We start from the raw sequence: 72,089 nt of genomic DNA on the forward strand, positions 1-72,089 counted from the left end.
AAATTATCAAAGTGCTCATTGATGTAAACATGGAGGCAGCCATTAAATTTTAAAAAGGATTTAATAAGTTGTATTCTTAGGTTGTATTAAATAATTGCCTATGTCTTCTATAAAGGAAAAAAAACTTTTAAAGATTACATATTTCAGGTCATTTAAGACAAAATCTATTTAATAGGTATTATGGAATAGCATAAATATTAGGTCAGCTTTCTGAAAAGTGTTTTCATAATTATACCACCCTGCTTGTGTTGGCTTTTGTATCAAGAAAATTTTCAATATTTTTAAATCATTATGTGACTTATTTTTATCTATTAAAGATTCTATCAAGTGGGATTACTGCTTAATTACAAGAAATTATGGGGAAAGGAATAATTACTATATGTGATTAAAGCATATTTCAATTCAATGTTAGCATTTGTTAACCAACAATAATTGATGGAAAGATATTGAACAACTAATTTACCACAAATCCCAAATGATTTTGGAGTGATTGGGGAATAACAATGAGTACAAGCCTCATGCCAAGGAATATTCTGCTTGGTCAATTTAAAGAAAATATTCATTTAAAAAACTATATGCATCAGTCTTCCTCACTGTGTTGCCTTCCAAAGATGATAAGATTAAAATTTTCCTGTGGCTAGGGCTTATGAAAGTTATAGTCCAGCACTTCTGGTTGGCACTACTTTAGAAATTTCTGTTTTCAAAGTAAGTGAAAGGTATTTTTCAGATAAATAGAACTAAACACACTTAATGGTATGACACAGGCCATGTGGAAAAAAGCTGTAAAGACTGTCTGTAGTAGAAACATTGATGATTATATCACTCGTCCAAAGGTAAAAATAGCCAAATATAGTTCCATAGTTAGCATAGAAAATGTTAAATCTATGCTATATTCATTTTTTAAATTATTGACCACCAGAGAAACAAGTCAAGGGCTTTTGCATTTTCAATGCAATTGGTAATGATAATGATAAATCAAACAATGTTACAATTAACTAATCATGCAGTATTTTGTTAAGCAAAGGTTGGCAAACAATAAAAGGAAATCTAGCTTTCTGGTCTACTTTCCTCAAAAGTTACATAGTAAGCATATTGCAAATTTTGGATATTCATTATTTTTCTTTCAGATATACTAATATAAATCTTGGTCAGCAGATCAGATGAGTGAAGGAAGAATGCTTAAAGGAAATATTGTTTGTCATTGACTTGTCTTAAAATGTACCGAGGAACTGTTTCTTGCTTCTTCTGTTGAAGATATTATTCCATGAAAAGTGGAACACAAACTCAGGGAAGTGCACGCTAGCAACTCACAACCAGCTTCTCTTGGGGGATGGAGGCACAAAGCCAGCCAGACAGGGCTTGGAGCAGTTGAATGTCCCTGACTACAGCTGCACTTTCACCTTTCCCAGGGCAGCCCCTGCAGCAGAATGCAGTGCAGGGCACCAGCATGCCCCACTGCCACAGAATCGGCCCGCCGGAGCAGCCCTGACAGGCCCTCATTCTGGAGCCTCCCGCTGCTGAAAACCTGTGGTGGCGGCATAGCAGGGCTTGTGAAAAGCAGGGCGGGTGGCAGTGGCTGCTCCCGGTGCCAACTAAGGGCAAGCAGGGCAAGGCCGTTCCTGCTCGAAAGTCAGGGTTCGGCGGCCGGTGAGCTGCTTGTGCGGGGCTCTCCCAGGGCTGGCAGGCCAAATAGGGACCGGCCTCTCCCACTCTGCACTAGAGCAGCACTTGTGGAGGTGGCCCTGCGGCCCACCTTTCTCTTGTAGAAAGCAAGCTGAAACCAAGAGAGGGAGATTGCCAGGAACGCGAATAGGCGCATGCTGAGAAACGCCGATCTCGCATTGCTGCAATCTCCCTTGCTTGGTTTCAGCTTGCCTTACTGCAAGAGAAAGTAAGCTGAAACTGAGTGAGGGAGATTGCAGCAGCGCGAGATTGGCCAATTCACGTTCCTGGCAATCTCCCTCGCTCCATTTCAGCTTGCTTTCTCTTGCAGCAAGGCAAGCTGAAACCGAGCGAGGGAGATTGCAGCAGCGTGAGATCAGCCAATTCATGTTCCTGGCAATCTCCCTCGCTCCGTTTCAGCTTGCTTTCTCTTGCAGCAAGGCAAGCTGAAACCAAGTGAGGGAGATTGCAGCAGTGCAAGATAGGCATTTCTCAGCATGTGCCAATTTGCGTTCTTGGCAATCTCCCTTGCTCGGTTTCAGCTTGCTTTCTCTTGCAGCAAGGAAAGCTGAAACTGAGCAAGGGAGATTGCAGCAGTGCGAAATCAGCGTTTGTCAGCACGCACCGATTCGTGCTCCTGGCAATCTCCCTCGCTTTCCACTTGCGGAGGTCGGGGCTGGCCATACGGATCAGCTGGCAATCCCATATGGCCAGCCCCGACCTCTGCCAATGGGCTCCAGTCAGCGGAGGTCAGGGCCAGCTGTACGTAGTTGCCAACAGTGGGGGGGAGGGAGTTGGGCACGTTTTTCCCTCCACACCCATGTTCTGATGGCTTCACCTGCCCTGGCGTGCATCAGGAAAACAAACATGGGCCTCGATTCCCACCTGCTGCCACAGGATGAATCCTCAGGGAGGGCGCGTGCCATCTGGCCACTTTGCTTCCCATCAGGAAGAGGAGAGGGGGAAATCTCTCAAGCCCCAGGAGGGAGGCAATGTGAGGGCCGTGAGGGGTATCGTAAGCTTGCAGGGGGGGGGAGGAAAAGAAGATGGACACGAGTGGATGCAAATACCTACCTGCCAAGGGAGTGGATGGCTCTGTCCCCTTCAGGCTCATGCTTGCTTCTGGGGGAAGGACAACATGGTTGCTACACAATGAGTCCCAAGGGAGGGCGGGGCTTCACTCTGCACCTGCGCTCTTTGCGCAGCCTGGTAGGTTCCTGCAGCAGCATGTTTTCCAGCAGCAAGTAAGCTGGGAAGGAGCAGGGGGGAGGCGGGGGGAGGAAGGTGACGCCACATACCACCATCCAGGTGCTCGCGTACACCAGTGGTATGCATGCCACCAGTTGAAAAGCCCTGATATAATCAACATTTGGGTACTTTTGGCAACCAGAATGTGTTTATAACTGTTGCGGTATCCTGGGATTGCAAGGTCCTGGGATCATGTTATCTCTACCTTCCTGCATCTAAAAAAGGTCGTGAAATTGGGCACAACTCCCTTAACTACCACATCACATTTCCCCCACTAGGGAAAGTGTATGGGTATGATGGATGTAATGAACAGGAATTGTTCTATTCAGTGCTTTTTTTGTAAAAGAAAAAGGTGCCGGAACTCACACATGTCATACAAACTGCCTTGCCTATCCTACAAGGTTCCATCCAAAAAAGGTGCCAGAACTCCGTTCTGAGCGTTCTATGAGAAAAAAAGCCCTGGTTCTATTACAATGCAGGTATAAAGTTAACCCTCCTCCTTCCCTCTCACAAGAAAGCAGCTGGAAAACTAAGAGAACATAGAGGTGGGTGAGATGAAGGAGAGAAGAAAAGCAAAGTTAGAGTGAAAAGAAAGGAATGGAAGACATGAGGGGTCTTGAAAGATAAACAACACCTTGATAACCTTGAACAAACTAAATCGCTCTGTAATTAAGAATGTAGTACTTTTATTAGTACCACTTTAAAGAAAAAGACCTGATCCCCAATATTATATGTTAATATTGTGAAATAAAGTTTCTTTGAGTTAATGATAGACATAATTTTTTAAATTCTTTATAGAAATATATCTAGTACTTTTTCTTCCTCCTTTATTCCCACAACAAGAACACTGAAGTGAATAGGGCTGAGAGAGAGTGACTGGCCTAAAGTCATCCTAGAACTAGCCTAGTTCTAGACCCAAGCCTACAACTCAGAGTTTAGTTCTTGACCCAAGCCTACAACTCACAGTCTAGTTTTAAACCCAGGCCTACAACTCAGTCTCCGAGAATTGGCTCTCCCGATGTGATATGATATAGTTCCTTCTGGCAAATCTGATATGATGCTACCTGGAAGAGAAGAGATAAGATCAATTTTTTTTATATAAAAAGGCTAAATTTTGAGGTGGTTGAACTACAATGATTTATCTCCAAAATAAATATGGAACTCCTATTCAAATAAATTCTGGTTTTGCCACAATGAGCCATTTTGTTAGGAAATGGCCAGTCTTTTTACAAATGAATTCTCCTGGTGATGCAGTCAGTCCAAAGTACAGAAAATACAAAAAGTTGTTTACCTCTTTTGGTATTCCCTCTCTCTGACACCTAGAGAGGTAGGGATGTAAGAGGCAAAAAGCACAAAGACTTGTGTAAAGAGATGGGCATAGTGGGTCAAAAGAAGTGGATGGGAACTAGAAGAGAGACTTGCAAATGTAGAGATGTAGCAAGAAGGACAAATAAAAGAATAACCTGCCCTCCAAAAATGTACAAACCAAACTGATCTAGCATTGACTTTCTGGGTTAAAGTATAATATCAGAAAACATTTCTCTGCAGCTGGATGTTGGAAGTAGCTACAATTAAATCAAATTCCTTTCTACCTTCTCAGCTTTCCTGAGAAAGTTCAGTCAGCCATGTCTGAGCCTAATATGTAGGCTGCCATTAACTTCCTGTGCAACTGAATGGATCATCATTTCATGGCTCATTAGGCTAATAATTTCATTGTGCTTTGCTGTTCCTGTGTGCAGTGTTGTTCCCTTTCCACTCAGTTATTTAAACCTTCCCTTTGTGGCACAACTTAACTAGTTAAAAAGAAGTCCTGCTATCAGATGGCTGATGAATGATAACCCCTTTTCTTCAGCTGACACAATTCTGTAAACCTCTAGACACTTCTCAGGGAAGGCAAAACACATTGTGACATAAGCAATAAACATGTTGAGTAAATTACATATAGTACTTTATACTCTGCATTTATTATTCAACTATTAGACTTCTTTACCTAGTGGGAAAATATAACATATATGAAAGCAACATATGCTACTCAGTTTTAATTAAAGGTTGCAACAGATTATGCTACTCAGTTTTAATTAAAGTTTGCAGATGGACTAGTCTGGAATTCTGCCACATTGATTGATTGATTGATTGATTGATTGATTGATTGATTGAAGTCTGAGTAATATCCTACCTTTCCTCTAGAAGTTCAAGACAGTATTGCCTAACCCTAACAATCCTATGGGGCAAGTAGAACTGCATGGTTCAATGGCATCTTGTGATCATTATGGCAGAAGGTAGACTTGTACTGGTGCCTTATCCTAGTCTAACACCTAGTCTGTACCACCCTAGGCAATCAAATTGCTTCTGCAGATGTGAAGGCTTGCTTAAGAGGCACCATTGAAGCCCCGGAGTAACTCTGTCCATTAAAAAGCCATATTTTTCAGCAGTGCATCAGAATTTGAGAAGTAATAATATAAACAGCAATAATCATAATAATATATATTATCACATCATTCAAGCATGCAAATACGTAGCTACAATCTTCAAAAGAAAATTGATGTATAAGAAAATATTTTTTCTTCTTCAAAGATGTGAAAAATCAATTCCAAGGTATTATTTAAAATAATCTGAAATTTTGGAATTAGGATAGAAGAAAACTGAAGTTTGGATTGGCTAAATTGGGGATTTTGTAATCTAAATCTAATGATAAATCTTGTAATATCTTTATAAAAATAGTTGCCCTTATGAATAATGTGGATGATATCAAAGAAGCCAGAATGTAACTCTTAATGCTATGTTCTACCAAGTTCTATCCTGAAATCGCACAGTAACTTATCTGAAGGAACTATGCAATTTCCAAAGGATGTAAGACTGGATCTAAATGGTCATATGCCAAGTGCCATGACAAAATATCCTCTCCCTACTTTCCCCGCTACACATACCAGGCCATTTAGGCCATCCCATTGTCTTTAAGCATCAAAAGCATCACAACTATTAGGTTTCAAGAATTCTGTACTCGGACTTTATGCCACCAGATTTCCAGTAACCTGACAGACAACACTGAGTGGAATCTCATTGGCAATCTCTGAAATACTACTATTTTAGCTACCATGGATGTTGAAGCAATTTACATCAGCATCTCCCAGAACTTTAAGCCATCAGGAACACCAACAATGATGTAAACACAACAGCAGGTTCTGTGAGTTTGTTGTCAACTACATTTCCTTTGGAAATAACAAATCGACTACTGACACATTCATAGCTGCACAATATGCCAGTGTCTTGTAAAGCAGCGCAGCGATGCTGAGATAGCCTTGTAGAAAGTATGAGGCAACTGTTAGGCAAGCATGAACTTGCAAACAGGAAGACAGGAGAAAGAAATCAAGAATGCCCCATCTTGACTTCTTTGGTAGAAGAGAGAGAGAAGGATAAATAAGATCAGACCTTCAAGATTCTGTCATACCTTATATGAATAAAATAGCGTTTTAATATTCCCTTTGTATCTGTTTCCTGACCTAGTCTATTTCAAAGGGTTGATACATTTTCAAGGCTGGTCTGGAAAAATGCTTTCTCAACACTTATCCCTAAAGCTCCTCCTTTACTTGAGATTTATTTGAGGATATTTTCATCAAATGGAAGCATGGAAATGAATTATTCTTCAGATTTCATCAAGAGCTCAACCACTTCCCCCATAAAATTTGTTGAAAAAGTATTTGTTGAAAAAGTGTTGAAAAAATATTTCCTAAAAAAAATATTATAAGTTGTAAACAATAGTGCAGGATGGAAAGGAAAGAAACTAAGGTCAAGAGAGCGAACTATTTAGAAAATCAGTATGGTTTTGCAGATTCATACAATGAGAAAAACTAAGAAATGCTTACACTTTCTTTAAGAGGCTATATTGAATATATTCTCATTAAAAGCAATACAGGAAAGATGAAAACAATTAATTAACAAATGAATTTCCAGGAAGAGAAACATGGAAGAATATGATTTATGGGGATTTATGGTATGGTTTCATGCTATTCTGAAGTGGGAAATTTCAGAAAACTAGTTTTGGCCAGTGTTTCTCAACTTTGGTAATTTTAAGATGTAGAGTCTGTAACTTCCAGAATTTCCCAACCAGCATGATAAATGGGCAATTCTGGAACTGAAGTCCACACATCTTAAAGTTACCAAAGTTGAAAAACATGGGTATAAGCTGCAAAATAAAAAGTTAAATAAATGAATTTAACTTAATTGTAAAATGTACAACAAATATTTTCAACAGTTTTGCTTCCTAAATTTTTTTTGGTGGTTATGATAGACCCCTTCAAACTGAACACAAATATAATTTCAGAATGATTGTACTACATAAAATTCTTAAGAAATATGAAGAAATAAGAGCCATGGTGGCACAGTGGTTAGAATGCAGCATTGCAGGCTAATTCTGCGAACTGCCAGTGGTTCGGCAGTTCGATTCTCACCGACTTCCATCCTTCTGAGGTCGGTAAAATGAGGACCCAGATTGTTGGCAGCAATATGCTGACTCTATAAACCACTTAGGGCCGTAAAGCACTGTGAAGCGGTATATAGGTAAGTGTCATTGCAAAATGCTATTGTTATAAAGTTAACTTTTAATAACTATAATGTATTTAATTGCATAATGTTTCCAACATGCTGCATGAGTTCAACAGGACTAAAAGTGTTTTGCTGCTGATTTTCATCTCTACTGATTGTCTGATGCATTTCACTGCAATGTCCAACAATAGTCAGCCTGCACTGATGGATTTCAGTTGCCCTGATATCATTTTTTTCTATTGTGGCAATATCCTGGTGAAACTTTTACCATGTTTGTCACTGGCTGCACCTAGATTTTCAAGAAAGAAGATCAAGTCTGAATGCAGAAAATAAATCTTCAGTGTCAGGTTGCACTTCATGGTCCTGTATGCTATAAGAATTTTGTCAACCAGCTGAATGTAGTTTGGTGCTCTGTAGTTGCTAAGAAAATTGTCAACGAGATCGTTGAATACTTTCCAGATGATTTTCTCTGGCCCAGTAGCAGATCTTCAAATCATTTGTCATATCTGATCTGTGGACCAACAAAAATACCTTCCTTAATCTTGGCATTCTTGGAAATATCTGTGTCAAATAATTAAAAATCTCATCTTCCTTTTCATTGCTTTTTTAATTTTTTCATAAGTCTTAGTTTTATGTGAAGCAGAGACAAAAATATCTTTGTTGGGTCAATATCTTTATTGTCATTGTGTAACTGCTGGTGACCTTCTACTGTTTGCTCCATAGGGAGCATTCTAACCTATTAAATTTGTATGTAGTTTGCTTACTGCACAGTAGCGGATAGGAAAGCACTCCAAAGGGTCATCACCATTGCCCAGAGGATTATTGGCTGCCCTCTCCTTCCCTGCCCTCGGACAAACTTTACAGTTCCTGTTGTCTTAGGAAAGTTCAAAATATTTTTAAAGACACATCTCACCTCAGATATTCTTTTTTTGAACTATTGCCATCTGGCAGATGGTACCAGATAATGAAAACAAAGACAAATAGGCTGAAAAATAGTTTTTATCTGAGCTGTAACCATATTAAATACCACAGTATAGTGCAACATTGAAGTTAGGGGCAGCACAATGGTGAATAGAATGTGAAGGATGTGTGTATATAACGTATATTCTTATTTGTGGTTTTGTGGTTTTTATGGTTTTTTATGGTTTGTGGTTTTTATTTGTGTGTAGTGTGCACTGTGGACAGCACTTAATTTTTTTGTGAGTCACACAATAACAATAAAGATATTCTATTCTATTCAAGTGGCTCATGTGCCACTTTTTTATTTTGTGGAACCAAATTCTTTTGTAGTGGCTATTTCTGTTTAATATAATGCAGTTCACTTGCACAGTTGTCCTAATTGCATAGGACTTGGTGTATCCAAGCTGCATTCCAGGCAGCAGAGCCACTACTTTTAGATCTCCACAGATATTCCAGTTGTACTTGGTGTACTGGATGTGCTTAAACAACAGTTCCATATTTTCATGTTTCTTTCATGTATGCAGCATAGCCAATGGGTACCAAAGAGTACATTGTCATTGTGTAAAAACAGAAGGTATCTGTAAAATAGTCAGACCATAAGAAAGGCTGAGTGCCAAAGAATTGAGGCCTTTGAACTATGGTGCTGGAGAAGACTCCTGCTAGTTCCTTGGCTGCAAGGCAATCAAACCAGTCAGTCCAAGTCCTAGAGGAGATCAACCCTGTTTGGTCTTTAGAAGGCCATATCCTGAAATTGAAACTCAAATACTTTGGCCACCTAATGAGAAGGAAGGACTCACTGGAGAAGAGCCTAATGCTGGGAAAGATTGAGGGCAATAGAAGAAAGGGACGACAGAGAATGAGGTGGCTGGATGGAGTCACTGAAGCAGTAGGCGTGAGCTTAAATGGACTCCAGAAGATGGTAGAGGACAGGAAAGCCTGGAGGAACGTTGTCCATAGGGTCGCGATGGGTTGGACATGACTTCACAACTAACAACAACAACAATCTGTAAAATAGTATGTGATGTGTTAAATTGCAAGTTATTTTTGTGATTAGCACCCAAACTTCTATAAGATATAGAGAAAAATTCAATTTGTGTCTCCAGCTACCCTAACCAAAAGATTGTGCATTCCTGCTTTAACAGTATAAAAAAGCAAGCAATATGGTAAAGACCCAAAGAGTAAAAATGTCTGCTATAAAAACTAAAAGTCAAGCATAAGAAAATTGAAAAGAGGGGAAAAGTAGTTAATATCTAAACGATCAGATTATATAAAAGTCTGGTGAAGAGCTACATAAAGAGCTACATAATTACAGAATGTCATTCTGATTTGGTCTTTCAAATGAGTGTTTCTGAAAAGATCTTTAATACAGTTTAATAAAATGGACCGGTCACTCTCTAAATGGTAAAGATTTTGACTGGTGGTTCAATTTCTGTCATATCCTTTGTGTACATTGGTAACTGCAGTGTGAAAAGGATAAGAACTGACATCCACAACTTCTAAAATCCCAGTTTCAATATTCATTTCAGATGTTTTCTATGGTGCAGTATGGGTAAAGAAAATGTAGTTCAGTATAAAGTAATTGTACAATAGGATGCAAATGAGGGAAGGATTTCTTCAATCCTAATCAATTAATTCTTCAACCCTAATAACCTAATGCTGGTGAGTTTTATTTTTTTGTTGTTGTTGTCATTTAGAGCCTTCCAATATTTCTTCTAGCTTTGATTTCAAATAGCATACTTTACTTCCAAGTGCTGGATATAAGTGCTGGAAGAGCCATGGCGGCAGTATTTCAGGCTAATCCTGCCAACTGCCAGTAGTTCAGTTCTCACCATGCTGAAGGTTGGCTCAGCCTTCATCCTTCCAAAGTTGTTAAAATGAGGACTCAGATTGTTGGGGGCAAGAAGCTGACTTGTAAACCATTTAGGGTTGTAAAGCACTATGAAGTGCAAATATAATTTTCCCCTATGTTGCATCATTAATATTTTTTGCCATAAGAGGGAGCAACTGTCATTCACATGTGGATTTCAGGGAGTTTTTCTTTTGAAGTACTACTTTTTAAGAAGTATTAACTGATAATTCATGTCCACTGTTGAATTCTTTTTACATCTAAATAAATTCAGCCAAAATGTCATCCCTCTGCTCATTGATCCATGAAAGCCTTAACACAAAAATACTTTCAAGAATGTATACGATGGAGAATGATAGCATGAGTGCCTGCCCTTCACCTGTGGGGTTGAATATGACAGGTATTTGCTTCTCAACATGGTCCAAACCTGAATGTGTTCTAAGAAACATGTCATGAATGAATGGGCCTTTGCAGGCTCTCTGAAGGGAGCATCTGTGTATAGACACAGTATGAGTTTATCTGCAAGGGGTAGAATGTAGCAGAACTTGTCTGTAGAAGGCAGTTTCGATAGGAGGGAGGCCCTTGGAGAATATAACCTATATTGAGTTAAAAAAATAAAAAATAGAAGATAATAAATTTACAGTTACAAATCGAGGAAGAAAAAGGATATTTCATGGAATAAAATATACCTACATAGTATGAGTAGAGTATCTCAAAGGAAGCTAACATGGCATTCATTTTCCCAATATCTGGCAGTTCATAAAACAATACAATTAATTTATACAGAAAAAGGTTTCTGACTTGAACTTTATATATACTTTCTAAAGCAATGCTTTATGCAAACTTAAGCAGCTAAATACTCCTGCTAGAAATACTAGGTATTTCTTTTTTTACTACAATCCAATATCAAAGTTACCATGGCTGTAGTAACAGATAATAGTATTAAACAATTTCAGAATCATTATTTCTGTTTTAAGGCAACAGAAGAGTCATGAAGATATCCTACCAATATATGTTGGATAAGGGGGCATATCATCTTGTAAAGAGAGTTATAAATAGACTTTAAAAATATTTTTAGTTTAGTATATTCCAACTAATTAATAGAAAAGTTATACTACATATACATGTAATGCAGGACCGTGCAATGATCTAGATTCCAAGGGGAGAAGATGATTCAGTGTGTACAAGGGTGTGTGCTCTGAACCTGTGAACAATTCCTTAAAGTTGCTGTATCTTTTCCTTGGCATATTTGATTTAAGTAGGTGTTGGCAGGTGTATAGTATTCACCCACTCACCCACTGAATCAACTTCTCCCCTTTGAACCTGGGTTGCAATGCAGTTCCAGGTCACCTCAGCTGATCTCATAAGCTAATGGGTATTTGCAAGCCTAGGAATTCCAGAGATATTAGGCTCAGTGAGGAAGTTGACAAATTTCTTAGAAAAAGAACATTGCGTGGATGCAGCTACGAGAAGTCAAACATAACTTAAGGGCATCTTTTTAAAAAATGTACATTCAAAAGTAATAATCTAAACAAGGCTGGTGGAAGGGGCCCCTTAAACAAAACCAAAAATTGGACTTTGTCACTAGGAAATATTTATCTTTGATGCTTTGTCAAAAACAAAACAAAACCCAAAAGGAAATAAATAAAAGAGCCTTAAATTCAAATACTGGCAAACAAGACCTATCAACAAACAGATCAGGTATGGATTTCTCTTTCCAGTAACTTTATGTAACTAGTTTTCAAGCCTCAATTCTCAGAATTGTTGGCATCTTCCAAACGCAATCGAGATATAATATGAACCAAGAAAAAAACTTTTATTGGTCTCTGCCTTTTCCACATATATATTTATCAGGTAAGGCCAAAGTTCTTCTTGGCCTAGCAACCTCAATTCTTTTTAACTGTTGACATGAGAGAATAAATCTCAGAACTCTGCACTTTTCTGTAGTCCGTAGACTTCAATTCCCCTACAAGCCAGCCAACTGCTCATATCTCTCCATCTTACCTCAAAAGGTATTTTGCATTAGGTTTCCTGCAAGTAGCTTAATGTTGTGCCTTGGGATACTCTGAATAGTAACATTCCAGCTACGATATAGACATCCAGATACTTTCTTTTAATGGATAGATAGCAGATTTTCAAAAAACATTTAAAAGCCACATGTTGGCACATGTAAACATTATCACTTTTGATTCTTAGACTTTTATGTTACATCCAATCTGAACATTCCATTTCCATGTTATGTCTAATATCCACACCTTGTAATATACTGATAAAAGAGGAATGTTGAATTCTAACACTTATCAGCAGATTGTATTATTATTTTCTCTCTTAAGGCACCTGTATATTACCTACTGACAATGACGGCACATTTCTTCCTCTGGAAATAAAACTTTCTTCAGCCTAAATTTCTTAATGTCTAAATTTCAATATCAAAAATGGAGTGCAATTAATATCAAAGTTTAAAATGTAATAATGAAACAAATGTTATTTCTGAGCAAGTCCATGAAACTGTGCATATACAAACCAAATTGTTATATTAAAGTTTGTTTAAACTGTTAGCAGAGAAACTTAATAGTTTAGAATAATTGCTTTATTATAGGTACTGTTATGTACTGGGCTTTTGGAATATCACCATGTGCTTTCCGTTGGTTCTCCAGCATCTCAGACAGGATGGCGCCAGTCCTGCTATTGGTCAACTTTGGGCGGCAGTATAGCTTCAATCCGATTGGTTAATACCATAGGGTCTGGCTATATATATTGAAACAGGGTGAATCCAATCTCTCAGTACAGTTTGTGCTTAATAAAGTATGTGTTCGTCTGTACTCCTTTGCGTGTTCTTATTCCTGCTCATCAGAGCCCACAACATAATAGTGGTGACGAACGTGGGATCTTGCTTCTCCGCCTGAGGGCTGAAGTCACGAGGGGATGGCATTACTCGCTGGAGGGAAGAGGTATCTTTCCCCCCTCTAGCTGGCTAGTAAACTACGCTAGCGGCCGCGTGCTCAGTGGAAGCGTTCCCTGAGACTTGAAGCAGGATCCAACAGCAGAGCAGGAATTAAGGAAAAATGCCAAAAGTCGGCAAACTCAGAGAATTCGACATCAAACATCCAGAAGATTGGCCGTCTTACCTCTCACAGGTAGAAAATTACCTATGAGCTAACCAGATAGCAGAGGCCGGGCTCCATGGTTTTCTGCGGAGCTCCGGGAGATGAAGCGTCGGAGACGGGGCCTAGAGAGCGGTTGGAGGTCCAGCCGATCCGAACCCGACCGATTGCGACTAAGAGCCTATATTAGGTCTTATCTCGCTGCAATTAGGGAGGCGAGGTCTAACCACTTCGCCACCCTTATTGCGTCCGCAGATAATCGCCCGGCTGCCCTGTTTAGGGTGACTCGCTCCCTCCTAAATCAGGAGGTGAGGGAGGATCCCTTGCAGGGACGTGCCGAGGAGTTTAACCAACATCTGTCGGACAAAATCGCTCGGATTCGGACCGGTTTGGACTCTGACTGAGCAGAGTCTGACGATCAGGACACGGGTGGTCTTGTCGATATCATCTGGAAGGAGTTTGATTCTGTGACTCCGGAGGAAGTGGACAGGATCATGGGGAGGCTGAGCACCACCACATGTTTACTGGACCCGTGCCCTTCCTGGCTGGTTTATGCAGCCCGGGAGAGGACACGCAGCTGGTTCCAGGCAGTTATATCGGCTTCTTTGAGTGAGGGTATCTTCCCCGCCGTCTTGAAGGAGGCGGTGGTGAGGCCTCTCCTCAAGAAGCCTGCCCTGGACCCGGCTGTATTGAACAACTTTCGTCCTGTCTCCAACCTTCGCTTTCTTGCGAAGGTTGTTGAGAGTGTGGTGGCGCATCAGCTCCCTCTGGTCCTGGATGGAGCGGATTATCTAGACCCGTACCAATCGGGTTTCAGGCCCGGGCACAGCACGGAGACGGCATTGGTCGCGCTGGTGAATGATCTCTGGAGGGCTCGGGACAGGGGGCATTCCTCTGTCCTAGTCCTATTAGACCTCTCGGCGGCTTTCGATACCATCGACCATGGTATCTTGCTGCGGCGTCTCAGGGGATTGGGAGTGGGAGGCACAGTTTTACAGTGGTTCTCCTCCTATCTCTTGGGACGTTCGCAGTCGGTGTTGGCAGGGGGGCAGAGGTCGACCGCGAGGTCTCTCATTTGTGGAGTTCCTCAGGGGTCGGTCCTCTTGCCTCTCCTGTTCAACATCTACATGAAGCCGCTGGGTGAGATCATTCGTGGCTTTGGAGTTGGGTATCATCAGTACGCTGATGATACCCAACTTTTCTTTTCGACCCCAAACCACCCCAGTGATGCCCTCAACGTGATGTCCCGTTGCCTGGAGGCGGTTCGGGTCTGGATGGGGAGGAACAGACTTCAACTCAACCCCGACAAGACTGAGTGGCTTTGCATACCTTCATCCCGGGTTTATTCGGACATTCCACCTCTAGCTATGGGGGGTGAATTATTACCCCCCGTAGATAGGGCTCGCAACTTGGGGGTCCTCCTAGATTCACGGCTCACCTTGGAAGATCATATAGGAGCCGTGACTAGGGGGGCCTTCGCACAGGTTCGCCTGGTGCGTCAGTTGCGGCCCTATCTTAGCCGGGATGATCTATGCACGGTCACTCATGCGCTCGTGTCCTCTCGTCTGGACTACTGCAACGCTCTCTACATGGGGCTGCCCTTGAGGACCACTCGGAAGCTCCAACTGGTACAGAATGCAGCCGCGAGAGTGGTGTTGGGAGTCTCCCGATACTCCCACGTTACACCTCTGCTCCGTGAGCTGCATTGGTTGCCAGTTGTCTTCCGGGTGAGATTCAAGGTACTGGTAACGGTATTCAAAGCACTCCATGGCATGGGGCCGGAGTACCTCAGGGAACATCTGCTGCCGGCATCAAGCTCCCTGCGCCCTGTGCGTTCCCACAGAGAGGGCCTCCTCAGGGTGCCACCGATCAGAGAATGTCGATTGGTGGCCCCCAGGGGGAGATCCTTCTCTGTGGGCGCTCCGGAGCTGTGGAATCAGCTACCGGTAGAGCTCCGGACGGCGCCCGATCTTCGCTCCTTTCGTCGCGATCTCAAGACATTTCTGTTTGTACAAGCCGGCCTAGCCTGAGGGGGAGTGTTGGGGTTGTTTTATCTTTCGTTTTTTAATTTTGCTGGGGGTTTTTAGCGTTGTATTTATATTGTTTTTAACTAGGGCAATTGTTTAATCTTTTTTTAATGTTTGTATTTGCTATTTTATTCTGCCCTGTGAACCGCCCTGAGTCCTCAGGGAGAAGGGCGGTATATAAATGTTATTAAATTAAATTAAATTAAAAATTAAATTAAAAGCTGCGACATTGCTGTGTGTATGTGGGCCAGCGACTTTTGATTTAGCTGAGAACCTCTTCATGCCAACGCCCATCGAAGCAGTATCTTTTGCTGACCTGAAGAAGAAGCTGACCAGGCATTTCCAGCCAAAAATGTCGTAGATAGCCTGGTGGTTTAAATTAGACCGAGTGCAGCTTCCCGGTGAGACAGCATCTGAGTTTATCACGTCTCTGCAAATTTTTGAATTTGGAGGAGCGTTTGAGAGACCAACTCGTCTGCGGACTAAGAGACAGAACTTTGCAACAGAGACTATTTGCCAGACCAAACCTCACGTTCACTGAAGCACAAGACGAGGTTATGGCTGACAAAGCAGCCAGAGGTGCAGTACAAACTGTACAGCCCACCAAAACCCCAAGGACAGAAGTTTCCGTCCACCATGAGGTCGCCATTGGCACCGTAGAATCATCTGAAGAAGAGGAACCCGAAATCAACAAACTCCAGAGACAGCCAAGAGAGCAAAACCACTGAAATCAACAAAGAGAGAATAATTACAAGGCAGTTCTCTTACCAAGATGTAAGGGGTGTGAAGGCAACCACTCCCGCGCAGACTGCAGATTCCATTCGGCCACATGCAGGGCTTGCAGGAGGACCGAGCACATTGTGGTGGTATGCAGGGCTCACCAGAGAGACAGGCCACCCAAGCACCAGTCAGAGGAACCGACTAGGAAAGGTACTGGGGCCCTGGTTCCAGTCAGTGTGGGGTTCTTCAGGAGCCGGAGAAGCATTTGTCGCACCGGGGCTCATCATCCCCTTAAGCCTAAACTTAAGCTCTCAGTAGAGCTACAAGGAATTCCATGCAAAATGGAATTGGACTCCGGCTCGGCGGTCTCAATTATTTCACAGGACACATTGAACCTTGTTTGCAGACACAGCAACCAGTGGGCTACATTAAGACCATCAGGCATTATTTTAACAGATTTTCAGAATGCTCGGGTTAAAGTTAAGGGTGAAATTTAAAGGGTTTTTTGGGGCAGCTGGATGTCATAGTAGTAGAGGGCCATAGAACAAGTCTTATAGGACTTGATTGGTTTGAGGCGTTGGGCATTCAAATAACAGACATTAACCAGACACAGACGGCAGATCTCAAGGCTGTTTGTGAGGAATTTGCAGATGTGTTTGAGTCAAAACTAGGAACTTATACTGGGCCACCCATCTCTTTTAAGTTAGATCCTAACATTGTTCTGATAAGAGTCAAACCTTGCAGAGTTCCTTTCACCTTAAAACATAAAATCAATAAGTTAGTAGAGCAAGGTGTATTGTAGCCTGTTGATGGGGGGGAGTGGGAAACTCCTATTGTCACCCCACTAAAGCCCAACAGAGAGATTCGCATTTGCGCAGACTACAAATGCATGATAAATAAAGCTTTAAAGCAACATGCATACCCGGTCCCGATAGTCAGCCATATTCTAGCCTCTTTGCAAGGGGGAACCATTTTTGCTAAACTCTATTTAGCGCAGGGTAACAGCAGCTGCCAGTAGACGAGGCCACAGCCGCGGCTCAAACTATAGCGACTCATAGAGGAGCATTCAAAGTCAAACGCTTGCAGTTTGGGGTTAGTGTTGCACCGGGCATCTTCCAAGGAATTATGGAGTGTACACTTAAAGGAATTCAGGGTGTCTGTCCTTATTTTGATGATGTTCTCATTGCTGGGGAATCCCCAGAAGTGTTGGCCAACAGGCTCAGGGCTGTGTTACAAAGGCTACATGATGCGGGCCTCAAGTAAAAGAAAAACAAATGTAGTACTGGGGTTTCTTCAACGGCATTCTTAGGTTTCCGTATTGATGCTAGTGGAATTTACCCCTCTGAGTCAAAAGTTAAGGCCATCAAAATGGATCCTAGGCCACAATCAAAGGCAGAACTGCAAGCATTTTTGGGCCTCCTGAATTTTTATCACACATTTCTACCTCATAAGGCTGCAATAGCTGAGCCCCTCCACAGGTTACTTGATAAAAAAGCCCCTTGGAAGTGGACTGAATTACACCGAAAAAGTTTCCAGGATCTAAAGGCCCTCCTTTCAGATAAGTCCACTGTCACTCATTACATTGAGTCTAAACCTGTTTGCCTTGCATCTGATGCATCTCCCTACGGGATGGGGGCAGTCTTAAGCCACATTGAGAAGAATGGGGAACAAGTTCCTATTGCATTCTATTCTAGAACCTTATCTGCTGCTGAGTGTAATTATGCACAGATTGATAAAGAAGCCTTAGCCATAGTGGCTGGAGTCAAAAAATTTCACAATTATTTATTTGGCAGGGATTTCATTGTCTTCACTGATCACAAACCTCTTTTGGGCTTATTCACCACTGATAAGCAAACTCCCCACATACTGTCTCCAAGAATGCTGAGATGGTCTATATTTTTGGCTGCTTACAGATTTAAGTTAGTTCACAAACCTAAAAAGGAAATGGGCCATGCAGATGGCCTTAGTAGATTACCACTGCCACTAATGGATACTGATCCAGCCCCTGCTGCTAAAATATTGTCTATTCAGGATTTACCTGAGTTTCCCCTCCATGCTGGGGATATTGCTGCTGAGACTGCTACAGATAAACTTCTGAGCAGAGTATTGTCATGGGTACACACGGGCTGGTTGGAAAAAAGTCCAGGCCCTGAGTTCCAAAGTTATTTTGTCAGGAGACATGAATTGTCTGCACATAAGGGTTGCATTTTATGGGGCAACAGAGTTATTATTCCCACAACTTTGAGGGACAGAGTCTTACAGTCCTTACATGAAGGCCATCCAGGCATTGTATGGATGAAAGCATTGGCTAGAAGCTACCTGTGGTGGCCTGGCCTGGATAAGGCTGTAGAGGATCAAGTTCATGGGTGCTATACCTGTCAGAGGTCTAGGCCTGAAATGCCTCAGGCCCCAGTTCATAGGTGGGAGGAAACACATACCCCCTGGTCCAGGGTTCATATTGACTATGCTGGCCCTTTTCAAGGACCGCTTTTTATGGTAGTAGTGGATAGCCACTCAAAATGGCTGGAAGTAGTTTCAGTCCCTAATGTGACTACTGCTAGGACCATCCAGGTGCTGAGAAAACTCTTTGCAACACATGGGTTGCCTGATTTTTTGGTTTCTGATAATGGGGCTCAATTCACTGCTGCTGAGTTTCAGGCTTTTCTCAGAGCTAACCTCATCAGACATGCTACGTCTGCACCATTTCACCCTCTACGAATGGACAAGCCGAATGCATGGTGAGGACGCTCAAGCGTATCATCACAGGTGACTGGCATCATAGACTGGCAGATTTCTTGCTCTGTCAACACACTACACCCTGCACAGCTACAGGAAAAAGTCCTGCTGAGCTTTGATGGGGATGGCGATTGATTACTAAACTGGATAGGTTTCATCCAGAGTGGCATACGAAGCCTCTAAATCTAAACCCCCAAGGGGGCTGCAAACAGGTGATTGGGTTTGGGCCAGGAACTATGGGCCTGGAAACTTGTGGGTTCCTGGTCAGGTGGTCAAAGAATCTGGACCCCTATCTTACAAAGTGGGGTTGGAGGGAGGACGACTGGTCAGAAGGCATATTGACCAACTTAGAAAAATATTCCCAGAGCAGTCACTAAGTGAGAACTATGGTACAAGTCCCTCCCGAAATCCTCAAGTTGGCATCCAGGCCAGCTCACACCAGTACCACCTGGGTTTTCCTTCCTCAGTGGAACTTGATCCAGAAGAGGAGCATGGCAGCTCAGAAGTGCAACATGGAACCCCTGACCAGGCAAACCAGCGAATTTCAGCAACCATTGTGCACACTCTGCTAAACAATCAGACTCTGGGGTGGGCCCACCGGTAGACGCCAGCCAGAGCAATGAAACTTCCCTAGACACAGGAGCTCAGGGGGACATGGGTCTCCCAGCCCACTGGGTAAGCTGGTAGACCACAAAGTGACTGGAACCCCTAGGCGCTCATCCAGACCACATAAACCCCCAGCATATCTTAAAGACTATGTTGTAAAATAAAGTGATGTGTAATTGTATGACAATCTTCTACTATCTACAGAAATTGGGGGCACATTTAACTGCTGTATGGCATGCTCACTGAGACGTTGTTTTATCTCATTGTAGTATATTGCATTGTCATATCATTCTTTAATATCTTTGTAGTTTACTCTATAAGACACGTCTGAGAAGGTCACGTAAGGACTTCTAATTACCTTAGCTTACAAATCATCACATTTAGTATTGTTTAGTTTGGGCCTTGACAATTATCAAGGGTATTATAGTCTGATCTTAGGAGGGAGGGGTGTTATGTACTGGGCTTTTGGAATATCACCACATGCTCTGCTGGAGAACCAACGGTTCTCCGGCATCTCAGACAGGATGGTGCCAGTCCTGCTATTGGTCAACTTTGGGCAGCAAGTATAGCTTCAATCCTATTGGTTAATACCCTAGGGCAGTGTTTTTCAACCTTTTTTGGGCAAAGGCACACTTGTTTCATGAAAAAAATCACGAGGCACTCCACCATTAGAAAATGTTAAAAAATTTAACTCTGTGCCTATATTGACTATATATAAAGTAATTCTCTTGAATAGGAATCAAATAAACACAAAGAAAGTATTTTATAATTACTTTTCAATTTTTCCACGGCACACCAGGCAACATCTCGCGGCACACTAGTGTGCCGTGGAACAGTGGTTGAAAAACACTGCCCTAGAGCCTGGCTATATATATTGAGGCAGAGTGAATCCAATCTCTCAGTACAGTTTGTGCTTAATAAAGTATGTGTTCATCTGTACTCCTCTGCGTGTTCTCATTCCTGCTCATCAGAGCCCACAACATAATAGGTACCATCCTGTAACCAGGAATTCAGATCCATAGCTTAGAGGATATTCTACCCAAAGAGGCCATTCAATGGTTACTTTTTTTCAGTGGCCAGGTAGAAGGGTGCAGAAGTGTGACTACAGATCTACCAACATAGCTATGTATGGATATTTTAGCCCTAAGTGTGTGTAAGTAAAAACTTACGTAAAACTTACATATACTGGGTGTTTTTCTATCACACACTTAAGTCAAATTATCTGGCTAATAAGCACATGCAAATGGCCACTACATCCCCCCTGCTCTCATTCCCTTCAAACATGGCTCTGAAACAAAAAGCTTAGTTTACTAATTTTTCAAGAACTACCATGATTTTATATCTATAGAAACTGGAACCTATAACAACAATACAAGGGGAAAGGAGGGGGGGAATTGTACAGGCTTTTGAATTGGCAGAAGGAATCTTCCCTTCTTTTCCTTATATATTCCCCACACAATCTCACCTGCAACAGTGTAGTAGATCTATGCATAGTGTCTTGCACAAATTAGCAATTGAGTCGGTGATATTTTATGTTGAAATGATCATTTTCTTCAGGAAAATACAGCAGATTAGAAAGATCCCCTGCCATGGCTATAACATGTATGTTAAAAAGTAAAATAAAGAAACCATAGGGGAAAATCCACTGGTATCTTTTCAATTTTTACCTTCCTCCTCACTCTTCCTGTGAAACCTTCCTTTCACCTGAATGAATGGCACAAATTAAGGGAAATGGTTTGGATCAGCATTAGATTTAACACAGTTAAAAAGTACTATTACCCACTTTGCCTATTTAATTTAGACGTTTTTTCTAATACTAACTGAATGGGGCAAATTCTCAGAGTTTTGTTGCTAGGGCAAAACCCACCATGTTCATTTGTTCTGGTGATTCAGATACAGGTAATCTCCGAGTTACGAGCATTCACTTAATGGTCATTCAAAATTATATGATGAGCGCCCCCTAGTGCTTACGAGCAAGTCCCGAAGTTACAAATATTGCAGCACCACAGCAGTCATTCGCCCTTACAAGCAACCGCAGTGGCTCTGCAACATTCACTCTGGTTAATGTACCTGTACCAACAGAGCTCTACAAAATTTATGTCACCAAGAAATATACATTAGAAGACTGTTCAGGTGAATTTTTTCATGTTTGTTTGAAACATTGCTAAAGTATCAAAATAATTAGTTCAGAATATAATTTCTTTCTAAAAATTAATTTTTTGTTCAATGCCACATAAATGGGTACTGAAGGAACATATCTTAGGACATATATTATGACAGGAATCCTCAAAGTAATCCATTTTATCTTTAAAATATATCATTAATCTTGTATGTACTGAAGTCAGTTTTGGGCTAAAAAGGAAACATATTGTCCAGATAATTTTATCCTTATTTATTTCACATATCTCAGGCACTTTGCTGAAATATTTAATAATAATCATTTTACTTTTTCATAATTCTACATGATCTACTCTTTAACAATAATGTTAGGCTGCATTTTTATAGGTAAGTGTGTGTGTATACATGCACATTATATATCACATGGATCCTTAAGACGAATTTGTCTATAAATTTTCACCATTTTATTGCAATGACAGGTAACACCCACAAGTACACACAGAAATAGCCATCTCAGATCATAATCCACATGCAAAGGTCCTGCTGCCTCCTAATGAAATCCTAGCCTCAGGCAGCCAAAGAGACCAAAGACATCGAAGCTCTTTGACTGCTCTGTCTGGATTTCCCTGCTGTTCCTTTTATGGATGACAGAGTTCTGCCTGGCTCTCGGCTCATTCTGCCCTTAAATTAATTTGCTATATCAGATCTAGTAGAGGGCATTATCCCACTGCAAGTGCTGAGTGAGATCCCAGCTCATCTACAACACGAGACAGGATGGGCATCAAGGTGTTTCTATTGAGCTTCTTGATGGAAACTGAGTCAGATGAAAGTCAACTAACAGATTATGGAAAGAAGGATATTATGATGTAACCTTAGAGAGAGGGTAAAATATACTTATAACTGCTGTTCTGAAGATTGAAGATTACTACTTTTTTCCTTTCCCTGCTTTTTTCATTCTTTTGCTGTACATTATTTCCTTTTCACTTTCTTACTACTTTTTCCCTGTTCTTTTTCTCTTCAATTTAGAATCTGTATTATTTTTATACTGTTGAAAACATAAAAATTAATAGCAAAAGAAAAAGGAAATCACCCAGCAGTAGATGTGCATATAATCATATAATATTTCCAAAAATATGGGATAAATTCTTCTTATAGTAGGCGAGGAAAAGTCACCTTGAAGACAGCAATATGTTGAACCATATGTATGTTATCCCCAAGGCAATGTCCTCCTCTTCAAGGCAACCCAGTGAGGCATTCCCAAACTTGCCACACTGATACTCATATGGCACAAATATTGCAAGTGAGGCATTCTAAACCTTTGACAAAAGCAGCACTTTAAGAAGTTTATTGGATAATGTCGATGAATATTGTTCTTTATGGGATAGGAAGGTATTAATTTATACACGTAATAAAAATCTGTCTTGAGCGCTTAATTTTCTATAAATATTTGTTATCAATAAATCAGTTTAATATGAAGATGTTAAGAAATGTATGAAATAAAGAATTAAGACAAACCTAGACAATGTGAGACTGTTTTAACTTGTATACTATTACAAGAGTGTCAGTGGGCCTCTACACCTTATATAACAAAAAATAGCCATGGCTTCTTGACATGATGTGGCTCCCATTAAGACCCGAATACAAGTGGCTCTTCATGCCTTCTCTTGGGAGGGGCCTCTTTTCCTCCTGTCTGGCCTTTAGACTTCCTGAAGCTTCTCTATCATATCTGGGAATTTTAACTAGTGGATTAGCTTATTTTCCCTTATATATTTTTCCCTTTAATCTCTTTTAATTTGTTTTAACATTTGTATTGTCCGTTTTTTAAATGCCCTGTAAACCGCCCTGAGTCCTTCGGGAAAGGGCGGTATATAAATCTAAATAAATAAATAAATAAATAAATATAGGCAGAAGGAAAAAAAAGTGCCAGAACTCACACACGTCATACAACCTGCCTTGCCTACCCTACAAGGTTCCATCCAAAAAAAGGTGCCAGAACTCCGTTCTGGGTGTTCTATGACAAAAAAAAGCCCTGTATATAGGTCTTTTAGGCTTCCCTTCTGCTTTTAATCCTGATTTCTCTTTTCTCCTTAACAAAAGGGATTCAGTCACCTTGGAACCTTTAAGGAAAATGGACATACATATTTCAAATAAATAGAAGTCATTCTGCTAGTTCTTTGTTTACCCTATATTATAAAACTTTATCTTGTTTTGTCTAGCATGTTTCACTGTAATCATCAATATTGAACATGCTCATGGCTATTGAACTGGAAAAAGAAGAAAACAGAGCTCTAGTCAGCCTTAGAAATAAGCAGTGGTGTCAAGCCCTCAAGAGATTTTCTATTAATCATACTGATAAATCATAATCATACTGATAAATCTGATAAAGTGTTCATGATTTGAAAGGAATACCTGGAATGGAAATGCCTGTGGGTGGGTATTTGGATCAGAAAAGAAGGTATTTGTTACTTGCAGGACTTTCCCATCCTTTCCCACCTGCTTAGTAAAGAGCCACTCCTGTCAATGAAGCTGAGTTATTTAAGGGGTCTTGGGTGGGGTTGTAACTAGGGAATACAGCTTTCAATTGCTGGTTGTTTCCCACTTTTAACAGCTTTTCCCTTGACTGCAGATCAAAGCTTGTAAAATTTCCAAAAAGCAAACAGACCAGTTGGGCTTGTTCAGTTAAATATATTTCGTGTAGATATGATTACAGGATATGTCAAATCAATGTAGCAGTCCTGAGTGAAAGACTCACTAAATTAAATCAGTCTGACTTACAGTTGTATGTGCTAGGGACAACAAGTGAGAGAGAAACAAGTGAGCAAGAATGATGTTCTTCTACACAGACAGAATGATGTTCTTCTTCTACATGGAAGTAGGCAAGAAGTGGAGTACCGCAAGGTTCCATTTTAGGCCCACCAACTCTTCAATATGTGGATAAAAGATTTAGATTAGGCAATAGAAGGGGAACTCATTAAATTTGCAGACAACATTAAATTGGCAGGAATAGCCAGCACTTCAGAAGACAGGATCTAGATCCAGATGGATCTTGACAGACTTCAACACTGGGCCCTATCTAACAAAACAAAATTCAGTAGTAAGAAAAATAAGTTTTAGCACTTGCTTTTTTACAAAAAAAATCAAATGTCTAGGTGCAGATTATGTGAAACCTGACTCAATAGCAGTAACTGAGAAGAATCTTGGACATTTAAGTGGACAATCACTGAAATATGAGCCAGCAGTGTTTGCAGCAGTCAAAAAAGCCAATACAGTTCTAGGCTGCAATAACAGGGATAGAATCAAAATCATTTGAAGTATTAATACCTCTTATAATGCCTTGGTAAGACCACACTTAGAATACTGCATCTAGTTTGGTCACCATATTATAAAAAAGATGTAGAGACAGTGGAAAGAGAGCAGAAAAGAGCAACAAAGATGATTAGAAGGCTGGAGTACGTATGAAGAACAATTGTAGGAATTGGGTATGTCTAGTGAAAAGAAGTAAGAGTGACATGATAACAGTATTCCAATATTTGAGAGGCTACCACAAAGTAGAGGTGGTCAACCTATTTTCCAAATTATCTGGAATGGTATACAGCAGGGGTGTAAAACTCACAACGTCACGTGACTTGTCGTGACATATCAAAACTTTTTTGCCATTGCTGGCAATGGAATGGGCATGGTTTCGCTATGATGCATCCAGCCCGCGGGCTGGCAGTTTGATACCCCTGGTATACAGTCTCCTGTTTGAGCAGAGGGTTGGACTAGAAGAACTTCTAGGTTCCTTCCAACTCTATTATTCTTTTATTTTGATGTGTAAGAACTTCTTGCAGGAGTAAACTCCATACTTTGTCAAATGCCTTACGGAAGTCTAAATAAAGTGTGTCCGCAGCCTTTTCCCAATCCGTTAATTTAGTCACTTTGTCAAAGAAGGCAATAAGGTTTGTCTGGCATGATCTGTTTTTGACAAACCCAAGTTGGCTTCTGGTTATATCTTTGCTTGCTTCTAGGTGTTCATAGATCTGTAGCTTGATTATCTTTTCCAGGATCTTCCCAGGTATCAATGTCAGACTGATTGGTCTGTAGTTTCCTGGATCCATTTCCCCCCTTTTTTTAAAGATTGGAATGATATATTTTCTTTTCCAGTCCTGGTAGTTCCCAATGCTCCAGGATTTTTGAAAGATATAATTTAGCTGTTCTGAGATGACATCTGCCAGCTCCTTCAGAATCTGGGGACACAATCCATCTAGTCCTAGTGGTTTGAACACATATGGGCCCCAACTCTGCTTGCCTTTGGAAAAGCTATTAAGACCTAGCTCTTTCCTCAAGTGTTTGGATCCATCTGAGTTGAGCCTCCTTTTGGTTGTTTAATTATCCCTTTGGTTACCACGTTACGTTTTACTTATTAGATTGTACTTTTTAAGTGTTATATAGTTGTTATTTCTTCCTGTTGTACACCACATAGTTTGTTTGTACACCACACCACTTTGTTTCAACTGGGTGGTCCAATACACCAATGAAATGAATGAACAAATAAATAAAATATTATTGTGTGAAATTACTGTCCATATGTCTCAAGAAGTCCTATGAAGTTCTGTGAAATCCAAAGGAACTGTCCACAGTTCTGAAGCTCATATTTTTCAAATTAAATAATAAAATTCTTTCTAGGCATCTGTAGAAATGGAAAAAGAAATTATAGCTTATTGCCTCTTATTCCTACCTTTTTTTTGTATGTTTGGATGTTCAACCATACATGGTGGACAGCAGCTAACAAGCAAGGTTTGCTGTTGGGGCCATGGGCCATAGCTGTAGGCATCAATCATGGCATTATTAGTTGAATAAAGCTATGTATTGAGACATTTATTTTTACAACCATAGGTTTTAGCAAAATTCACATAAAATTACAGCACTCCATATCAGTAAATACATACCACATACATTTTTCTGTAGTAAGATGGATGGTCAATAAATTTAATAAATAATAATAATTAATAGCACAATTTTTCAGGATGTGCTTTAGTATCTTCCTTGCAGCCACTGCAAACAATGCAAGTTGTTTTCTTACATGTTCACCTTCATCAAACAATAGAAAATAGATGTTTTTTCTTCCAAACTATATTAATTCAAATGGATTAATGAGCATAATGAATCTAGTTCTAAACTCCTGATACAATTTTCAATGTATTAAGTAATGGGTCAAATGTTCCACCAGTAAGTTATTACAAATTAATTTCAATAGAGTCTGTTGGTGTAGTATCTAAGTACATATTTCCCAATCACCTAAGAAGATATAAACATCCATGGCGCATGGGCATTAAAATGACTTCCCAAGATGTCATCAATGGCAAGGCTTGAATAATTCCAAAAATTGAAATTAACCAAAACTAAAAAGAAACAAAACCTGAATCAAAACTCAAGTGCATTTAGCTTCTTCATCTTATTTCTGATATCTATCCACCTATTGTCGTCTCATGGTGTTTGGAGTAATTGCAAATGTGTGCTACTGTTATGCTTTATAAACGCTTAGACAATGCACCTTTCCAGTAAAAGAGCTACACATAGATTTTTGGTGTAGGGATGAGTATTATTGAATCGGGCAGTACATATTTACTGTATATGTTGTACATATAAGTAACATTCAATATTCTTCAGTTCAATTGTTAATAGCAGAGATGGAATTCACAAACAACAGACCAGTTCTTTTAACTTCCAATTTAGCATACCTTAACCACAAAACGTGAATTTAATTCAGATGACCATCAGGTATACTACTGCGGGCAAGAATCCCTCAGAAGAAATGGAGTAGCCTTCATAGTCAATAAAAGAGTAGGAAAAACAATACTGGGATACAACCCCCAAAATGACAGAATGATCTCAGTGAAAATCCAAGGCAAACCATTCAATATCACAGTAGTCCAGGTCTATGCCCCAACCACCAGTGCTGAAGAGGATAAAATTGACTGGTTCTATGAAGCCCTACAGCACCTTATAGAATTAACACCAAAAAATGATGTCCTTATCATCATGGGGGATTGGAATGCTAAAGTAGGAAGCAAAAACATAACTGGAATAACAGGCAAGTTAGGCCTTGGAGTACAAAATGAAGCAGGGCACAGGCTGATAGAATTTTGTCAAAAGAATTCAATGGTCATAGCAAACACTGTGTTCCAACAACCCAAGAGATGGCTCTACAAATGGACATCACCAGAAGGTCAACACAGAAATCAGATTGACTATGTGCTCTGTAGCCAAAGATGGAGAAGCTCTATACAGTCAGTAAAAACAAGACCAGGAGCTGACTGTGGCTCAAATCATGAGCTTCTCATTGCAAAATTTAGGCTTAAATTGAAGAAAGTAGGGAAAAGCACTAGGCCACTCAGATATGAATTAAATCATATCCGTGATGAATACACAGTAGAGATGACAAATAGATTTAAGGAATTAGATCTGATAGACAGAACGGCTGAAGAATTATGGATGGAGGTTCACAACATTGTACAAGAGGTAGCAACTAAAACCATCCCAAAGAAAAAGAAATACAAAAAAGCAAAATGGCTGTCTGAGGAAGCTTTGAAAATAGCTGAGGAGAGAAGGGAAGAAAAAGGCAAGGGAGAAAGAGAAAGATACGCCCAACTGAGTGCAGAATTCCAGAGAATAGCTAGAAGAGATAAGAATGCCTTCTTAAATGAACAATGTAAAGAAATAGAAGAAAACAATAGAATAGGGAGGACCAGAGATCTCTTCAAGAACATTGGAGAGATGAAGGGAATGTTTCATGCAAAAATGGGCATGATAAAGGACCAAAACGGCAGGGACCTAACAGAGGCAGAAGAGATTAAGAAGAGGTGGCAAAACTACACAGAAGAACTATACAAGAACGAGCTTAACATCCCAGATAACCACAATTGGGTGGTCACTGACCCCAAGCCAGATATCCTAGAATGTGAATTGAAATGGGCCTTAGGAAACCTGAGCAACAATAAAGCTAGTGGAAGTGACAGTATTCCAGCTGAGCTATTCAAAATCTTAAAAGACGGTGCAGTAAAAGTGCTACACACAATTTGCCAACAAATTTGGAAAACTCAACAGTGGCCACAGGATTGGAAAAGATCAGTTTACATTCCAATTCCAAAGAAAGGAAGTGCCAAAGAATGTTCAAACTATCACACCATTGCACTCATTTCACATTCTAGTAAAGTTAAGGTTAAAGTCCTACAAGCTAGACTCCAGCAGTATGTGGACTGAGAACTACCAAAAGTACAGGCAGGATTTCAAAGAGGCAGAGGACTAGACATCAAACTGTCAACATACACTGGATAATGGAGAAAGCTAGGGAGTTCCAGAAAAACATCTACTTCTGCTTCATTGACTATGCTAAAGCATTTGATTGTGTGGATCACAACAACCTGTGGCAAGTTCTTAAAGAGATGGGAGTACCAGACCATCTTATTTGTCTCTTGAGAAACCTATATGTGGGTAAAGAAGCAACAGTGAGAACTGGACACGGAACCACTGATTGGTTCAAAATTGGGAAAGGAGTCTGGCAAGGCTGTATACTGTCGCCCTGCCTATTTAACTTATATGCAGAGCACATCATGAGAAAGGCAGGGCTAGATGAATCAAAAGTTGGAATTAAGATTGCCGGAAGAAATATCAACAACCAAAGATATGTAGATGGTATCACTCTAATGGCAGAAAGTGAAGAGGAACTAAAGAGCCTCTTGTTGCGGGTGAAGAAGGAGAGTGCAAATTTGGCTTTGAAACTCAACATTAAGAAAACCAAGATCATGGCATCTGGCCCTCTCAATTCCTGGCAAACAGATGGGGAAGAAATGGAGGTAGTGACAGATTTTATTTTCCTGGGCTCCAAGATCACTGCAGATGGGGACTGCAGCCAAGAAATTAAAAGACGCTTGATCCTGGGGAGGAAAGCTATGGCAAATCTAAACAGCACACTAAAAAGCAGAGATACTGTATCACCCTGTCAACAAAAGTGCCTATAGTGAAGTCCATGGTTTTCCCAGTTGTAATGTATGGCTGTGAAAGTTGGACCATAAGAAAGGCTGAACACCAAAGAACTGAGGCCTTTGAACTATGGTGCTGGAGAAGACTCCTGCGAGTCCCTTGGACTGCAAGGCGATCAAACCGGTCAGTCCTAGAGGAGATCAACCCTGACTGCTCTTTAGAAGGCCAGATCCTGAAGTTGAAACTCAAATACTTTGGCCATATAATGAGAAGAAGGACTCACTGGAGAAGATCCTAATGCTGGGGAAGATTGAGGCCAAGAGAAGAAAGGACGACAGAGAATGAGGTGACTGGCTGGAGTCACTGAAGCAGTAGGCATGAGCTGAAATGGACTCCAGAAGATGATAGAGGACAGGAAGTCCTGGAGGAACGTTGTCCACAGGGTCATGATGGGTTGGACATGACTTCGCAACTAACAACAACAAACCACAAAACAGCAGCTGTTTGTATTCTAAGCACAAATCATTATTTCCTATAAACGGTAGGCCAAATTAATCATATAATTACTTTTGGTGAGTACTAGATTCCCTTTGATTTAGCAAGCAAAATTATGGCTTAACTTTCAGCTTGTGTGTTTGATTTAAATGACAGCTTCCACCCTGAGGGCATTCAGGAAGACCTTCAAGACCTGGCTGCTTTCCCAGACATCTGGGTGGGGTGCAGACCCCTCTTCTTGTTAAAGGTGATCAATATGTTTTGTGCTGATATTGTTCCCCAGATTTTTCTTTTTTAATTTGTTTTATTTTGTTACTGAATCTGTGATCTATTTTTACAATGTTAGCATCCCAGATTCATTCTGGAGTCTAAATAAATAAATTAATATAATTTATTACTCAATGGATGGCAATAGATAAAATGGCCAAATTAATTGGGAAATAATGACCACTGAATTATTTTGGATTATTATAAGATACTTTCCACTTTCTAAAAATGCTAGTAAATAAACTCTTATCAATGTTCCCCAACTTACCAATATGTGAAGGGCGGTTTATAAAAACTAATAAAACTAATAAATCCACAAGAGAATCCCTGGCATTGTCTCAGCATATATTGCCAAACTGTGATCAAACAATAACAAAACTAACATGTAGCTTTTCCTAAGCTACCAGATCAACCTCATAAAACTCTAATCAATTGCTAAAAGGCAACAAAACAATATAGAGCTCTGACTCAATGCTGCCATCTAGTGATTATCTGGATTTTTGCAACCCAGATTTGTTTTTCATTTTATTGATTTTAATAAGATAAGATAATTAAGATAAAAGCAATATAAATACTAGGGAAAAAACAAAAAATGAAGAAGGTGAATAAGTAAGAAAGTAAGTAGAAAAAGAAAGAAAAGATGATAATGAAGTGGCTTCCTATATTTTTGATAGCATACATAAATGCATTTATATTTTACCCCCTCTAAGGCTACATCTTAATTTCTTTTTTTATTTTTATTGCTTTTATATAAACATATATTTAAACAACAAAAAAATATATACATATAAAAAACAAGACATAACATAAACAATACAATCAACAAAAATACAACAAAAATACTTAGCTTCCGTTATTCCTAATCTTTCTCATCATTTTCAGGTGACTTCCTCGAGTCCCCCCTATCTGCGTTTCTTCATTAATCATCATTAGCAATTTCTATTTCATAATTTTAAATCATATTTAATATCTATCTATATTTAATTTCTTATTGTTTAACAATCATCATTTCATATTGTCCTTAATATTAAACATTAAACTCTAAAACTACAAATTATAAATACTTCCAAGCCCATTTCAAACTAGTTGATATAACGATATTTCTTCAAATAGTCCTTGAATTTCTTCCAGTCTTCTTCCACCGACTCTTCTCCCTGGTCATGGATTCTCCCAGTCAGTTCAGCGAGTTCCATATAGTCCATCATTTTCATCTGCCAGTCTACCACCATTGGTATTTCTTATGTCTTCCAATTCTTGGCTATCAAAATTCTCGCCGCTGTTGTGGCATACAGAAAGAAAGTAACATGTTTTTTGGGAATTTCTTTTCCGATTATACCCAATAAGAAGGCTTCTGGTTTCTTAATAAATGTATTTTTTCAAAACTTTCTTTAATTCATTATAAATCTTTTCCCAGAAGTCTTTTACTATGGGGCAAGTCCACCACATGTGGTAAAAGGTTCCTTCTACAGCTTTACATTTCCAGCATTTGTTATCATGTGTATGATAAATTTTTGCAAGCTTAACCGGTGTTAAATACCACCTATACATCATCTTCATCATATTTTCTTTCAAAACATTGCATGCTGTAAACTTAATACCCTTTTTCCACATCCTCTCCCAGTCCTCAATCATAATGTTATGCCCCACATCATTAGCCCAATCAATCATCAATGATTTCACTTGTTCATCTTCTGTGTGCCACTCCAGCAATAAATTATACATCTTGGAAAGGTTCTTTAATTTTGTATCTAACAGTAACATTTCCAAATTGGATTTCTCTATTTGAAAACCTCTTTTTTATCCATTTTATACACTTCATTCATTTGGTAATATTGAAACCAATCATCAACCTTATCTTTCAGCTGCTCATATGTTTTTATCTTAAATTGGTCTCCTTCTTGTATAAATATATCCTTATATTTCAGCCACTTGGTTTCCATATTTGACCTTTTCTGGGTCTTAGCCTCTAGTGGCGAAATCCACCTGGGTGTTTTACTTTCTAACAGGTCTTTATATCTCATCCACACATTAATCAATGACTTTCAAATTATATGATTTTTAAAGCCTTTGTGGACCTTTGTCTTTGTTGTTGTTGTTGTTGTTGTTGTTGTTAGTTGCGAAGTCATGTCCGACCCATCGCGACCCTATGGACAACGTTCCTCCAGGCCTTCCTGTCCTCTACCATCTTCTGGAGTCCATCTAAGCTCACGCCTACTGCTTCAGTGACTCCATCCAGCCACCTCATTCTCTGTCGTCCCCTTCTTCTATTGCCCTCAATCTTTCCCAGCATTAGGCTCTTCTCCAGTGAGTCCTTCCTTCTCATTAGGTGGCCAAAGTATTTGAGTTTTAGCTTCAGGATCTGGCCTTCTAAAAAGCAGTCAGGGTTGATCTCCTCTAGGACTGATCGGTTTGATCCCCTTGCAGTCCAAGGAACTCGCAGGAGTCTTCTCCAGCACCATAGTTCAAAGGCTTCAATTCTTTGGCGCTCAGCCTTTCTTATGGTCCAGCTTTCACTGCCATACATTGCAACTGGGAAGACCATAGCCTTGACTATACGCACTTTTGTTGACAGGGTGATGTCTCTGCTTTTTAGTGTGCTGTCTAGATTTGCCATGGCTTTCCTCCCAAGGAGCAAGCGTCTTTTAATTTCTTGGCTACAGTCCCCATCTGCAGTGATCTTGGAGCCCAGGAAAATAAAATCTGTCACTACCTCCATTTCTTCCCCATCTATTTGCCAGGAATTGAGAGAGCCAGATGCCGTGATCTTGGTTTTCTTAATGTTTAGTTTCAACCCAAGTTTTGCACTCTCCTTCTTCACCCGCAACAAGAGGCTCTTTAGTTCTTCTTCACTTTCTGCCATTAGAGTGGTATCATCTGCATATCTTAGGTTGTTGATGTTTCTTCCGGCAATCTTAATTCCAACTTTTGATTCATCTAGACCTGCCTTTCTCATGATGTGCTCTGCATATAAGTTAAATAGGCAGGGCGACAGTATACAGCCTCGTCGGACTCCTTTCCCAATTTGGAACCAATCAGTGGTTCCGTGTCCAGTTCTCACTGTTGCTTCTTGGCCCGCATATAGATTTCTCAAGAGGCAAATAAGATGGTCTGGTATGCCCATCTCTTTAAGGACTTGCCAGAGATTGTTATGATCCACACAATCAAAGGCTTTAGCATAGTCAATGAAGCAGAAGTAGATGTTTTTCTGGAACTCTCTAGCTTTCTCCATGATCCAGGGTATGTTGGCAATTTGATCTCTGGTTCCTCTGCCTCTTCGAAATCCTGCCTGTACTTCTGGTAGTTCTCGATCCACATACTGCTGGAGTCTAGCTTGTAGGATTTTAAGCATAACTTTACTAGCATGAGAAATGAGTGCAATGGTGCGATTGTTTGAACATTCTTTGGCACTTCCTTTCTTTGGAATTGGAATGTAAACTGATTTTTCCAATCCTGTGGCCACTGTTGAGTTTTCCAAATTTGCTGGTAAATTGAGTGTAGCACTTTTACTGCATCGTCTTTTAAGATTTTGAATAACTCAACTGGGATACTGTCACCTCCACTAGCTTTGTTGTTGCTCAGCTTTTCTAAGGCCCACTTCACTTCACATTCTAGGATGTCTGGCTCGAGGCCAGTGACCACCTCATTGTGATTATCTGGGATGTTAAGCTCGTTCTTGTATAGTTCTTCTGTGTAGTTTTGCCACCTCTTCTTAATCTCTTCTGCCTCTGTTAGGTCCCTGCCGTTTTGGTCCTTTATCATGCCCATTTTTGCATGAAACATTCCCTTCATCTCTCCAATTTTCTTGAAAAGATCTCTGGTCCTCCCTATTCTATTGTTTTCTTCTATTTCTTTGCATTGTTCATTTAAGAAGGCATTCTTATCTCTTCTAGCTATTCTTTGGAATTCTGCATTTAATTGGGAATATCTTTCTTTTTCTCCCTTGCCTTTCGCTTCCCTCCTTTCCTCAGCTATTTGCAAAGCTTCCTCAGACAGCCATTTTGCTTTCTTGCATTTCTTTTTCTTTGGGATGGTTTTGGTTGCTACCTGTTGTACAATGTTGCGAACCTCTGTCCATAGTTCTTCAGGCACTCTGTCTATCAGATCTAATTCCTTAAATCTATTTGTCACCTCTACTGTATATTCAACAGGGATATGATTTAATTCATACCTGACTGGCCTAGCGCTTTTCTCTACTTTCTTTAATTTAAGCCTAAACTTTGCAATAAGAAGCTCATGGTCTGTGCCACAGTCAGCTCCTGGTCTTGTTTTTACTGACTGTATAGAGCTTCTCCATCTTTGGCTGCAGAGCATATAGTCAATCTGATTTCTGTGTTGACCATCTGGTGATGTCCATGTGTAAAGCCGTCTCTTGGGTTGTTGGAAAAGAGTGTTTGCTATGACCATTGTATTCTCTTGACAAAATTCTATCAGCCTGTGCCCTGCTTCATTTTGTACTCCAAGGCCAAACTTGCCTGTTATTCCAGTTATCTTTTGGCTTCCTACTTTAGCGTTCCAATCCCCCATGATGATAAGGACATCATTTCTGGGTGTTAGTTCTATAAGGTGCTGTAGGGCTTCATAGAACCGGTCAATTTCATCCTCTTCAGCACCGGTGGTTGGGGCATAGACTTGGACTACTGTGATATTGAATGGTTTGCATTGGATTCGAACTGAGATCATTCTGTCATTTTGAGGATTGTATCCCAGTATTGCTTTTCCTATTTTTTTATTGACTATGAAGGCTACTCCATTTCTTCTGAGGGATTCTTGCCCGCAGTAGTATACCTGATGGTCATCTGAATTAAATTCACCCATTCCTGTCCATTTTAGTTCGCTGATACCTAAGATGTCAATGTTTAGTCTTGTCATCTCTTGTTTGACCACGTCCAGCTTTCCTTGATTCATGGATCTTACATTCCAGGTTCCTATGGAGAAAAAATCTTTACAGCATCGGACTTTCCTTTCACCACCAGACATATCCACAGCTGAGCGTCCTTTCGGCTTTGGCCCAGTCGCTTCATTCTTTCTGGCGCTACTAGTACTAGTCCTCTGCTCTTCCCCAGTAGCATATTGGACGCCTTCCGACCTGAGGGGCTCATCTTCCAGCGTCATATCATTTTGCCTTTTGGTACTGTCCATAGGGTTTTCATGGCAAAGATACTGGAGTGGGTTGCCATTTCCTTCTCCAGTGGATCACGTTTTGTCAGAACTCTCTGCTATGACCTTTCCGTCTTGGGTGGCCCTGCACGGCATAGCTCATAGCTTCATTGAATTACGCAAGCCCCTTCGCCACGACAAGGCAGTATTCCATGAAGGTATTCTCTAACACAAACCAATCTCTCAACCAACAAAAAGCAGCAGCTTCAAAATAAAGTTTCAAATCTGGCAGGGAAAAGCCCCCTCTATCTTTTGAATCTGTTAATAGCTTGAACTTAATTCTAGGTTTTTTCCCCTGCCAGATGAATTTCGATAATACCTTTTGCCATTCTTTAAAACAATTCAACTTTTCAATAATTGGAAGTACTTGAAATAGAAACAACATTTTTGGCAATACATTCATCTTAACAACTGAGATTCGGCCCATCAAAGACAATTTCAAATTTGTCCAAATATCTAAATCTCTCTTAATTTCATTCCACATTTTATCATAATTATCTTTATACAAATTCAAATTTTTTGCTGTCATATTTACACCCAGATACTTCGCCTTTTTTACAAACATCAAACCAGTGGCTTCCTGTAACTTACTTTTTTCCTCTAATGACAGATTTTTCCCTAAAACTTTGGTTTTATTCTTATTCAGTTTAAAACCTGCAACATGTCCGAACTCTTGTATTATTTCCAGTGCTTTAATTGCACTGGTCTCTGGATCTTTTTTTTTATTGAAAAGTTTTATCATACATTTTATCTTTAACAAACCCCCCTACCCCTCCCCTATCCCTCCCTCCTTACCCCTCCCCCCCTCCCCCCCCCGACTTCCCAGAGCTAAGTACAAGGTATAAAAAACAAAAAAAAGAATCATAAACAACCATATGCTAACAACCGTAAACTCTAAAATCTATCACTCTCTAGCTCATATAGGATAACTACAAGCACTATTAATATAGAATATATAAAAATATATATAAAAAAAGGGAAAAAGAAAGGAAGACTTATTCAAATGCTACATGAAACTTCTTAGTCCCGTATTTGTTCTGGATATACTCAATCCATTTTCTCCACTCCATAATATAGCGTTCTTGCGAATGATCTTTCAAATAGGCCGATATCTTTGCCATCTCTGCCAGGTCAGAAACCTTTAAAGTCCATTCTTCTATAGTCGGCAGTTCCTCCTTCTTCCAATACTGACCTATTAAGAGTCTTGCTGCCGTAATTAAATTCAACATCAACTTAGTGTCCACAACTGTAGCATCTGTAATTATTCCCAACAAAAAAAGTTGCGGACAAAACTTTATCCTCTGTTTAAAAATCTTCTGCATGTTCCACCAGACTTTTATCCAAAAAGCCTTAACCTTTTTACAAGTCCACCATATGTGAAAATATGTTGCGTCTTCGTCACCGCACCTCCAACATTTAGGCTGATAATTCGGATACATACTTGCAAGCTTTTTAGGATCTAAATGCCATCTATAAAACATTTTGTAAAAATTCTCTCTTAGATTTTGAGCTTGTGTAAATTTTACGTTCCTCACCCAAATCCTTTCCCACGTATCCATTGTAATAACTTCTTGGATATTTTGGGCCCATTTAATCATACAATCTTTAACAAGCTCTGTTTCTGAGTCAATCTCTATCAATGCAAGATATATCCGTTTGATATGTGCTGGACCCTGATTTCTGATTTGCTTTATCAGATTTTCATCAGTCATTGTAAAACCATTTTTCTGATCTTCTTTCCACCTGGCCCGTAGCTGAGTATATTGAAACCAATTCTGAACAACCTTCTCTTCTCGCAAGAGGCTATATGATTTCAAACACCAGACATTTCTTTCCAAGCTCAGAATCTCCTTATACGTAGTCACATCATGTTTGAAACCAGCATGTATATTTTCTATTGCGTGTTTTGGAATTGCCCACAGTGGTATCTTGCAATCTAGCTTATGTCTATACTTCTTCCAAACTCTCAACAATGCCTGTCTTAGAATATGCACTCTAAACACATTGTCTACCTTCTTGTCATACAACAAATATGCATGCCAGCCAAACAACAAATCGTGGCCCTCAAGATTTAATAATCTCTCTTGTATCAAATTAATCCAATCACTTATTCCTACTAATGCAGCAGCTTCATAATATAGTTTAAGATTGGGCATTTTAAGACCACCTCTCTCACGAGTATCCTGCATAATCTTAAGTTTAACTCGTGGCCTTTTCCCTGCCCAAACAAATTTATTGATACCTCGCTGCCATTCCTCCAAATTAGAATCTTTCTTAAGAATCGGTATCATTTGAAATAAAAATAAAAATTTAGGCAGGACATTCATTTTCACTGCTGCAATCCGTCCCAACAAAGACAATTGCAATTTTTCCCAACTCTCCAATTCTTTTTGAATTTTCCCCCATAGTTTTTCATAATTATTTTTATATAACTTTGTATTAGAGGGCGACAAAATCACCCCCAAATATTTAACCCTTTTAACAATCTCAAATCCAGTTAATCCTTCTAAGAGAGCCTTTTGCGAAACTGTCATATTTTTGGCCAAAATTTTGGTTTTCTGTATATTAACTTTAAATCCAGAAACCTTACCGTATTGTGTTATTATCTCCATCAGGTCCACAACAGAGTTCTCTGGCTGGGTCACTGTAACAACCAGATCATCTGCGAATGCTCTCAATCTATAATCCTGATCTCTAATTTGTATACCCTTAATTTTTTCCGAATGCACTGGTCTCTGGATCTTGTAATGTTAAGACCAAATCATCAGCAAAGGCTTTTAGCTTATATTGTTTTGAACCTACTACAATCCCTTTCACACCTTCCTCTTTCCTTATCATATTCAGCAAAACTTCCAGAACCGTAATAAATAACAGAGGGGAGAGTGGGCACCCTTGCCTGGTACCCTTTTTAATTCTAATTTCCTCTGACACCACATTATTAACTATAATTTTTGTTTTTTGCTCAGAATAGATTGCATTTAAACCATTCATAAAACTCTGCCCAACCTCCATATTTTCAAAATTCTTTTTCATAAAAATCCAAGAAATAGTCAAAGGCCTTCTCCGCATCAATAAACATTAATATAGCCTTAGAGTTCTTTTTGGCCTCTAACCTTTCCAAAATATCAACTATGTTCCTAATATTGTCCTTCATATGTCTACCAGGTAAAAAACCTGTACATCTTAATTTCTTTTTCCATCAGCAACCCTTTCTAATCATTGCAATAAATCACACAAATCACAAGTTCATTTTTTTCTTTTTCATATTCAATCTTTTGTTGCTCAATTTCAAATATCCTATTATCTACCTTGACTCTTTCAATGGTGTACACAACCATTGAAAAACTAATCCCTCTGCAACCAATTATTATTCAGTTCCATATTATATTCTCCATATTTTTATTCTAACAATTCTTTGTAGGTTAATCCTTCTCATGATCTGATTTTTTTTTCCTACAAAATCTGCTTTTAGTTCTCAGCAGCACCATTCTTTTTCATCTAAACCAAACAACTGGCTTCAAAATACAGTTTTAAATCATGCAGTCACAATCCTTCTCATTCCTTTGCATCTTGGAAGACTTTATATTTAACCCTTGGCTTTTTCCCTAGCCATATAAGTCTATCTTTCTGTCATTGTTTAATGGTACATCAATTGTCAAAATAGGTATTGTTTGAAACAAAAGCCTCATCCTTGGAAAAGCACTCATCACAGAAATTTTCCCCAACAATGAGAATTATAATTTCTCCCATCTTAACTTGTCTTTAATTAGATTCCATGTCTTAACATAATTATTCTGGTATAATAATAATAATAATAATAATAATAATAATAATAATAATAATAATAATAATAATAATAATAATAATAATAATAATTTATTTATATACCGCCCTTCTCCCGAAGGACTCAGGGCGGTGAACAGGGCAAACATATAAAAATACAAAGATACAAAAGTTAAAAAAGAATTAAACACAATGCCCAAGCTAAAACAATAAATAGATATATTAAAAACAACAGTAAAATCCCAACCCATCCCCCATCAGGCCAGGCCAGCTTGTTCGAATAAGTGAATCTTCAGATCGCGTCGGAAGGAGCGAAGGTCGGGCGCCATCCGGAGCTCGACCGGCAACCGATTCCATAAATCCGGGGCACCCACAGAGAAGGACCTCCCCCTGGGGGCCACCAGACGACATTCTCTGACCGGTGGCACCCTGAGGAGGCCCTCTCTGTGGGAACGCACAGGGCGGAGGGAAGTTGATGCCGGCAGCAGGTGATCCCTGTATAATATACAATTCTTATTAGTCATAATGATAGCCAAGTATTTTACTTTTCCAGTCCTAAAACTAATTTTCTGTAAAGTTTCATTTGGTTTTCCATTTTCATATTTTTGTTAATAACCTTATTAGCATCTCTAGATTTCTTGAGCCTCTTGTTGCGAGTGAAGAAGGAGAGTGCAAAACTTGGGTTGAAACTAAACATTAAGAAAAACAAGATCATGGCATCCGGCCTCTCAATTCCTGGCAAATAGATGGGGAAGAAATGGAGGTAGTGACAGATTTTATTTTCCTGGGCTCCAAGATCACTGCAGATGGGGACTGTAGCCAAGAAATTAAAAGACGCTTGCTCCTTGGGAGGAAAGCCATGTCAAATCTAGACAGCACACTAAAAAGCAGAGACATCACCCTGTCAACAAAAGTGCATATAGTCAAGGCGATGGTCTTCCCATTTGCAATGTATGGCAGTGAAAGCTGGACCATAAGAAAGGCTGAGCGCCAAAGAATTGAAGCCTTTGAACTATGTATGGTGCTGGAGAAGACTCCTGCGAGTCCCTTGGACTGCAAGGCGATCAAACCGGTCAGTCCTAGAGGAGATCAACCCTGACTGCTCTTTAGAAGGCCAGATCCTGAAGCTAAAACTCAAATACTTTGGCCACCTAATGAGAAGGAAGGATTCACTGGAGAAGAGCCTAATGCTGGGAAAGATTGAGGGCAATAGAAGAAGGGGACGACAGAGAATGAGGCAGCTGGATGGAGTCACTGAAGCAGTAGGCATGAGCCTAAATGGATTCCAGAAGATGGTAGAGGACAGGAAGGCCTGGAGGAACATTGTCCATAGGGTTGCAATGGGTCGGACACGACTTCGCAACTAACAACAACAAGATTTCTTGTTAGCACCTTTCTTTCAGAAGCCTGCTGATCCATTAATATTTCTATTCCATCCAAAGGGTCCTCCTAAATTATCAGCAAATACCCACAATTTACATATATTCCTTTTAATCCTCACTCCAGCCATTCTCTCATCTTGTCTTACGTCTCTGTTCAATACTTCCAAAACTAATATGAATAACAGAGGTGATAAGGGCCATCCTTGTCTTAGGATGTCCATTATCTCCATTGCTATTCATACTCACATTGGAGGTACTAAATAGAAACATTAGACATGATATGGAAATTAAAGGACTGGAAATGAAAAATAAAAAATAAAAATTACAAGTATTTGCAGATGATTTACTTTTTATACTAGAAGAACCTTTTGAGACAAGCTTTAAGCTTATGAAAAAGATAGAAGAATTTAGGGAAGTGGCAGGTCTAAAAATAAACAGAGAAAAGACCAAAGTGTTAACTATCAGAAAAAACAGGTCTTCAAATAATAAAAAAGTTAAGTACCTGGGAATCTACCTAACAGCAAGATGTGCAACAGTAAAAGAAGATAATTATGTAAAGTTATTAAAACAAATAAAACTAGACTTGGAAAAATGGAAAAATCTACAACTTTCAATGTTGGGGAGAATAGCAATAGTGAAGATGAATATTCTACCAAAAATACTCTTTTTGTTTCAAACTATACTTATAAAAGTGGGGAAAAACTTCTTTGGTGAACTAAACAAATCAATACTGAAATTTATTTGGCAAGGAAAAAAAAGTAGAATAAGACTGAAAATGCTTCAAGAAGCAAAAGAAAATAGAGGATTTGGACTGCCAGACTGGAGTCTATATTACCAAGCAGCTGTTCTAACATGGCTAAAAGAGTGGATAACTCTTAGAGATAGAAGATTATTATACCTAGAGGGACATGACCTACAAATTGGATGGCATGCCTTTCTATGGTACGGAAAAAATAAAATTCACAGATACTTTCAATATTGCTACATAAGAAATGCACTTCTGTTAGAAAGGGTAAAATATAAAAGCGAAAATCTACATGAACATACCTGGATGGCTTTCAACAATGGAAGCATTTGTTCACCCAAACTTAATAAACTATGATAAAATTATGACTTATAAAGACATTTTTAATAAAGAAGGAAAATTAAAACAGACAAGAACTAGAAGAACAGGGTATTGATTTATCATGGTGGCCATATCTTCAAATTCAAACAAGATATGAAAAAGATATTAAAATATCTGGGTTCTATAAAGAACAGACAGAATTTGATAAGATATTACTGACATCAGATGAAAAATTGATCAAGAAACTATAAATATATGCTAAGCTTAAAGATGGAAGAGGAACAAGTTAAAAAAATGATAACACAGGCAAAGAACTTTGAATATAACATAGAACTAGAAAAATGGCAAAGCCTTTGGGAAAGAAATTTGAAAATAACAAAAGTGGTAGTGTACAAAGAAAATTTATATAAAATGTTTTGTAGATGGCATTTAACACCTGTGAAATTAGCAAATATGTTTAAAGATGTATCAAATGTTGGAAATGTAAACAAAAACAGGCACGTATTATCATCTTTGGTGCACATGTTCTAAAGCTAAAAGATTTTGGTTAAGAATTACATACAGGGTTAGAGAAAATGATAAAAAAAACATATAGATTTTAAATCAGAATTATTTTTGTTAGGCATAATTCTAGGCAATTATGAGAAAGAGTGTATATATTTAATTTTACATATATTAACTGCAGCAAGAATTTTATTTGCTCAATATTGGAAAAATGAAGATCTGCCAGTGGAGGAAGTGTTAATCAAAAAAATCTTAGAGTGTGCAGAAATGGACAGATTGACATTGAAAATGAAAGAGAAAGAAGATTCAGTTTATTTTAGAACATGGGATACTTTTTATAATTGGCTAGAAAAATGAGGTAGACAGAAAGGAACAATATGTATTAGTAAACTAGATATTGAAACCCAGACAATATGTTGCTGATAATATTTCAAGCACTTGTGATTATAAAAAACTAATAAATATACACATATATAAAAGGGACATCCTTGTCTTGTCACATTCTATATCTCACAATATTTTTTAATTCTCCATTTACAATTATACCTTTTGCAAAGTATAAATTGATTTTATTCATTTAATAAAATTCTCACCAAAGTTCATATCTCCCAAAATTTTTAAACAAGAAAGTCTAGTTCAAATTGTTAAGAGCCTTTTTTTAATCTAGAAAGATTGATCCAACTTGTTTTCTCACTCCAATCTTTGTTTTTCTAAAAGAAAAAGAAGTCAGGTCAAGATGATAGATCAGCAAAGATGTAATTCTAAGCTCACTGAAAGAAATGTCAGATTCCTAGATATATATTACACCAAACTGGAGGCAAGGAAAGCAAATCAACATGAAATAAAAGGTCCTGCATGGAGGCACCATGAATATTATATATCCAAAGAGGAGCACTGATGCAAGGAAATTTAAACTATGTGATTATGCATTCAATAACCCTTATTCTTAAAATAAATTATGCTTGACCACACTGAATTAAAATACTAAGATATTATTTTATTGCTTTGAAGTTTGACTTTAACCTTTCATTCTATTCTGTTTGGTTGGGAGTGGTCCAAAATAAAGGCACCTGAGGAGATACTCTATGAGGTCAACACCTGTGGAAAAGGGAAGCTTCTCACCTGCATGTACCTCAGCAGAGAGGGAAGGAAAGAAAATGAGTCAGCAAGAAGAAATACACCCAACTGGCTTGTATAAATATATTTATGGTTGTAAATATAGCTACATCATAAATACAGCACCACCTGCTGACCATACATGTAAATTATTCTTTTAGAAATTACAATCATTACTAAAATATTTGCCTGTATTCAGATTTCATTTGAGGAAAACACAAAAGACTTTTATAATCTTGCACCATTTCTCCCAGGTGCTTGGGTGGGGGGGATCAAGGGGAAATTAGCAATAACACTTAGACTTATATACCGCTTCATAGTGTTGTATAGTCCTGTCTAAGTGGTTTAAAGAGTCAGCCTATTGCCCCCAACAATCTGGGTCCTCATTTTACTGCCCTTGGAAGGATGGATGGCTGAGTGAACCTTGAGCCGGTGAGAATTGAACTGCCAGACCCCTGGCAGTTGGCAGTCAGCAGAATTAGCCTGCAATACTCCATTCTAACCACTGTACCACTACTGCTCTTATTAAATTAAAGTTTAGAAACAAGTTCATGATTCGGGTATAGCTTTCTTGAACTTAAAAATTGGATATTATATGTGAGAGAAGGAAAGATTCCTATCCTTCAGTATTACAGTCCTCTTTCTATTGGTGTCTAGCTTCTTATATTCCAAATAAATTTCAAAAGAAGGCATCATGTGGGAACTCTAATCCTACTCAGAAGAGTGCTAAACCCATGTTGAAAATTTCCTCTAAAAACAACTGACAAGTGTTGGTGGTGCAATGTGAAGTGGGAAGGACCACTTACAATGAAGAAAGTCCCCACCCCAAAACTTGTCTACTGTTCTTAAACTTGTAATTAAACAGGTTGATTTAATGCTGCACTTTTTGTGTTTAAAAGTAGTCTTTAAAATAAACTGAGAAGGCATGGGGTGGAGAACCTGTGGAATGCGACATGAAAAGAAAAGGAGTAATTTGGGAGCAAAGAATCCTCACTTTCTCTTTAGGAGATTAAATAACCCTGCAGGCAATTGCCAGGGTTGAAAAGTGTAGGTGTAATGTAGAAAAGAATTGGTTTGGTGGTATTTGTGTTTAAAGGTAAAGGTAAAGTTTCCCCCACACATGCGTGCTAGTCGTTTCCAACTCTAGGGGCCAGTGCTCATCTCCGTTTCAAAGCCGAAGAGCCAGCGCTTGTCCGAGGATGTCTCCGTGGTCATGTGGCTGGCATGACTGGATGCCAAAGGCACACGGAACACTGTTACCTTCCCACCGTAGTGGTCCCTATTTTTCTACTTGCATTTTTATGTGCTTTCGAACTGCTAGGTTGGCAGAAGCTGGGACGAGTAACAGGCGCTCACTGTGTTACACGGCATTCGGGATTCGACCCACCAAACTGCCGACCTTCTGATCGACAAGCTCAGTGTCCTAACCCACTGAGCCACCACGTCCCTGTGAGCAATATAACTCTTATCATCATTCATTGTCAAAAAAACATTTCCAAATCTTTCTAAATCTAGCTGTTAAAGAGAGGCCCTGCCCCCCCCCCCTTTTAAAAAAATCATAGTATAGGAAATATAATTGGATGTTTCAGAAGTAGCTTTATTATCAACACTACATTTTAAAAATCCCATGTTTTGGTCAACTTTGCACTTCTATAATTATTTTTTATTACATGTTTTCACTATTATTTGTAGATTAAACAAAATTAATCAAAGAAAACTTATATTCAGTAATGGAAGTATAAATTTTAAAATATACCTAAATTGAGAAAAAGTATGAAACAATGCTATTAAAATACTGACATTAGCTCAGATATAAAAAGGATGCTTTGAAGAATTTAGATCAACACATTTCTATTTCTGATTGTTACAGGTTATTTGGACAAGAATGTACATGTCATAGATTCATTCCACAACTTTTTGTTTTATCAATTTACACATTTCTGAAACCAAGACTCTTAAAATGTTACTCAAGAAGTTTTTAGAGTTTATAAAATGGATTTTGAGATGAAAATGCATTTTCAACTCAATTAACTGAATGTACACAAATAAAATTATTTATACAATTATTTTTTACATAACTAATTTGCAGCTGTGATCATTTTGTTTTTAGTTGTGAAGTCATGTCCAACCCATCGCAACCCCATGGACAACGTTCCTCCAGGCCTTCCTGTCCTCTACCACCTTCTGGAGTCCATTTAAGCTCACTCCTACTGCTTCAGTGACTCCATCCAGCCATCTCATTCTCTGTCATCCCCTTCTTCTCTTGCCCTCAATCTTTCCCAGCATTAGGCTCTTCTCCAGTGAGTCCTTTCTTCCCATTAGATGGCCAAAGTATTTGAGTTTAAATTTCAGGATCTGGCCTTCTAAAGATCAGTCAGGGTTGATCTTCTCTAGGACTGACCGGTTTGAATGTCTTGCAGTCCAAGGGATTTGCAGGAGTCTTCTCCAGCACCATCTTCAAAGGCCTCAGTTCTTTGGTGTTCAGCCTTTCTTATGGTCCAACTTTCACAGCCATACATTGCAACTGAGAAGACCATAGCCTTGACTATACGCACTTTTGTTGGCAGGGTGATGTCTCTGCTTTTTAGTGTACTGTCTAGATTTGCCATGGCTTTCCTCCCCAGGAGCAAGCGTCTTTTAATTTCTTGGCTGCAGTCTCTGTCTGTGGTGATCTTGGAGCCCAGGAACATAAAATCTGTCACTACCTCCATTTCTTCCCCATCTGTTTGCCAGGAATTGAGAGGGCCGGATGCCATGATCTTGGTTTTCTTAATTTTAAGTTTCAAGCCAACATTTGCACTCTCCTTCTTCACTCTCAACAAGAGGTTCTTTAGTTTATTTTTTTTATTAGATTTATATACCGCCCCTCTCCAAGGACTCGGGGCGGTGTACAGGGCAATTAAAACACTAACAACACGCAAGGTATAAAAATTTAAAATTAAAATAAATTAAAATAAGATTAAATCAATTCCTCTTCACTTTCTGCCATTAGAGTGGTATCATCTGCATATCTTAGGTTGTTGATATTTTTCTCCCGGCAATCTTAATTCCAACTTTTGATTCATCTAGCCCTGCCTTTCTCATGATGTGCTCTGCATATAAGTTAAACAGGCAGGATGACAGTATACAGCCTTGCCAGACTCCTTTCCCAAATTTGAACCAATCAGTGGTTCCATTCCAGTTCTCACTGTTGCTTTTTGACCCGCATATAGGTTTCTCAAGAGACAAATAAAATGGTCTGGTACTCCCATCTCTTTAAGAACTTGCCACAGTTTGTTGTGATCCACACAATCAAATGCTTTAGCATAGTCAATGAAGCAGAAGTAGATGTTTTTCTGGAACTCCCTAGCTTTCTCCATGATCCAGCATATGTTGGCAATTTGATCTCTAGTTCCTCTGCCTCTTTGAAATCCTGCCTGTACTTCTGGTAGTTCTCGATCCACATACTGCTGGAATCTAGCTTGTAGGATTTTAAGCATAACTTTACTAGCATGTGAAATGAGTGCAATGGTGTGATAGTTTGAACATTCTTTGGCACTTCCTTTCTTTGGAATTGGAATGTAAACTGATATTTTCCAATCCTGTGGCCACTGTTGAGTTTTCCAAATTTGCTGGCAAATTGTGTGTAGCACTTTCACTGCATCGTCTTTTAAGATTTTGAATAGCTCAGCTGGAATATTGTCACCTCCACTAGCTTTGTTGTTGTTCAGCTTTCCTAAGGCCCACTTCACTTCACATTATAGGATATCTGGCTCGAGGTCATTTACCACCATCGTGGTTATCAGGGACATTAAGCTCATTCTTGTATAGTTCTTCTGTGTAATTTTGCCACCTCTTCTTAATGTCTTCTGCCTCTATTAGATCCCTACGATTTTGGTCCTTTATCATGCCCATTTTTGCATGAAACATTCCCTTCATCTCTCCAATTTTTTTTGAAGAGATCTCTGGTCCTCTCTATTCTATTGTTTTCTTCTATTTCTTTGCACTGTTCTTTTAAGAAGGCATTTTTATATCTTCTAGCTATTCTCTGGAATTCTGCATTCAATTGGGTGTCCCTTTCTTTTTCTCCCTTGGCTTTCACTTTCCTCCTTTCCTCAGCTATTTACAAAGCTTCCTCAGACAGCCATTTTGCTTTCTTGCATTTCTTTTTCTTTGGGATGGTTTTAGTTGCTACCTCTTGTACAATGTTGTGAACCTCCATCCATAGTTCTTCAGACACTCTGTCTATCAGATCTAATTCCTTAAATCTATTTGTTACCTCTACTGTATATTCATCAGGGATATTATTTAGTTCATACCTGAGTGGCCTAGTGCTTTTCCCTACTTTCTTCAATTTAAGCCTAAATTTTGCAACGAGAAGGTCATGATTTGAGCCACAGTCAGCTCCTGGACTTGTTTTTACTGACTGTATAGAGCTTCTCCATCTTTGGCTGCAGAGCACATAGAGAATCTGATTTCTTTGTTGATCGTCTGGTGATGTCCATGTGTAAAGCCATCTCTTGGGTTGTTGGAAAAGAGTGTTTGTTATGACCATTGTATTCTCTTGAAAAAATTCTATCTACTTCATTTTGTACTCAAAGACCAAACTTTCCTGTTATTCTGGTTATCTTTTGGCTTCCTACTTTAGCATTCCAATCCCCCATGATGATAAGGACAACATTTTTGGTGTTAGTTCTATAAGGTGTTGTAGGGCTTCATAGAACCAGTCATCTGTATTAAATTCACCCATTCCTGTCCATTTTAGTTCACTGATTCCTAAGATGTCGATGTTCAGCCTTGTCATCTCTTGTTTGACCACGTCCAGCTTGCCTTGATTCATGGATCTTACATTCCAGGTTTCTATGGAGAAAAAATATTTACAGCATCGGATTTTCCTTTCACCACCAGACACATCCACAGCTGAGCATCCTTTCGGCTTTGGCCCAGTCGCTTCATTCTTTCTGGCGCTGCTAGTACTAGTCCTCTGCTTTTCTGCAGTAGCATATTGGACACCTTCCGACCTGAGGGCCTCATCTTCCAGTGTCATATCTTTTTGCTTTTTGGTACTGTCCATGGCGTTTTCATGGCAAAGATACTGGAGTGGGTTGCCATTTCTTTCTCCAGTGGATCATGTTTTGTCTGTCTTGGGTGGCCCTGCATGACATAGCTCATAGCTTCATTGAATTACGCAAGCCCCTTTGCCACGACAAGGCAGTAATCCATGAAGGGGCTGTGATCATAGTCATAAAATTTAAATTGAATACTAGTTATCAATAGAAATATTGCTGTTAGTGAATGGATTATAATTTTAAAATTATTTGTTAAAGAAGAAAATTCAGTTAAAACACTGTGAAGTAACCTGATTATTTACACATTCCTACAAAAATATTTCACAAAATCCAGGGAGTGGGGAATCAGATTTCTGTAACTGCCAGCAGAACCACCAAAAACACCTTATTGTGCTCTCTTCTGCTCTTTTAGCTGGCTATCAGCCTATAAAGGTTGGGTTGGAGAATCAAGATTAATTTCTATACTAAATATAGTTCCATCATTTCTGTATTAATTTCTTTGACATAATATGTGAATTAAGCCACTTAAGAAATCACAGCAAATGACAGCACTTTGGCTGGTTTCAGAAAAGTTTAGTTTAGTTGTACCTGATTAACACTTGTATAGAAGGCAACCAGAACATCCAGGATTGCAGGCTAAACTAGGAATCTATAGGACTCTAAATTAGGAATCTGGAGCCTAGTCCATGTAGCCACCCAGTGTTGAACAAAATTCAAAATAATCTTTCCTTTTATACTTCATCTACTTTGACAGTAACCAAAAAGAGACAATTGTCTATGCTTGTTTTTCTGGTAGTAGTTAATTAAATGAAGGTCCATTTATAAAGAAACACTTTCACAAGAAAGCACCATCATTTTCCAATTTCACAGATTTTGTTCATTTGGGAAATTTCAAGAATACTTAGTCAATTCTTCCTTTCATGATATCTTGCCAGAGCGAGTTTGCAAAATACTTGTTTGTCAACTATCTGGAGAAATCAGAGTTGGACAAAACCAGGCTTCTATCTTCCTATAATATTTTATAGGAACTGCATTCTGTCAATGTTGTGACAATGGATGTTCCGCTCTGACAGCTGAGGGAAATTGCAGCCATTTTTACTCTGCTTACAGCTTGCTTTTTCTGCTGTTTAGAAATCAGATGTAGAAGGGGGGATGGGGTGAACACTTGAGCTCAACTAGCCATAATAATGCAGCTTTGTGGGAACTCAAGGACACAAACCAATAATGTTTTGGTGGGCTGAGAAGCTGGAGTGGGAGCCCGCACTTCAGGCTAATTGAAGAAATTTATGACTGCTTCATGGGGGTGGGAATTGCAACTTGTTACTTTGTATCTGGGGGAAGGGAATTTAGTTTTGGTTCAACTATGTAGTGATGATACTCTGTTTCCTGAATAAAATGTTCTTTAAGGAGGAATTCTTGCCTTGAAGTTCTTTAATGGGTTTCATCTATCGGAACAACAATATTAACCCAAAACCGATTTCTACTTTAACCACTTAGGGGTCCTGAGCTCCAGTCACCTTCCCGAAGTCAAGGGATAGGCTGACCAACACTCGGGGAAGATCTCAGCATGGAGAAGGAAGAAGCACCTGTAACTACCACCCTGACCATGGCTGCTGCCTCAAAGGAGGGAGCGCAAGCCATCGCACAGCAGAGAAAGAAAATTTGGAAGCCTTGCAGATGGGAGCAAGACCAAAGATGTGGAAGCTCATCTGGTCCTTGGAGTGTACCCTGCCCAGTGGAGATTCCAAACATCTTAAGGCAATCCTGCCAAAGACGAGCTCTTCAAAAGCATCTGAGGCTGACTTGCAGGCAGCGGCCTCTCGAGAATCACGCTCTGCAGACTGCCAGGGAGCCAAGAGATTGGCAGCCACTGAGGACTTTGGGGAATGGAAGTACATGTCTGCTGTACAAAGCCAATCAGTAGACAAGTTAGTGGAGAGGTTCAAGGGGCTGGAAGTAAGAAGCAGGGAACAACTCTCCCATTCCTCGCATGATGACCAATGGGATCGATGCAAATCGATGCCCAAGAGAAGCCCTAGCCCCATCGACAGAGTGCGAGTGGCTTCCCCACATCCAAAATCACCGGTGTTAACTTCCAGCCCGGTGATAAAGAGGAGTCCTGACGGCCATTTGGGATGCAGCAGCCTGGGACATTGCCACTCCTCAAGGACCCCAGAGTGCCGCTTGCGGCACAAGAGCCCCAGCCACCAGAGAAGCCCTGATCGATGTTGCTCGTCACAATCTTCTGATAGGCACCACCATCATGATAGCTCCAAATGGCAAAACTACAATGACAGCCCCGAGAGACACCCTTGCTACCGAAGCCACCGATACCGTCAAAGCCCAGATTGTTACTGGCATTGTGAGAGCCATGACTGTTACTGCTATCAGTCACATAGCCCTGAACATCACCATCAGCAAAGCCCGAGCCTGAGGCCAGTGCAGAGAGAAGACCCAAATGAGGGCATTCAACATGATTTGATTCAGCAGCTATGCAACCTGTTGGACAGGCAGTGACAGGTTGGAGCACAGCAGCTGCTAGGGAGCCTGCAGCAGCTGGGGATGCCACAGCCACTGCTGGGAGGTCAACAGCTGTTGGGAGTGCAGCAGCTGCTGCTGGGAGGTCAACAACCACTAGGAGTGCAGCAGCAATGGGGGGGCAGCAACCCATGATGGCACCACCCCTTAAGGCAACTTTTTTGTAGATATTTTATTGGTTTTTAACTATAACAATCTCCAGTGCCTGGTGTACACCGTGTTGTCTTGGTTTATATTTTAACAAGAAAAAAAGGACAGTAATAATTAATTAACAGTCAATAATGATTAAATTTGATAATTACATAATTAATATATTAATTAATAATACATTTCTTTGATCTTCCCTTCTCTCATTTGTATTTTCCTTCTTCAACCTTAGCCAAAATATAATTCTTAATATTTTCAATATATAAATGATTAGGTATATGCATTTTTTATATTTATACAAATAATAAGAACCTCTCTATATAACATTTTTTTCAGCTTATATTATTCTCATAAACATCATCTCATTAGTTCAGTATACATCCTAGTTTTATAATTTTTGTTCGCTTAGATTCCCTTATATTTAATCCAATTCTTATCAGTCATAATTTCTTTATATTACTCATCTCACTGTCTAAATTTTCCCATGTAAGTACATCATCCCAATATTTTATGTCATGCATTATAAAAATACTATACTTTTTATCTGTCTTATAGTATCTAGATATAACATCCTTTTTAATCAGTTTGAAATTCTCTGTTCTTTTAGCCATATTCAAACAAATGTTTATTCACGTAATAGTCCATCTGGTAGGGCAAGTCAAATCTCTTGTATCTATCTCTGATCTTCTTTTGCCAAGTAATTTTCCAAGTTGATGTAATCCACTTACCCAACAGTTCCTGTATTTTTACAAATGTTGTTGGGAATACAAAAGATGAAGTAAGTAAGATAAATTCTTTCTGTCCCCCAAACTTTAATAGTTCTCCTAATAATTCCATTTTTCTTGTTGTATCAGAACCTTGTAGATTTCTTGTGTCAAACTGTAATTCTTTCCTGTTATTTCATCAATTTGATCATACTCTTCTAGTTTGTAATCTGCTGTCTGATTTGTTTGTTCCTTTGTTGTTATTTCCTGGGTATTTTTTAATTGTAGATTTAAACTGGAAATATGTTTATTTAAATCCTCAAAGTTATTTCGAATTTCATCATGGTTTGAATCTATTGTCATTTGTATTTGTCCTAGCATTACATGTATTTCCTCCGGGAAAGTATTTATCTTGCCTTGAAGTATTGCTTCGGGAGGCCCTCGATTTTCCAGGCTAAGTTCTTCAGGAGAAAATATTGCATGTGGCATCCTGTCAGTTTTGATACATATGTGATATCCATGTTGTCTCCCCCCTTCAAATAATCTTTCATCAGTGTTTTAATTCAAAAGTCAATTTATCAGTCAGTCAAAATTCCAGATTCAGTATATTAAGCCACTTTAAATCCTTCCTGCAAATTCTCCTCTAAAAGATTAGCCAAAAAGCTAAAGTTTTTTTCCCCCATAAACAGTTCTTAGGTTTAAGCAACAGTCTAGGTGTTGTTTTTTATTTCAAACACTTTTTAATCTTATAGCTGGGTCTTCCTTTGTTCCCAGCTGTATTCAAGGTTATTTGCAGTTCAAAGGAACAACTTTTTCTTTGTTTCTGGGCATTCTGCCAAATTCTGAGTTCTTATTGTTAGTGTTCTATTCTCTGATTCTCCTCTAGATGTCAGCAGTTATTTTTTTCAGTTTTTCTTTCATTCAAAAAGTTATTTCTGTTATATATTTTCATAATTTCATCAGAATTTTTTTAGGATATAATCTTGACAGTTTTTTAGTTCCTAGATTTTTCCAGACTGAAATATTTAAATCAACCTTTGTGTTAATTCGCCACTTCCATCTGTAAGGGAATCGGGATATAGTCCACTCCCTTCACTTCTGGAGATTTTCTTGCTTTGGGGATCTTTTCAAAGATTTAAATAATAGATAGAAGAAAGAAGATCAGTACTCTCACCAATTCCAAGCACGTTGTTCACCGATGTTTAAGTTCATGCTCTGGGACATTGGCTGCAAGCAGCTTGGGCTAGATGCTAATCTCACGCTAGCCTTTCTCCTGTTGGGTTTGGAGGGATCAAATGAAGCAATTGCCGTCACTTCATGATTGACAGGGCACCCCTCCTTCACAGTCCCCTCTCTGGGGCAACTTCAGACTCATCTAGGGTTCCCCAAGCAGGAAGAAACTAGCTGTGGGGAGCGGAGGTCCACTCTCATGCAGCCATGTGCTGCAGATGCAAAAACTGGAAGTCCCCCTTAAGGCAAAGTTCGACGGTGACCTGGAGAAGCTGATTTTCTTTCTTAATCAAGTATGTTCCCACATGAATCGAAATGCCAATCTTTACCCAGATCCAGCTGCAAAGGTTGATGTTGTTGCAGCTAATCTAGAAGGAAAAGCATCCTAGTGGCTAAACAATTTGTACAACGAGCAGTGCCTGAACTGATGGATCTCCATCTCTTCCTCCTGGGGTTGAGGGCCAGGTTTTAGGATCAATCCATAACCCTCAAAGCTGAAAAACAAATTCACAAGATAAAGCAAGGAGGCAGATCTGCGTTGGAATATGTGTGAGAGTTTTGCAACGTGGCAAGCCAGATTGAAGGCTGGCCTGAGCAATCTCTAGTGCATCACTTCAAGGAGGGGCTAGATGATCACCTCTCCCAGGCCTGCATCTACCGGGCTGTCCCTGATCAACTGCAAGAGTGGTATCAGTGGCAGTGAGACTAGACGTCGAGCTTGCTTGTTACAAGAAACCATCTCTTCCAGAAGCCAGACCAAAACCAGAGCGAACCAGGTGGCCACCTCCACAAAGACCCCCAGCCAACATGGCTACAGAATCCCCCAAACCACCTGCTGGCCCACCAATCAAATGCTTCAGATGTGGGCAACAGGGACACTGGGCCTGTTGGAATAGATCAGGACCACAAGGGAGGAAGAAACCAGCCTAACAGCCAGCAAAAGAAAAATCAAGCTGGATCATGCAAGAACCTGTCACCCAGGTCACATCGCCCACATGGAGAGCGCCGAGGTCCAAACTGGACCTTCCACCTCCCTGCCCTCCTACAACAGTGATGATGAAGGGGAGAATGACCTGATGGTGAGTTGACCCATTCCACCTTTTTCACTAGCTGCTAAGTTCATAGTCCCTAAGACAGGGGTATGAATGGACCTGAAAGTGCTAGTGGACTCAGGATGTTCCTTGTGTGTTATCAGTTTGCCAATTTCCCTTAAGATGTATATGAGCAAGATTGCTCTCCAAGCCCATGAGGTTTGAACAGGCAGATGGCTCTTTAATGGGAGGCACTTTAGTCACCCATCTAACCAAACCTATATGCTTAGAAATAGGTGAAGATTGGGAGTTCATCCATTTTGTGGTGGCTCCGAAGATGATTGAAGCTGTGATTTTAGGTCTAACCTGGTTAGACAAGTGGAAACCTTTTATCTGGTGCTAAAGGGGATGAGGACTGTGAGATTGCCCATAGGGCCCAAACCCCCTCTTGATTCTGTTGATGTTACTGGAGGGCCTAAGCCATTCCCTGGCCAGGTGAGCCACTCATTCCCAGCGAGTACCGGGATTTAGCAGAGGTGTTTAGTGAGAAAGAGTGTGACATCCTGCCATCTCATCAGCCAAATGAGTGTTATAAGTGTTGAAGAAATTGTTGAATGCCGAACTATATGTTAAATTGTCAAAGTGTGAATTCCATCAAACTCAACTGAATTATTTGGGCTATAGAATTTCCTGTGAGGGCATTGAAATGGATCCTGGAAAAGTGAAGGCTGTAATTGAATGGCAACCCCCAAAGACTCGCAAACAGCTTCAAAGCTTTCTAGGGTTTGCCAACTTTTCCTGTCAATTCATCCCCTCATTTGCCAAAATTGCTTTACCTCTCATGGATTTGTTAAAAACTGGCAAAGATGGGGGAAAGCTGTGACCGGGCCAGCTGCTAACATGGACTATGAACTGTCAAACTGCTTTTGAGAATTTGAAAAGACTGTTTGTGGTTGAGCCAGTCCTAAAACACTCCTGTCCAGGGCAGCCCTTTGTGATCCAAGCCGATGCCAGCGACGTGGCAGTTGGAGCTATACTATTACAAAAGAACCATGAGGGGGTCCTGCAGCCCTGTGCCTACACCTCAAAAAAGTTCACCAACTCTAAGAAAAGGTGGGCAGTGTGGAAGAAAGAAGCCTTCGCAATTCATTGGGCTCTGTTAAACTGGCAGCACTACCTAGAGCAGGGGTGTCAAACTCAATTTCATTGAGGGCCACATCAGCATTACGGTTGCCCTCGGGGGGCCGGGTGGGCGTGGCCAGGTGGGCGTGGCCAGGTTGGCGTGGCCAGGTGGGCGTGGCCAGCTCAATGCTGCTTACTCAGCGCAGCTTACTCAAAATGAAAGAAAGTTGGCAGCAGTGCCCCTGAGGGGCAGGCAGGGTGGCAAAAACAGTTTTTAGCGCTCAGCTCTACTATACCAGCAAATCAAGCAATCACACCAGGATTACCCTTGTAGGTAGGTGCACTTGAAGCAGGCAGAGTGCCACTCAACCTGGTTCCCAGAGGGCCAACTTCCCCCTTCGGCCTCGAGGCCCCCGAAAAAGCCTAGTGGGGTGGGGCCGGATATTGGCTCATTTGCAGGCACCCTGATGAGCATTGCATAGCCGTAAGATAGGTAGTCCTCGTTTAGCAACAGTACAGTTACAACAGTGGTGACAAAGTAACTTTGTAGCCAATCCTTGCATTTAGAACTTTTTCAGGTTTGTGTGGCAAATGGCAGCTGAAGTAAGAACCTAAGTCAGTTGCAGTTTCACTGAGTGACTGCATTGCTTAACAACCAAGTGGCTGGTCCCAATTGTGGTCGGTAAATGAGAACTACCTGTATTTCTATGTCCTTTTTGGTGTGGTAGAGGGCTTCAAATTCAGGAAACCTTCCTAAAAAAGGACCAGAGACTTACTTTCCCCAGGCTAGGAGTGCCCCTGAAGTACACACACTTGAACAGCAATTCAACACATAATCACACTTCTGTACCCATGCCAGCTTTTCAAAACCACACCGGCAGCAGGGGATCCCACTTCAGTTTCCATTTTACAGCTTTACCCTGTGCAGCAGAAACCCAGCAGCTACAAAATTACCCATAACACAGCCTGGAATTAAAGGATTCTGCCCTCGGCAGTGATAGGTAGGCAGTTGAAGCAATCAGTGAAGTTCTTCCATAATTTTGTGTTATACCGCTGTTTACCACAAATCTTGAGTGGGGCTTCTAGTTCCAATAAAATGGGCTGGCTCAGGAAGATCTCTCGTGACTTCAGGCATATGCCCAGAATCTCATTTTCTGTGAGCTGAACATTCTTGCCTGGATGTGATCCTTGCACTTCAAGCACCCGGCACAGGAGCCCGGCAGAGGAGCTGGAGCGGCTCCACTGCTGGGGGCGCGTCTCGGCCGGGCCTTGCAGGATCTGGGCCAGGCGCCTCTGCTCGCCCTCAGCAGCGCCCAGCAAAGTAGCTCGCATGCGAAACAAGCCCGGCAGAGGAGCCGGAGTGGCGAGCAGAAGCGCCCGGCTCGGATCCTGGAAGGCCCCAGCCAAGATGTGCCCCCAGCAGTGGAGCCGCTCCGGCTCCTCTGCCAGGCTTCTTTCACACAAGGGCTCCTCTGCCGTGCTTGTTTTGCATGCGAGCTACCTTATTTTTTGGACCATAAGACGCACCTGACCATAAGACGCACCCAGTTTTTAGAGCAGGAAAACAAGAAAAAAAATATTCTGAACCAAATAGTACCAGTATACTAAAACAGGGCTTTTCAACCTTTTCATCCATTGTACCACTTTTAGGACAAGGCAATGTCACCCAGCAACGTGTCAAATACTTGACACCCCCCCTAAAAAAGGAAAAAAATGATAAAGTACAGGTAATCCTCGACTTACAATGATTCACTTAGTGACCGTTCAAAGTTACGACACTGAAAAAGTGACTTGTGACCATTTTTCACACTTATGACTGTTGCAGCATCCCCAGGGTCATGTGATTTACATTCGGATGCTTGGCAATCAGTTCATATTTATGATGGTCACATTGTTCCAGGGTCATGTGATCGCCTTTTGCAACCTTCTGAGAAGCAAAGTTAGTGGGGAAACCAGATTCACCTAACAATCATGTTACTAATTTAATTTCTCTCTCTCCTTCTCTTTCTCTCCCTCTCTCCCCCTCCCTCTTTCTATCTCCTCTCCTTCTTTCTCTCTCTCCCTTTCCTTCTTTCCCTATTTTTCTCTTTCCCTCTATTTCTCCCTCTTTCTCTCTCTCCATTTCCCTCCCTTTTTCTCCTTCTCCCTCTCTATTTTTCTCTTTCCCTCTATTTCTCCCTCTTCCTCTATTTCCCTCCCTCTTTCTTTCTCCTTGTCTCTCTCTCCCTTTCTTTCTCTCCCTCTTTCCCTCTCCCTTTCTCTCTCTCCCTCTATTTCCCTCCCTCTTTCTGCTTCTCTCTCTCCCTTTCTCTCCCTCTCTATTTTTCTCTTTCCCTCTATTTCTCCCTCTTCCTCTATTTCCCTCCCTCTTTCTTTCTCCTTGTCTCTCTCTCCCTTTCTTTCTCTCCCTCTTTCTCTCTCCCTCTATTTCCCTCCCTTTTTCCTTCTCTCTCTCCCTCTTTCCCTCTATTTCTCCCTCTTCCTCTATTTCCCTCCCTCTTTCTTTCTCCTTGTCTCTCTCTCCCTTTCTTTCTCTCCCTCTTTCCCTCTCCCTCTATTTCCCTCCCTTTCTCCTTCTCTCTCCCTCTTTCTCTCCCTCTCTTTCCCTCTATTTCTCCCTCTTCCTCTATTTCCCTCCCTCTTTCTTTCTCCTTCTCTCTCTCCCTCTTTCCCTCTTTCTCTCTCTCCCTCTATTTCCCTCCCTTTCTTTCTGCTTCTCTCTCTCCCTCTTTCTCTCCCTCTCTATTTTTCTCTTTCCCTCTATTTCTCCCTCTTCCTCTGTTTCCCTCCCTCTTTCTCCTTCTCTCTCCCTCTTTCTCTCTCTCTATTTTTCTCTTTCTCCCTCCCTCTCCCATTGTTCCTTCCTTCCTTCTTTCCTTCCTTCCTTCTTTCTTCCTTCCCTCCCTCTTTGTCCTTCCCTCTCCGCGTTAGAGCAGTACTTATGGAGGCAGCCCTGCAGCCCGGCTTTCTCTTGCAGAAGGCAGGCTGAAACGGAGCAAGGAATGCGAATCGGCCGATCTCACGCTCCTAGGATCTCCTCCGCTCGGTTTCAGTTTCTTTTGCTACAAGAGAAAGCAGGCTGAAACGAGCTTTGTTTCAGCCTGCTTTCTCTTGTAGCAAAGAGAAGCTGAAACCGAGCGGAGGAGATCCTAGGAGCGCGAGATCGGCCGATTCACATTCCTTGCTCCACTTCAGCCTGCCTTCTGCAAGAGAAAGCCGGGCCGCAGGGAGATTGCAGGAGCCAATTGCAATCCCCCTTGCTTTCACTTGCGGAGGTTGGGGCTGGCCTGGGCATCTCTCCCCCTCACCGGCTGGGTGTTGCTCGTCCTCCCCCCCTCCCCCCGCGTCCCATCCTCACTCCCTCCTACCTCCTCCTCCACTTTTTTTTTTGGAGCCGCAGGAGACTAATAAGATGCAAATAGTGCTGGGTTCCACCAGCCCAGTGCACTTGCCTCCTACTGAGCAGGTGCTCAGCAGGGCCGGTGCCAAGGTGGTGGGGGCCGGACCATTGTAATTTCTGGGAGAGTTGTGCGGGCCGGATTCAATCATGTGGCGGGCCGTTTGTGGCCCGCGGGCCTTGTGTTTTACATGTCTGACCTAGAGCAAAGTGCCTTTTGAAGTATGGACTGATCACAAAAACTTAGAGGCACTGAAAACCTCTCACAAGCTTTCCCCTAAGCAAGTACGGTGGGCACAGTATTTTAACTGGTTTAATTTCACCCTAAAGTACATACTGGGTGGGGGAGGGTAAAACTTTTTAGCTGACACTCTATCAAGGTTGCCCCAGTACAAGAGCCAGCATGAAGAGATTAATGAATCAATCATACCTACACCGCAATCTCTTTTTTTTTATTGAAAAGTTTTAAAATACAATTTTCCTTTAAGCATCCCCCCTTCCCCCTCCCTCCTCCCCCCCTACCTCCCCCCCTCCCCCCTCCCCCCCGACTTCCCAGAGCTAAATACAAGGTATATATATAAAAAGCAATCATAAACAATCATATACTAACAACTATAAACTCTAAAATCCATCACTCTCTAGCTTATATAGGATAAAACAAGCCTTAATAATATTGAATATGTATAAAAAGAAACTAAGATAAGAAAAAAAAACAAACGAAAGAAGACTTATTCAAATGCTACATAAAACTTCTTAACCCTATACTTGTTCTGGATAAACTCAATCCATTTTCTCCATTCCATAATATAATGTTCTTGCGAATGATCTTTCAAATAGGCCGAAATCTTCACCATCTCTGCCAGGTCGGAAACCTTTAAAGTCCACTCTTCTATGGTCGGCAGTTCCTCTTTCTTCCAATATTGGCCTATCAAAAGTCTTGCCGCCGTAATTAAGTTCAACATCAACTTGGTGTCCACAACTGTAGCGTCTGCAATTATTCCCAACAAAAAAAGTTGCGGACAAAACTTTATCCTCTGTTTAAAAATCTTCTGCATATTCCACCAGACTTTTATCCAAAAAGCCTTAACCTTCTTACATGTCCACCATATGTGAAAATATGTTGCATCTTCATCACCACACCTCCAACATTTAGGCTGATAATTCGGATACATACTTGCAAGCTTTTTAGGATCTAAATGCCATCTATAAAACATTTTGTAGAAGTTCTCTCTTAGATTTTGAGCTTGAGTAAATTTTACGTTCCTCACCCAAATCTTTTCCCACGTGTCCATTGTGATAACTTCCTGGATGTTTTGGGCCCATTTTATCATACAATCCTTAACAAGCTCTGTTTCTGAGTCAATCTCTATCAATGCAAGATATATCCGTTTGATATGTGCTGGTCCCTGATTTCTAATTTGCTTTATCAAATTTTCATCATTGTAAATCCATTTTTCTGGTCTTCTTTCCACCTGGCCCGTAACTGAGTATATTGAAACCAATTTTGAACAACCTTCTCTTCTCGCAAGAGGCTATATGATTTCAAACACCAAACATTTCTTTCCAAACTAAGAATCTCCTTGTACGTAGTCACATCATGTTTGAAGCCAGCATGTATATTTTCTATTGCGTGTTTTGGAATTGCCCACAATGGTATCTTGCAACTTAACTTATGTCTATACTTCTTCCAAACTCTCAGCAATGCATGCCTTAAAATATGCACCCTAAACACGTTGTCTACCTTCTTATCATACAACAAATATGCATGCCAGCCAAACAACAAATCATGGCCCTCAAGATTTAATAACCACCCTTGCGTCAAATTAATCCAGTCACTTATTCCTACTAATGCAGCAGCTTCATAATATAATTTAAAATTAGGCAATTTAAGGCCACCTCTCTCACGAGTATCCTGCATAATCTTAAGTTCAACTCGTGGTTTTTTCCCTGCCCACACAAATTTATTGATACCTCGCTGCCATTCCTCCAAATTAGAATCTTTCTTAAGAATCGGTATCATTTGAAATAAAAATAAAAATTTAGGCAGGACATTCATTTTTACTGCTGCAATCCGTCCCAACAAAGACAATTGCAATTTTTCCCAACTCTCCAATTCTTTTTGAATTTTCCCCCATAGTTTTCATAATTATTTTTATATAGCTTTGTATTAGAGGGCGACAAAATCACCCCCAAATATTTAACCCTTTTAACAATCTCAAATCCAGTTAATCCTTCTAAGAGAGCCTTTTGCGGTGTTGTCATATTTTTGGCCAAAATTTTTGTTTTTTGTACATTAACCTTAAATCCAGAAACCTTCCCATATTGTGTTATTATCTCCATCAGGTCCACAACAGAGTTCTCTGGCTGGGTCACTGTAACAACCAGATCGTCTGCGAATGCTCTCAATCTATAATCCTGATCTCTAATTTGTATCCCCTTAATTTTTTCCGAATTCCGTATTTTAACCAATAATATCTCTAATGTTAACACAAATAACAAGGGCGATAACGGACACCCTTGCCTTGTGCCCTTCTCAATATTACATGCCTCTGTCAGGCTATTATTAACTATAATTCGGGCAGTTTGTTTTTGATATAATGCCCTAATCGGTTGCAAAAAGTTTTCCCCAAAATCCATTTTGTCTAAAACTTTCAACAAAAATTGCCAATTCAATTGATCAAAAAAATTAGCGCCGCAGAGATCTGGTTGTTCTTTTCCAAAAACTCTAACACATCAACTATATGCCTCACATTATTTTTCATTTGCCTACCACTAATAAACCCCGTTTGATCCCCATGAATCACCTGTTGCAGAACCCTCATCAGTCTATTAGCCAAAACCTTAGCAAATATCTTGTAATCTGTGTTTAAAAGCGATATCAGTCTATAATTTTTAACTTGAGTAGCATCTTGGTCTTCCTTCGGAATCAAAGAAATAAAAGCTGTTCTCCAAGACGGTGGCACCTTTCCCCCCCTCTGGATTGTCTGGAACAGTTCCTTTAACGGTTTTATCATTTCTAATTGTAAATTTTTGTAATAGGCCGCAGTCAAGCCATCCGTACCTGGTGCTTTATCCACCTTCAATTCCTTAATTGCTGTAAAAATTTCTTCTTCTGTGATCAGTTGATTAATCCCTTCTTTTTGTACTTGCGTAAGAACCGGGATGCTAGCATTTTCCAAATATATATCAATGTCTTTTTCATTAATTTTCTCCTTAGCATATAATTTAGAATAAAAATCCACAAAAGCGTCCTTAATAAGGTCCTGTTGAAACACAACCCTTCCTTTATGCTCAATCTTGTCTATATTAGAAGCCCTTTGTTTTTTCCTCAATCTATAAGCTAACCATCTACCTGGTTTGTTAGCGTTGCAAAAGGTATTATGCCTGGCAAACCGCAAATTGGTTGCCACTTGGTCAGCCATTAATTTATCAAATTGTCCTCTTAACAGTTTAATAGCCTCCTTAGTCTTCACATCCTCTGAGTTCAAAATCAAAACCTTTTCTTTTTCCTTTATTTCATTCTCCAGTTCTTTCCTCCTAGCTTCCACAGCACGTCTATGTTTATTATTCATATATATCAACACCCCTCTCATGTAGGCCTTGCTAGCATCCCAAACCATATCCATAGAGGTACCCTTGTTCATATTAATTTCAAAAAAATCCTTCATCCGCTGTTTGCATTCTTCCACATTTCTCTGATTTCTAAACAAATTCTCATTTACGCGCCACGAGCGCCTGTCTCTTTTCTCCTTATCAATCTCTAACCAAACTGGACTATGATCAGAGATAGTTCTTGCACAAATCTTCACCTTTTTAGTCCTTAAAAAAAATCATTAGTCAACAAAATAAAATCAATCCTAGAAAAAGATTGATGTCTATCAGAATAAAAAGTATAATCCTTTTCCTGCAAGTGTCTCTCACGCCAAATATCTCGCAGTTCCAGGTCATCCTTCATTTCAAAAAAAGATTTAGGCAGTCTAGCATGACTTGGAATGCGCTTAAAAGCTCCAGCCTTGTCCATCTGTACATCCAAAACACCATTCCAGTCCCCCATAAAAATAAAAGATTTATAATCCAAGTGGGTAAGCTTTGTATGAAGTAAACTAAAAAAGTCAGCCTGTTGTTGTTGTTGATTAGGGGCATACAGTCCAACTAAAAGCGTCTTTTTGCCTTCTAGCAACAAGTCTATCAATACGTATCTTCCATGCTTGTCTGCTTCAATTAAGTCCGCTGTTATGGCACTTTTAATATAAACAACCACTCCATTTTTCTTATTCATTGCAGAGGCAGCAAAGTACGTGCCCAGTCTTGAATTCAATAAAAACTTTTGGTCCATAGCCCTAATATGCGTTTCTTGCAAACATATAACATCTATCTTGAATTGTTTTAAATATTGAAAAACTCTCTTTCTCTTCTGTGGTGAATTTAGTCCATTAACGTTCCAAGTCAAAAATTTAGTTGCCATGCATATCCTCCCAAAGCTCTTGAAGCACTGCTTTGATAGGACTATCTTCTTTAGGCCGTGCTCCTCCCACTGCTTGGCTATGAGTACGTTGTGAAGATTCTGAAGACTTTTGCTGGTCTTGTTCTTTTATTTTCTTTGCTCTTTTTAAAGCAGCACGCGTTACCCTTTGCTCTCTAGGATCATCCAAAGAAGTTATAGCTTGATCTCCTCCAGCACCGTTTTCCTCTGTTTCCTCCTCTTGATGTTCTCCTTCTCCTTCTCCAGATCCCTTTGCAGCTTCCAGAAGTGTTAATGGGGTTGCTTTTAAAACAGTATTGTAGAAATCACGCGCTTGTTTCACAGTAATCAACCGATACCTTTTGCCTTCATACATCACCATCAGCCCGTCTGGAATCTCCCATCTGAACCTTATGTCTCGTTGCTTGAGCTCTTGAACAAGAAATGTGAAGTCTTTCCTTCTCCTTAAAATCTTTGGAGGGATTTCTTTTAAAACCAAGACTTCTTGATCAGCAATCACAACTTTAGCATCATAGGCAGCTTGTATAACTTCATCTCTAATTTCTCTTTTTGCAAAGTAAACCACCACATCTCTAGGCAACTTTCTCTGTCTGGCAATCCATGAGTTAACACGGAACACTTTATCCATAGCTGCTCTTATTTCAGATGCTGGCTGATTCAACACCACTTCGAAAGCCTCAGAAACCAGCTGCTTTAAATCTTCCTTAATGTTCTCTTTTAAACCTCTGATTCTAACAGCAAACTGCATCTGGTAATATTGAGCAAGGCTTAACTCCCTTTCCATTTTGTCTCTTAAATTTTCATTCTCCTGTACTTTAACTTCTAATATTGCATTCTTTTGAGTCAGATCATCCAGTTTTTCATCTAAATCTTCCACACATTCCGCCACTTTATGCACTGAAGACAAAATGTCTACCTTCATCACGCTGAACTTCTGTTCCATCCTCTCTTCCATTCTCTCCTCCAGTTTCTCCAATTTCTCCTCCATCTGTGCAAATTTATCACCCATTGATTGATTAATTGATTCCAAAAGTACCTGGGCATGTTTATCCAAAGCATCTCGTAAATCCTTCGATGTCAGTACATCAGGAGGGTTCAACGCCTGTAATGATGATTGTTGCACCGGAGAAGATCCACCACTCCGAAGAGTTTTAGGGGGAGGTTTAGCCGCCATCTTTTACTTTTCAATTGTGACGCACTTTCACTTAAAGTTTAAAAAGTCCATCAAGCTCGAGAGTATAATAAAATAATCCTCTTCACCTTTCCCTCTTGTACCGCTCTGCCTGCTCCTTTAATCCATAGTCCTTTCTTCAGGCAGGGGTGGTCGCAGACGCCTGGCTCTGCTCCAAGAAATCCGGAGCAGAGACGCTGGCCAGCTGGGAGCAACCCAGGCTTCGGGGGAGTTCAATCCTTCAGCCGCCCAAGCTCCAAGCTCAGGCGGCCCCGGAGAACTCGACCCCTACCTGGGGCCTCACCCCCTCCTCTTCTCCCAAGGAGGGGGCTTCAAATTCGCCCGAACAGCTGATCGACGCTGTTTCGGGCGAAAAAAACACAGCTGAGCCGCAGGCAGCCCGGGAAGGCTGTCTCCGTCGCCGCGGAGCCACCGGAAGTCCCCACCTACACCGCAATCTCAATTAACATTGCAGAGTCCCATCTCTGAGAGTCCCAAACCCTGATGATCCTGGGACAAGAAAGCTAAAGCAGGAACTCCTCAATGATCGATGGTTTAAGGACAATCAGACTACCCTGATGTGTAGGGACAGATTGGCTTACAAAGGGGGGAAATTGTATTTGCCCGAAACCTTCCACCTCCATGGTCTCCAGTGTGGTCACTTCAGCGTGGACACTTCAGCTATTTGAAAATGCTGCATTTGATTCATTGGCAGTCTTGGTGGCCAGGTTTTAAATGGGACATAGAAAACTATATTAAAAGCTGTGATGTGTGTGCCAGCATGAAGAGAATTCCGGGGAAGCCCCCTGGGTTATTACAACTAGTCACAGACCCTTCCCAGCCATGGGAAGAAATTGCTATGAATTTTATAGTTGAGCTACCTGCAGTATGGTGATTTGGACTGTGATTGATCTTTTCTCAAAGCAGGCTCATTTTATAGCCTGCAAAGGACTCCTGTCATCCCAGAGACTGGCCAAGATGTTTCTTAAGCACATTTAATCTCTGACAGAGGGGGTACAATTTATGGACAAATTTTGGAGGGGTTTTTTCAAATTAATTGGCTCATTGCAGGGGTTGTCATTGGCTTTTCACCCATCTACGAATGAGGCGGCTGAAAAAAAGAACTTGATGCAGGAGCAGTACCTCAGATGCTATGTGGACTATCAACAAATGAACTGACCTCCTCCCTTTCGCGGAGGTGGCTTACAATAACTGTTCACAGCAGCACCAGTTTTACACCTTTTAAAATCACCATGGGAAAGGAATTCAGCCCAATACCTGAGTATCTTCAGGGACCCTCTGCCTCCCAAACTCTTGACCAGTGGGTGAGGGGGTGGGGGGAGGCTTGGGACAAAATGAAACTCACTCTGAAGAAAGCTTCCGAAATGTATAAAAAACAAGTGGATTAAAAAAAGGGCTTCCCAAAGGTCATTTAAGTTGGGGGAAAAAATATTTATCCACAAAATATTTAAGACACAAGTTGCCTAGTAAGAAATTGGGACCAAAATACATTGGTCCTTTCCCCATCGTAAAGATCATAAACCCAGTTACAGTGGAGTTGAAGCTTTCCTGACTTTTAAGGAAAGTCTACCCTGTGTTCCACTGTAGTCTATTAAAACCTTTTCAGGGTTCTACTCTACGACCTCTCCCTAAACAAGCACCTGGACCTCTGGTAGTAGCTGGACAGACACATTATGAAGTGAAGCGCATTCTTGATTCTAGACTTTATAAGGGAAAGTTACAGTATTTAGTACAGTAGAAAGGATACCCATTATCTGAGGCCACTTGGGTAAAATCTAGCGATGTGAAAGCCGACAGGCTCATTTGTAAATTTTACAACAAACACCCTACTAAGCCGAGAGGCAACCCCTAAGCTATGCAGGATTTGAATTGCAGGATTTATCCTTTTTGTTAAGTGAGGCCAGATGTCAACACTGTGGCAATGGATGTTCCCGCTCTGACAACTGAGGAAAATTGCAGCCATTTTTACTCTGCTTACAGCTTGCTTTTTCTGCTGTTTAGAAATCAGATGTAGAAGGTGAATGCTTGAGCTCAACTAGCCATAACAATAATGCAGCTTTGTGGGAACTCAAGGACACAAACTGATAACGTTTTGGCAGGCTGAGGAGCTGGAGAGGGAACCCACGTTTCAGGCTAATTGGAGAATGTTATTTATGACTGCTTCATGGAGGTGGGAATTGCAACTTGTTACTTTGTATCTAGGGGAAGAGAATACGATGGTCATAGCAAACACTCTTTTCCAGCAACCCAAGAGACGGCTCTACACATGGACATCACCAGACAGTCAACACAGAAATCAGATTGACTATGTGCTCTGCAGCGAAAGATGGAGAAGCTCTATACAGTCAGTAAAAACAAGACCAGGAGCTGACTGTGGCTCAGACCATGAGCTTCTCATTGCAAAGTTTAGGCTTAAACTGAAGAAAGTAGGGAAAAGCACTAGGCCACACAGGTATGAATTAAATCATATCCCTGTTGAATATACAGTAGAGGTCACAAATAGATTTAAGGAACTAGATCTGATAGACAGAGTGCCTGAAGAACTATAGACAGAGGTTCACAACATTGTACAACAGGTAGCAACCAAAACCAAAATTAAACAGCAGAACTATACAAGAATGAGCTTAACGTCCCTGATAATCACAATGAGGTGGTCACTGACCTCGAGCCAGACATCCTAGAATGTGAAGTGAAGTGGGCTTTAGAAAAGCTGAGCAACAACAAAGCTAGTGGAGGTGACAGTATTCCAGCTGAGCTATTCAAAATCTTAAAAGACGATGCAGTAAAAGTGCTACACTCAATTTGCCAGCAAATTTGGTCTTGGAGAACAGCTTTTATTTCTTTGATTCCGAAGGAAGACCAAGATGCTACTCAAGTTAAAAATTATAGACCGATATCGCTTTTAAACACAGATTACAAGATATTTGCTAAGGTTTTGGCTAATAGACTGATGAGGGTTCTGCAACAGGTGATTCATGGGGACCAAACGGGGTTTATTAGTGGTAGGCAAATGAAAAATAATGTGAGGCATATAGTTGATGTGTTAGAGTTTTTGGAAAGGAACAACCAGATCTCTGCGGCGCTAATTTTTCTAGATGCTGAAAAAGCTTTTGATCAATTGAATTGGCAATTTTTGATGAAAGTTTTAGATAAAATGGATTTTGGGGAAAAATTTTTACAACCGATTAGGGCATTATATCAAAAACAAACTGCCCGAATTATAGTTAATAATAGTCTGACAGAAGCATGTAATATTGAGAAGGGCACAAGGCAAGGGTGTCCGTTATTGCCCTTGTTATTTGTGTTAACATTAGAGATATTATTGGTTAAAATACGGAATTCGGAAAAAATTAAGGGGATACAAATTAGAGATCAGGATTATAGATTGAGAGCATTCGCAGATGATCTGGTTGTTACAGTGACCCAGCCAGAGAACTCTGTTGTGGACCTGATGGAGATAATAACACAATACGGTAAGGTTTCTGGATTTAAAGTTAACATACAGAAAACTAAAATTCTGGCCAAAAATATGACAGTTTCGCAAAAGGCTCTCTTAGAAGGATTAACTGGATTTGAGATTGTTAAAAGGGTTAAATATTTGGGGGTGCTTTTGTCGCCCTCTAATACAAAGTTATATAAAAATAATTATGAAAAATTATGGGGGAAAATTCAAAAAGAATTGGAGAGTTGGGAAAAATTGCAATTGTCTTTGTTGGGACGGATCGCAGCAGTGAAAATGAATGTCCTGCCTAAATTTTTATTTTTATTTCAAATGATACCGATTCTTAAGAAAGATTCTAATTTGGAGGAATGGCAGCGAGGTATCAATAAATTTGTTTGGGCAGGGAAAAGGCCACGAGTTAAACTTAAGATTATGCAGGATACTCGTGAGAGAGGTGGTCTTAAAATGCCTAATCTTAAACTATATTATGAAGCTGCTGCATTAGTAGGAATAAGTGATTGGATTAATTTGACACAAGAGAGATTACTAAATCTTGAGGGCCACGATTTGTTGTTTGGCTGGCATGCATATTTGTTGTATGATAAGAAGGTAGACAATGTGTTTAGAGTGCATATTTTAAGACAGGCATTGTTGAGAGTTTGGAAGAAGTATAGACATAAGCTAGATTGCAAGATACCACTGTGGGCAATTCCAAAACACGCAATAGAAAATATACATGCTGGTTTCAAACATGATGTGACTACGTATAAGGAGATCCTAAGTTTGGAAAGAAATGTTTGGTGTTTGAAATCATATAGCCTCTTGCGAGAAGAGAAGGTTGTTCAAAATTGGTTTCAATATACTCAGTTACGGGCCAGGTGGAAAGAAGACCAGAAAAATGGTTTTACAATGACTGATGAAAATTTGATAAAGCAAATCAGAAATCAGGGACCAGCACATATTAAATGGATATATCTTGCGTTGATAGAGATTGATTCAGAAACAGAGCTTGTTAAGGATTGTATGATAAAATGGGCCCAAAACATCCAGGAACTTATTACAATGGACATGTGGGAAAAGATTTGGGTGAGGAATGTAAAATTTACACAAGCTCAAAATCTAAGAGAGAATTTTTACAAAATGTTTTATAGATGGCATTTAGATCCTAAAAAGCTTGCAAGTATGTATCCGAATTATCAGCCTAAATGTTGGAGGTGCGGTGATGAAGATGCAACATATTTTCACATATGGTGGACTTGTAAAAAGGTTAAAGCCTTTTGGATAAAAGTCTGGTGGAACATGCAGAAGATTTTTAAACAGAGGATAAAGTTTTGTCCGCAACTTTTTTTGTTGGGAATAATCACAGATGCTACAGTTGTGGACACTAAGTTGATGTTGAATTTAATTACGGCAGCAAGACTTTTGATAGGTCAGTATTGGAAGAGAGAGGAACTGCCGACCATAGAAGAGTGGACTTTAAAGGTCTCCGACCTGGCTGAGATGGCGAAGATTTCGGCTTATTTGAAAGATCACTCGCAAGAACGCTATATTATGGAATGGAGAAAATGGATTGAGTTTATCCAGAACAAGTATAGGGTTAAGAAATTTCATGTAGCATTTGAATAAGTCTTCTTTCTTTTTTTTCTTTTTCTATTTTGGTTTTTCTATATATATTTAAAATTACTAAGGTTTGTTTTATCTCATATAAGCTAGAGAGTGATGGATTTTAGAGTTTATGGTTGTTAGTATATGGTTGTTTATGATTGTTTTCTTTATATATACCTTGTATTTAGCTCTGGGAAGTCGGGGGGGAGGGGGGGAGGGGGGAGAGGTAGGGGGGAGGGAGAAGGGAGGGGCAGGGGGGATTTTTAAAGAAAAAATTGTATGTTAAAACTTTTCAATAAAAAAAAAAATTTGCCAGCAAATTTGGAAAACTCAACAGTGGCCAAAGGATTGGAAAAGATCAGTTTACATTCCAATTCCAAAGAAAGGCAGTGCCAAAGAATGTTCAAACTATAGCACCATTGCACTCATTTCTCATGCTAGTAAAGTTATGCTTAAAATCCTACAAGCTAGACTCCAACAGTATGTGGATCGAGAACTACCAGAAGTACAGGCAGGATTTCGAAGAGGCAGAGGAACTAGAGATCAAATTGCCAATATACGCTGGATCATGGAGTGTAGTGTATGCTCTTAAGCATACACAGGATGTCAGCACAGCAGGGGGCTGGACAGCTCCAGGCTACAACCGCTTTTGGCGGGAAAGCCTGAATAGAGCAAGTCAGTGACAGCCCCAGGCATGGTCAGCTCTGGCGGGAAGCCAGGGTTTAAATCCATTGGTCACCTGCACTGGCGGGAAGCCCAGGTTTGAATCTATTGGTAGCGATTCACCTGGGAAGATATAAATAGACGCCAAGTAACCCCTTTGCCCCAGCTTCATTCCTGATCCAATAAAGACGTTACTACCCAGCTCCAGTGTCCGTCTCTCTGTGTGACCACGCGACTTTGCACTGGCGATGAAGGTGGGATCCTGCACCGGACAGCGATAGCCACGGACGGAACCCTATCGGCAGCCCCGGATCCAGACGCAGGACGACCGAGATGGCGGAATGGCACAACTGGGTCAGTATCTCCTTAGTAACCGCCCCGAGGAGTGGGAAGCCTTCGTGGGACAGCTTGAGTGCTACCTAAGGGCGAACGGGGTGAAAGATGACCGACAGAGAGCGGCAGCGCTACTCTGCAGCTGTGGGACAGAAACGTACCAGCTGGCGGTCGGTCTCTGCTCGCCCGACGACATCCACACCATCGGGTATGGCAGGTTGCTAGCGAAGCTGACCGAGCGCTTCAGGCCTGAGACGTATGAAATTGCGTGGCAGTACTGCTTCGAGAAACGGGATCAGCGGCCGGGTGAGTCTGCCAAACAATACATGGCCGCCGTAAGGCAGGCAGCCCATCTTTGCAACTTTGAAAATTTAGAGGTCTGGCTGCGGGATCGGATCGTCTGTGGGCTGAGGGACCGGAAGCTGCGGCAGAAAATTTTTGCGAAGCAGAAGATAACCCTGAGGGATGTCCAGGAGGAGTTCCTAGCCTGGGACGCAGCCGAGGAGTCCGACGCAAGAGAGAGCAGAGCCGTCCACCAGTTGAGCAGTTGCAGTGAAGCAGAAGGGGCGGAAATGGATGCCATACACCAACAACCGCAACCCGTCAACTCCAACCGAGACAACGTGAGGGAGCCACGACCAGCCGCGGCGGACCTGAGGTACCAGGAGTGCAGGTGCGGAGCGAGCGGGCCCCGGTCTACCCAACTCCCTGGCTACAGCGCGAACCGGCCCTGGTCTACCCAGCATTGCGGTTGCGGACCCTGGTCTACCCAGCACGGCGGCTGCGGACAACCCCGGTCTACCCAGTGCTCTGGCTGCGGCTCAAACAGCTCCCGAGCTACCCATTGTGCAAGCTGCAGAGGACAGCATTCCCGGTCTACCTGCTGATTCAAGTCGGCAAAGTGTCGGGCATGTGGGAAAACTGGGCACATCGCGGCGGTCTGCAGGAGCAAGCAATGGGACAGCCTGCACGAAGTGGAAGCAGAGTTCCAGTTTGCTACAGGTACCGGGGAGTGGTTGCCAAGACTGTCGGTCAGCCACACGGAATGACGGCTGGCTGTTTGCTTAACAGGGGACCCCCCGACACTCACCCCAAAAATAAAACTAAGGGTGAAGCTGCAAGGGATTCCCTGCATGATGGAATTGGACTCAGGGTCAGCCGTGTCAATCATCTCCACCAGAATGTTTAAAGACATTTGCAAGCAGAGCGGCCAACGGGTTCCCTTGAGGCCATCCAGGCTGACCCTCTCTGACTTTCAAAATGCACCCATTAACGTTCGGGGGAGGCGTTGGTGTTGGTTCAGTACAAGGGGTTCACGGGCAAATTAAGCGTGTTGGTCATCGAAGGGCAGTGAACCAGCCTCGTGGGGTTAGGGTGGTTCAAAGCACTGGACATTGGAATCACGGGGATTCACCAGACGCGGAGTTGCCTTTCACTTAAAGGTATCTGCAAGGACTTTGCAGACGTGTTTGACAAGCAGCTAGGGAGATACACCGGTTTCCCAATTTCATTTAAATTAAACCCCCAGGTTCAGCCCATCAGAATGAAGGCTAGGAGAGTCCCATTTGCACTAAAACACAAAATAGAGCAGGAACTGGATAAGCTGGTAGACCAGGGGGTGTTAACGCCAGTCGGAGCAGAATGGGAAACCCCCATTGTAACGCCGCTCAAGGCAAATGGCAAAATTAGAATTTGCGCTGACTATAAGGGGACCATTAACTGAGCTTTGAGTGCCCATTCCTACCCAGTCCCCGCGGTAAGCAGCATCCTGGCGTCCCTGCAAGGCAGGGCGGTGTTCGCAAAACTGAATCTTGCCCAAGCTTATCAGCAGCTGCCGGTAGACCCAGAGGCTG

This window comes from Vipera ursinii (assembly GCF_947247035.1).
Source record: "Vipera ursinii genome assembly, chromosome: 1".
Classification (NCBI taxonomy): Eukaryota; Metazoa; Chordata; class Lepidosauria; order Squamata; family Viperidae; genus Vipera; species Vipera ursinii.